This window comes from Salvia splendens, unplaced genomic scaffold, assembly GCF_004379255.2.
Source record: "Salvia splendens isolate huo1 unplaced genomic scaffold, SspV2 ctg732, whole genome shotgun sequence".
Classification (NCBI taxonomy): Eukaryota; Viridiplantae; Streptophyta; class Magnoliopsida; order Lamiales; family Lamiaceae; genus Salvia; species Salvia splendens.
In genome coordinates, this window is record NW_024599403.1 from 6,075 (window position 1) to 77,889 (window position 71,815).

Sequence of the window (71,815 nt, forward strand, 5' to 3'; positions counted from 1 at the left end):
AGTAATTGAGTAATCGAAATGAAGAGAAACGTAAAGAGACACATATGTACGTGTTTCACCAATATTGTATTAGCTATATCCACGGTAAGAAAGAAGAACAAATTATATTATCACAGAGTTTTGTACCATACTTCTATATAAATAGAACCACAAGATGGGTTATGACAATTAAGGCCCAATACAGCATTTTAAGGCAGTGGAAAATCAAGTGAAGGAAACATACCGGAAATGGATGCAAAACAAAAGCAGAGTGAGAAAATGCGAAGCGGCGATGGGAATTTGGCCATGTGGAATGCACGAGGGAGAAGGATGAATGGAATGGGGATGGATATATTGAGGGGGTGAGTGAATTGTAAGGGAAAAAAGATGATTCCTTAGTAGGAGTGGGAGAGTTGTTTTTTGCAGAGTGAGAGGGGGGGGGGGGGGGGGGGGGAGATGTGAATCGGAAGAAATGTAAAAGAGTGGGATAAAGTAGTGGAGTGAGAGTGCATATTTTAGCCTACACTGTACAGATCATCACGTATTGATCGGGGAAAGGAGGAGGCGCGGCGGGGCATATATGCTTGCCTTCACATCGGAAATAACGAGTTTTTCGACCTCTTTTTCATATTGCTTGCTCTCTACTCAAACCACTAAATTAGTTTAAAGCTCCACTATTAGTAAAACAAACATAATAAAGAAAATTTGAATAAATTAGTCGATTCGCGACCATGATACTTGTACAACAGCCTCGTTCTGCATTCGATTCCCGGCTGGCGTATTTATATATAGCCTTCAAAATTCTACCTACTCTACTCGATTTATTGACAAATTTGCAACTGTATATGAACTATTTTATATCAAAATTTTATATATCATTTTATTTAGCGATTCACATATACTTAGAATAGGAAGTGTTATATCAACAAAAAAAATTATTTCAACAAATTAGTTATAATTAACTTTTAAAAAATATCTCATAACTTTAAAACGCATATAACTTTCTCGATTTAAATTATGTTTTTGCACAACTTATATCAAATTAAAGATAATTTCATAATGATTCTAATGAGATCTCACTTGCATATATTCCGATGTCAAAATTTGAAAAAAAATCGAAAATTTTCAATTTTTTCGTACAACAACAAATGTCAACATAGTATAAAATATGTCAATGTAATAGATGTAGAATGTCAATATAAGCAATGTGTTAACATTCTCAAAGCATTGTGTTGACATTCTCAAAGCATTGTATTGATAGTTTCGTAACACTACATTGATATTTTCATCCAAAAGCCTAATTTGGTAGTTTTTTTTATCTTTTTCGATTTAATTAATAAAAATAAAAAATACACGTGGTAAATTTTAGAACACAAGATTTCTAAAATCATACAGTCTTAAATTAGTTGTAGTTAGCAATTAAATGATGAGTTAGCAATTGATCACTCCCCTACTTGAGTAATAGTATACTTCGATTTAAATTAAACTAATTACTAGTAAAAGGGGTATGCTATATTGCTAACTACAACTAAATAATAGACATTGGATAATGAAATCAAGGGACAAGATTAACCATCCATGACTATCAATACAATACACAAAAAATGTCAATTAAGGGTATTAATGTCAATTGATCAAACGTTAGTTATAACTAACTTTCAAAAAATATCCATAAACTTTAAATGATTATAACTGTCTCAATTTAAATTATTTTTTAGCACGAACTTATATCAAATTAAAGATAATTTTATAAGGATTCTAACGAGATCTCACTTGCATATGTTCCGATGTCAAAATTTGAAAAAAAAATCTCTAATTTTCATATTTTTCAAAAGCAGCATAATGTCAGTGTAGCTATCATAATATGTCAACATAATACATATAGAATGTCAATGCTAAATTGTGTGGACATATTCAATGAATAGTATTGATATGTTTAATACACTATATTGACGTTTTGATTCAAACCCTAATTTTGATAGTTTTCTTATCTTTTTAAATTTAAATTAATAATAAAACGAATTTACACATGACGTTTTATAGACTACTAAATCTCTACAAATCTTATGGTTCTAAATTAATTGTAGTTAGCAATTAAAGGTTGAGTTAGCAATTGATCACTCCTCACTAGTAAAATATGTAAATAAGTTGATGTAGTAATACTATATTGTCTAGAGGCGTGATCAATTGTTAACTCAACATTTAATTGCTAACTTCAACTAATTTAACATCATAAGATTTGTAAAGATGTAGTGGTCGATAAATTGTCATATGTGATTTCATTTTATTATTATTTAAATTTAAAATTATTAAAAGATTACCAAAATTAGAGTTTTGGATCAAATTGTCAATGTAGCGTACTAAACATATCAATACGATTCATTGAATACGTCAATACAATTTAGCATTGACATTGTATATGCATTATATTGACATATTATGATAGCTACATTGACATTCAGCTGATACTTGAAAAATATGATAATTAAAAAAAATTCAAATTTTGACATCGGAATATATGCAAGTGAGATATCGTTAGAATCCTTGTAAAATTATCTTTAATTTGATATATGTTGTGTAAAAAAATAATTAAAATTGAGATATTTATAATCATTTAAAATTTTGAGATATTTTTAAAAACTTAATTGTAACTAACTTTTTCTCAATAGACATTAATACCTTTAATTGACATTTTTTGTACGTTGTATTGATACTCATGGCTTAATGATCTTGTACCTTGATTTATTAATCCAATGCCTATCATTTAGTGATTAGTTAGCAATATAATGTACCACATATTGTCTATGGCCTAGGGCTGGCAAATCGTGTGGATTGGGTTGTTATCGGATTGACCCAATAACGACCCAACCCAATAACCCCTAACCCGGACCCGACCTGTTAAGGGAATTGTAAATCCGAACACGAATCCGACATGCTACCTTCAAATCCGAATACGACTCGCACATGATAACGACCCGAACATGATATCACACGATTAAAACCTTATATTACATGATTAAACCTTATTTTTCAACCTACACAATTAAAATCCATTCTATACCTTTTAAACCTGAATTTACAAGAATTAAAAAAAATTAAAGTAAAAAATATTTTTTAAATAATAATAAAATAATAGTATTATCTTAATGGGTTATCCGTATCCAACCCGCACCCAACCCGAAATTATTGGATTCTTAATGGGTCAACCCGATAAGGACACGAACCCAATAAGGCTTGACCTAAACCCAATAATTTCGTGCGGATTCGTGTCAGATTATCGTGTTGTGTCGTGTCGAAAATTGCCAGTCCTAGATGCATATATTTATGTACGAATAAAGTGGAGTATATTTTAATAATATAACAAATTTAAGATTTTTTTTGGAATAACTTTCATTCTTTCTAACTTTATTTAAGTTAAGTAAATGGGGTTAATTTAGTAAATGATTAGTATTAGACTTTATTTTTCCAAAATAAATACTAGTATTAAATTTTGTACTCTTTCCATCCCGCCATGAGTGAGACATTTCTTTTTTTATTTATTTTTAAAAAAATGATAATCAATAATTAAAGTGGAGAAAAAAAGTAAAATATAAAAGATAATAATGTAAAGAAATATAGAAAGACTTTTCTGTATATTGTTTTCTTTTTCTATCTTATATTATTTTCTTATCTTATTCTTCACTTAACTATTTATAGGAGTACTAGGGGTGAGCAAAAAAACCGGAAACCGAATATCCGAACCGAACCAAACCGAAATTTTGAAATTCGGTTCGGTTTTTTCGGTTTTTTCAGTTCGGTTCGGTTTAAAAATAAAAAAATTTCGGTTTTTCGGTTCGGTTCGGTTCGGTCGAAGAAAAAAAATCGAAAAATCGAATTATATATATATTCTATTAATTTAATACATTATATTATATATAATATATATATTCTTTTAATATATTCTACTATATAATATATATTATATGTATTATTAATTTTATATTATATATAAATATTCTATTAGTATATATAAAATAAAATAAAATACACATATATAAATATATATTTATATTATATTTATTTTTTTCAGGTTTTTCGGGTTTTTTTCGGGTTTTTTCGGTTTTGTTCGGGTTTTTCGGTTTTTTAAGTTCGGTGTTCGGTCTTTCGGTTTCGGTTTTTCGGGTTCAGTTCGGTTTGGATTTTGAACTAAATTCGGTTTTTCGGTTTTGGTTCGGTTTTGGCAAAAAACCGAACCGAAACCCGACCCTAAGGAGTACCATATTTTTCCAAATTATAAATTGACTATTTGTCCAACCAATAATTTTCTTTTCAAACCTTGAAAACTTGTAATGTGAACACATAAATATTAAGTATGAACACATAAACATTAAGTATTGCTCTCATCACTAATAATTAACTGAATAAATTATTTTGGTTTCAATAATTGAATTTCAAGTCCTATTAATTAATTTCTTCCATCTTTTTCTCTTGAACAAACAAATAGACACTCCTACATGAACTAAACAAACTAAATAACATACCATGAAAAATAAGCAATGGTACATAACCGTAAATTCTCATAACTATGGGTTATTTTTTGTTTTTGGAGATGTATATTCAACACTTAATACTCGTGAGAATTTTAATGAATGATCACAACATATAACTCTTATGCTCAAAGTCAGTAATGGTGATTGTTTCATTCTCTGATGGTGAAGTAATACTTCCCACTTCCATAGCCGCAGGGCTTGAATTTCTCTCAACAAAAAAGCCAGGCTCTTTTGGCTGAGGAAGATTTGTTCCATCACTTTCTAACATAGGAATCACTGATGACATGATTGGCCTATCATGTGCAAATGTCTGAACGCACAATAATCCCACTTGCATGCATCTCATCACTTCACACTCCACAAATGTATCATCTAAACATTCATCCATCAACTCTAGGATCTTGTTTTCTTTCCATAGCAACCATGCCTGTTACAATAAGAACAAGGTAACTTATTTGACCTTAATCTTATAAATGAAAATGCCATGAAAGTATACATGGCTCAAGAGGTTTAGATAGTGATCTGAGGGTCCATATCCCCTGCTCTTTTTGCCGCTGATTATCTCTAGCAACACGACTCCAAGACTAAAGATGTCAGATTTCTCTGAGTATTTTCCATCCATTAAATATTCCGGAGCCATGTATCCACTGCACAAAGTTATTCATCTTAAGGTTACTATACATTAAATGGAGTAATCTAATGATATGAGAAAACCTTATGATACGATATCTTCCCATATCTTCTCATATATTTCATATCTTCTATTTAGTTATCTTTTGATTCATAATATCTTTTCATATATTATTTTCTTGTTCGGTAAGTTAGGACTTAGTATTATAAATAGGGCAGAATGTAATCATTTGAATAAATCATGAATGAAAATATATTATTTGCCCACACCCAACGTGAATTAATCAAACCCTAGTTCCATCGCTGCCCGACGGAGGAGTTCCGCGCACAGCTAGAACTAGAACTACCGCCGATCCTGTCGCAGGACGCCGGAGAATTATCTGTAACTTAGATTCTGCGCTGCCCGACGGAGAGGACTTCCGCGCACAGCCAGATCTTCGTCGCCGCCGATCCTACGCTAGGACGCCGGAGAAAGGGATACGACAAAGGGTTGTATCAACTGGTGCTTTCATCGGTTTACTCATGTCCCGCTTCCATAGCAACGGGAAATCATTGTGGGGGGGGGTCACTGCCCCGACACTTTTCCAGAGGGTGCCTCCCGCTGCACTCACGTGGGAGGTCGTCGCTACAGGTCAGACTTTCAGCGCCCTCCCATGGAGGAGGACCCGATTGGCCGCCCTTCCGACGAGGGACGCAATGCCGACTCAATTGGCAACAAATTGGATCGCTTGATGGATAGGATCGAAAAATTAGATGCTTGGAGAAAGGAGACGGACCGGCGGTTTGAGGATTTGGAACTTGCAATCCCGCGCGTGTTCAGCCATCCGCTTGACTACGATGACAACGATGAATGGGAGTATGAGGATTATCGTCGTAAACGTAATTGGAAAAGAAATCACCACATGGGATCGGTCCAAACCCATCGCCCCACCTGTTGGTATCCTCCCGGTGATCGACCACTGCCGAGTTGCCAGTTGTACAACCCACCACAGTCACGTAGGCCCCCTTGTTGGGAACCACCGCCTCGTCTTGCATCGCGAGAATATTCGGACTCCTCATATGTACCGCCGTGGCAGCCGCGCTTCACCAGGGATTCCTCATATGTACCGCCGAGGCAATACAAGACCTCGACTATTAGGCAACCCACCTATTCGTCAGACGTACCACCACGAAATCCCCCAGAAATAGGTCGTTTGAAGCTTTTCGACAGCGCCGGCGTTTCTTCAGACGAAGACCTGTCCAAAATTGAAATCAACCAGGAATTTGCCAAACGCTACGAGCACAACAAGAAGAGAGTGGAACTGCATAGGTACGAAGCGCTCAAGAAGCAGGGCACAGTCGACTCGTCGGACTCGGATTCAGAGGAATCGTCGTCTGGGGAGGAGGAGTTGAAGAAACCGAGTAAGAAGACTGGCGCCAATTTTTTTGAAGCGTTGATTAAGGTGAAAAATCAAGACCCGATTTTGAGGGAGCGAGATGCGAAATTGTTCGAATCCGATGACGAGGATAGTGATGAAGAGGAGGATACTGCAAGTATGAAGAAGGGGAAGCCAATGTATTTGAAAGACGTCGTTTCGAAGCAATTGATTGAGGCGGGTCCAGAGCTAAGTGATGGAGAGGATGGAAGTGGGGATGATGGAGAGAATAATAAGTTGAAGAGTTATTCGCAAGAGCTGGAGGAGCTGAGGAAGCAGATTGTGAAATATCTGGTGGAGGGGAAATCGGATGATGATAAGGAGCTGCCACATGGAGGATGGATGAAGGGCTTGCTAGCCACAAAGACATTTAACATCGGGCTAAACATGCCGGCAAAACCTGTTGTCTTCACGAATGTTCAGGAATTTGATGGGGATTACTATGTCAGGAGACGTTTGCCTATTTGGCGTGTATTCGATCCAGGAGGAGACACCTCACCAAAGCTTTTGTTTCCAACTATCGTCGTTGCTTCGTAATTTCCACCTTGAGGACAAGGCGAATTTCAACCGTGGGGGAGTTGATACGATATCTTCCCATATCTTCCCATATATTCCATATCTTCTATTTAGTTATCTTTTGATTCATAGTATCGTTTCATATATTATTTTCTTGTTCGGTAAGTTAGGACTTAGTATTATAAATAGGGCAGAATGTAATAATTTGAATGAATCATGAATGAAAATATATTATTTGCCCACACCCAACGTGAATTAATCAAACCCTAGTTCCATCGCTGCCCGACGGAGGAGTTCCGCGCACATCTAGAACTAGAACTACCGCCGATCCTGTCGCAGGACGCCGGAGAATTATCTGTAACTTAGATTCTGCGCTGCCCGACGGAGAGGACTTCCGCGCACAGCCGGATGTTCGCCGCCGCCGATCCTACGCTTGGACGCCGGAGAAAGGGATACGACAAAGGGTTGTATCACCTTACTATGTTCAACAACTCGTTTTGTTCTACCAAGAGATTGATCCTCTTGAAAAATTCTTGCTAACCCAAAATCTGATATTTTTGGAGTTAAATTTTTGTCTAGTAAAATATTGCTCGTTTTGAGATCTCTATGAATGATCTTTAATCTGGAATCGTGATGGAGATATAGCAGTCCCCTTGAAGTTCCCATGATAATATCATATCGCTTAGGCCATGTCAACAATGCTCTCCGGCTGTTATCTGCAAACGTTGAACACCGTGTGAATATTAACAATGGATTGAAGATTGCAGGATGGAGGCATGAGATTTCACAAACAAAGTTATTAGAGTTTACCAAAAACAAAATAATCGAGGCTTTATTTTGTAGGTATTCATAGACTAGTATCCTTTTCTCTTTTTCAATGCCACATCCCAATAATCTGACAAGGTTTCTATGCTGGAGTTTTGCAATCACCATAACTTCATTTCTAAACTCTTCAAGACCTTGCCCTGAAGACCTCGACAATCTTTTGACTGCGATTTCTTCTCCTGATGGCATGTTACCCTGCCATTTTATTGTTTTTACAACTCTAGCACCATAATTTACTACAACTTCAACGGTCTAATTTAGTATATTACCTTGTAAACAGGACCGAAGCCTCCAACTCCAATCATGTTTTCCATGGAGAAATTATTTGTTGCTTGCACAATAGTTGTCATTTTCATCACAGGTAATTCTAGATCTTCATTATTCTGTGTCATTGCTATTATGCGAAATGAAAAAAGAATTAATGTATTAACTTGACTTTATGCTTTGGCATGAATAGCCTATATTTTCTAGAGTAACCGCCACTGCAGAAGTTGAATTGTTACCTCGCTTCTTTAGTCTTGCTACGCCTCCACTGATAAAGGCTGAGATAAGAAGGCCAGAAGCAATTGATATCAGTATTATCTTCATAGGACTTTTCTTCTCCTTCTCCTTCTCCATCTCATTCTCCTCCTCTACAGCTGTGTTAAAATCTAGAGACAGATTCAGCGGTCCATGTCATCTGCCTTTCATTCCCTTTCCTCTTGCAGAGTGGATGCTCAAGTATATAACCAATATAGACCCCATGACTAAAAATATATAAATTATACATGACATAGATATTATTTCTTTCAACTCCATTAATAGTAGGACTAGTACTTTATCTTACAAATTGCATACATACTTATTATTTAGTGAAGCAGCTTCTATGCTTATTCATATTGCTCTATACAATAAATTTGATTCACAATATACATGTATTCTATATATCTCATGTAAAAAGAAATTCTGTAGTTATGAAATGAGTTCGGAAACTGGAACCCGGATATAGACATTCTGCTTACTATATGCTCCAGAAAGTTGTTTGGAATGAGTTCACCAAACCACATCAAACAACCAGTGCCTCCATTAGTAATGGATGGATTAGCATCGCAGTGCAACTGCAGTTTTTTAAGCACTCAACTTTGCACTTACCAAGGCTCGTTGTTGTATTTAAGCAAAACCTCAACATATCTGGATACTTAACCCCTCTGAGTGGTAGAAATCCATCTCCATCTTGGCAATTCAATAGTCTAGTTCTAGTGCATCCTCCCGACCAATCTTGAAAGTCCCAATCTGTTTGGAACTTTGGTGCAAATCCCCTTAAACACTCGCATCTTATTGGCCTGTTAGGACTACAGATACTGTTAGGACCACAACTAGCATATTCGTCGCATGTATCCAGGGGAAACATGGTGGCAAGATTCCACTTGTCTTTTCTGAGATTCATCGTATACTGCATGATTGAACCAGATGTGTGTAAAGTGGTTCTTACAAAAAGTGAGCTCTCGTAGGGATCTCCTATGGATATCAACCTCTGTTGTTTGAAAACAAACACTGGCTTGAAAATGGGATTGGGAAGTTTTTTATGGCCGGAAAAGTGCATTCCATTCCACTGTCCAAGCCGGTATCTTTTCTTGCACCTTCCAGAGCCACTATATCAGCCAAGCCCTGGTTTTTGGATCTTATAAACAAAATCACCTGGAGAAGGATCATCCGGACTTGTCCACGACATCATATACTTTTCGACATCGCTATCATTGTCATCCACTATCTTCATTCCTGGTAACAAGGTGTCAGTTGGATAATCAAAACTCTGCCATGCATAGCCTTGTGTTGCTGTGCTCATGTCGTCTACAAGAACTAAATTTCCAGAATCCAGGATTTGTAAAACTGGATTTGATGCCACCCTTGATGAATTTGCCAACCAGATAATGCTTTTGCCACTGCTGATAACAAGATTTGTATTTCGGGAAATCATCAACATCGGCGCTTCTGAGGGAGAGATGGGATGGTTTCTATTTGCAACCCAGGCTACAACATCTGGTGTGCTCTTGTATCATATTCCCAAGAATCTTTTCAAGGATTTTCCAGGTGAAAAAAAGCCAATTTCAAAAACTTGGTTTTGAGAAACTAGAATTTGCCCAAGAACAAGCTCTTGATTTGGAAAAAGTATATGATGCTCGGCTGCTCCAACAGTTAAAGTTAGAAAGGCGATTGTAGTGATAAAAGATTGTGCCATGGTATAATTTGATTACAAGTGCAGCTCAAGAAACAGTTTTTTCCTATTTTTCTTTCATTGGATTTCTATTCCAATTCCTGCTGATAGTCAAATTTGATGTCCAACTTTTTTCTTTGCTAGGAACGGTAAAAGAAACATCTTTTTTGTCCATAAACTTTGTCAAAATATCATTTTTGGTCTGTGAACTTTGAAAATATCATTTAGGTCCGTCAACCATGAGTTAATATCATTCTAAGTACATTTTTACTATTTCAAGTTTTTCTGGACGAAAATACTCTCAATACCTTGAATGGTATATATTTTTAATAAACTTATCATATACTCATATTTTTTTTATGAATATATTACTATATATTTTTTATGAATTTCTAAATATAATTTAACCTTCATTATTATCACTTAATTTTGTGACATGCAAGAAATGTGCCTTATTCAACTTTTTATAATTAAAGAATTTTAAAATATTTTTAAGATATTTATACTCATAAAATTAATGTCCCAGTCAATAGACGATACTTGAATACTGATATATTGATATTATTTTTAAATAATATATTAATATTCAAGTATCGTCTATTGATTGTGACATTAGTTTTACGAGTATACATATCTTAAAAATATTTTGAAATTCTTTAATTATAAAAAGTTGAATAAGGAACATTTCTTGCATGTAACAAAATTAAGTGATAATATTGAAGGCCAAATTATATTTAGAAAATTCGTTAAAAAATATGAGTATGTGATAAATTAATTAAAAATATATATCCTTCAAAGTATTGAGGGTATTTTCGTCCATAAAAACTTTGAAATAGTAAAAAAGTACTTCGAATGATATTAACTCATAGTTGACGGACCTCAAATGATATTTTCAAAGTTCACGAACCTAAAATGATACTTTCACAAAGTTCGTGAACCAAAAAATATGTTCCCTCATTTCCATTTGTTGTTCTTATTGCAACAACCATATCAACTAGGTAGAAGAATAGCCATATCAATTAGTTAAAAGAACAACTAGTGGATTAATTTCATACTCAGTTCATCCCATAAAAGATGTTTCAATTTCCTTTTTAATTTATTCCACTAAAGATGTACATTTTAATTTTAGAAAAAATTCTCTCTCGCTATAATATACTAAATATTATATTATCGCTTCTTCATAAAATTATGTGGCGCCCCACAAGTGTACATCTTTTGTGGGATGGAATGGAGGGAGTAACGGTTACAAATTAATGCTACTAGTTCTTGTGTATAATTGTATTGTTGAGAGCAGTGGCTGCCTCCACTTGAATGGATTGGCTTGTTGTTTCTTTCGAACGCCAACCGCTCCACCTACTTCCTTGTCCATACTTCCTCCCCACAGACCACTTTATTTGTTTCTCTGGGTGCACTGGTATGTTTAAATACATTATTTATATGAACAAAACATAACTACTTAAATGCATATAAATAAATAAAATTATAAATGACACAAATTATAATATATATATACTTTATACGCCCCTAAATAGAGTTAACTGCATAAAAGGGCCCTAACTTTTCTCAGTGTAACAACAGAGACCCCTAACATTTAAAAATATCATCACAGGTATCTAACAAAATATATAATCACAAATCGTGTGTATTTTGCCATTTTCCGGACGAAAATGCCCAAATGGGCTGAAGGGCAGTTTAGACTATTTACCCACTAAACCTGCACCCTATGCTGCACATAGTCTGCATGTGTGAGACCTGTCTTGTCAAACTGAATAGTAATCATATTGTCATTCTCCTATTTTCTTTTATTTTTTCCATCCCTCTCTAAATGATTTCATTCGTCGTCAACTCCAGAATAGACACTCTGTTTCTTTCATCTTTCATTTTCGTCGGCTTTCATATTTCCCTCTCTAAACATAATAGGCGATATTATTTTGTTCGGCATCTGGGAATTTAGGGGATTTCATATGTTCGGCATCTGTTCGGCATCTGAAATTTAGGGGATTTCATTTGTTCGGCATCTGGAATTTAGGGTATCCACGAGGGTTTATCATCTGGAATTTTATTTTGCAATTGTTGGTTTTTTTGTTGTTGTAGAGTTACTGTCGGGCATCTGAAAAACTAATTTTCAATTCTTGGTCGAATTTAATGGTTGTAGGGTTACAATCGGGGCATCTGGAAAATTTTGCAATTCTTGGTTGAAGTTTACAGTTGGGCGGAATTATGATTTTAGTTTTTGTGCATGTGCTATCTTTCAGCGAAATTGCATTGTTGATTTGAATTTTGTACTGTCGAATTGATTTCAGGTCGTGTTGCAATGTCTTCTTCTTCTCAATCTTTCGGTTCAAGCTTCAATTGGAATTGGCCTCGTCCCGAAATTGTGAATTCTAATCACGATCTTGAGGCTGAGCTTGCGACATCTAGGACGGCTGCTAACCCGGGTAGACGTTACTATCGCTGCTCAATATGGAAGGTTAAAATCATGTATTTTGTTCATTTTTTCATTAATTTTGTTGGCAGAAAGATTAATGAGAAAGTATTATGCGGGAAGATGATTGCAAGTTTTTTCGATGGGTTGATGCGAGTCTATCCCCAAGCCACGACAGTTACTTTCAGAGAGTGAAACTTGAGCGAGACCAATTCGAATCTGAACTTCGAGCCAAATCGCTACTTGAAGGTGTTCTGCAAGAGAAATTGCGCATGAAAACTGTGGAGTTTGAAGCCTTGAAGTTACAACTGGGCATGAAAACTGAAGAGTGTGACGCATTGGCGCTAACAATTGGTAAAACGGAAACAACTCTCCGACAGTTAAAAATCACAATCTTGTTCTTATGTATTGTAATTTTTCTACTGTTATAACAAAGCTTTGTCGTGTTCACTCCGTCGTTATCTTCTGATGTTGATTGATTACGCTTTGTTTTCATCTATGCTTGCAATCACGAATGAGGTTACTCAACTATGACTGAAATCACAAACTATGTACACAAATGAATACAAACCGACGAAGTACTATATCAAATGCCTTATGTTGATTGATTACGTTTTGTTTTCATCTATACCTGAAATCACGAATGAAGTTACTCAACTATGACTGAAATCACAAACAGTGTACACAAATGAATACAAACCGACGAAGTACTCTTTCAAATGCCTGATGTTGATTGATTACGTTTTGTTTTCATCTATTCCTGAAATCACGAATGAAGTTACTCAACTATGACTGAAATCACATACTCTGTACAAAAATGGATACAAACCGACGAAGTACTCTATCAAATGCCACCAAAATATGTCATGATATCATTTCCACCAAAATACTAGAGTAATTTGTTACAAACTAGTCTGTAACAAACATAACATACCTATCATATTATCACTGCCACCAAAATATAACATGTCGTCGTTAACATACACATTATATCACACTGCCACAAAATATTGTTCACCCATCCCAAACAAACATAAAGTTTTAAGATTAAGTAAGGCCCGTCAATCTTGATCACCGCGGCGGCCGCATCTCTGAGGCTGAGTCCTGGTCCGAGTGCTTGGTCCCCGGTCCGAAACATTAGGCTGCAACATTTAATAGTATAGTAAGTATATATGAGAAAGCATTGCGTACAAGTAGAGAATATAGTTGCAGATGCTTATTGCATAGTACCTCTTGGCGTCGGCGATTGTTTGACGATTCAGGCAAAGTACTCTCGCCATGTTGTGCTGCGAAGTCCCCCCAACCTGAGAACGGGCATCTGTCTGAGGATCATTGCTGCATGTCCTCCTATTATGACCTTGACCGCACCGACGACATTTCATCACGAAGGTGCGACGCAATGACTCACCTCCGTCCGCATGAAGATGAATCTGGGGCTCCTCACGTCTCAGTTTCTTCGGCCTACCACGCTGCCGCTTTGACCTCAGGGGCGCCAGTTCCACCGCACCAACAGAAGTAGTCTTGGGCCAATTGTCCACCCCATTGATTGGGTAAAGGACATTCTCGGACATCATGATCATTATTGACTTCAAATAATAGCGGGAAACGAATCGTGCCACGTCGTCGCCATTCTTGTTGATTGTTGTGATAGCATGAGTGCACGGGATTCCGGTTAGGTGCCACAATCTGCAGGAGCATGTAAAATCGCGCATGTTGATAACATATTGGCCAGATGGCCCAGTTACTTAGTACTGAGACTGTCCGTTCCATGTAACCCTCCACGATGAAGCCCGCGCGTACCACTTATCAACAAGCTCCTTGATAACAGGAGGGACTGCGTGATCGTAGCTTCTGATCCACTGGCCTCTGATCTGAATTCTTTCCATTTGACTTGTTCGAATGTCCTCCAACATGCTGATAATTGCTTTCTCTCGAGCCAATGCAATCTTCGAATTGAATGTCTCACAGATGTTGTTGAGGAGTACATCACAACAAGTGTGTGTAGAGAAAAATGCCTTGACCCACTTTTCTTTGGGAGCAACTCCAAAAAGCCACTGATGTGCTTGGGGATACTCGGTCTGCAAAGCATCCATCTTGTCCACATAATGTTCGAGGGTGGTACTCGAGGCAATCTCCCACAACCGATCTTTGAAATTTTCTCCGACAAATTGAAATTGTTGTATATGTGCTGCACACAGAAGCGATGCTTGCTCTGTGGGAATTCCTCAACAATCAACTTTGCAAGGCCCTGACGCAACACAACAAAACAAAAATTACGACAAAATCACAGTTGCAGTACATAATGTATGGATCAAATCACAGATAATATTAAATCACATACCAAGTACATTATGTAATATTGAAATCACAGCGGCCATACCTTTTGTTGGTCAGACATAAACACATATCGTGGGCCATTTGCATGCAATTTAAGGTCATCAGCCAAGTACTCCACGAACCACTTCCACTGGACATAACTCTCGGCCTCAGTCACAGCCCAAGCAATCGGTCACCAGCCATTGTTGGGATCAATTCCCATTGTTGTCATGAGTTGTCCTTTGTACATTCCTCGCAAGAAACAAGCGTCGAAGATGATAATTGGCCGACATAACTACATCCATCCCTTTTTCAATGGTCCTAGACAGCAGTAGAACCTCAGGATTCTCGGACCCACGGCGCTAGAATCCCTTGTATTCTCATAATGTATATGTATGCTGGAATCAGGGTGCGTCCGCTCCAATTCGGCTTTGTAGTAGATCAAGTTTCTGTATTGGTGTGCCGCAGACCCGAATATGCCGTCCAGTGCGTGCTCTCTGGCCCGATATGCCTTCATCCTACCTATCTTCAGGCCAAAATCTTCATCGACACACTGCCGTATAGCTGCAAGTGGAATGTGAGGGTTGACTTTGATCTTTATAGTAGAACAAGTTTCTGTATTGGTTGGAAAATGGATTCGTAATATGAGGTGAAAAGCTGCTCATCTCGGCACATGTGTGCCAACGAGATAAAATGGTCCATCTCATCATCTTCATCATCAGTCGGCGGTCCCTCGTTATGGAGATGGCAGCCGTCCGGAACGTACTCAAACGATGGAATGTATACCTCCTCTTGAGGTTCTACTTCCGGTCCACCCTACACTTCAGGCCCATCATGCACTATATGTCCAGCATGTTCCACATCACGTTCAAGTCCGGACATTAGCAACTCATCCGGAATCTCCTCGATAATGGGAACTTTTGACTGCAGTTAACATTGAGTTTCGTTTGAAAAATCCAGGGTTGGGTTGTACACACTGTCGTCAACATGTTGAACATCTTGACTATGAATAGATTGACCCATCTGATTTAACATAAAATCACAAATTAACACCATACATAAAAACATAAATCACAACTCTAGTACAAAGGTGTGCACTAACCTCTGCCACGATATCAAGGTCTACAATTGCTTCATCTTCATGCTGCCCAATCTGACCAATAGATGAATCACATATGAATACCAAACATAAATAACAAATCACAAACATAGTCCACAGTGGTGTACTAACCTCTGCAGGGTCTACAACTGCTTCAACCTCAACCTCAATATCAGGTTGTATAACGTGTTCACCATTTCTTACTTGTTCAACTCCATCTTCTACCTCAACCTCAGGTTGTATATCTGTAACAGAGGGGTGAATTGGAGTAGGCAATGATTGCCCAGTAGGAGGTCTTGACATGTGGTGAATTGGGGTTGGGACATCATGCACCACAACAGCTTCGCATGCATGGACCTCTCCTTGTCCAATAACTCCATTGACTGCATAATTCTCTTCAACCTCCACCACAACAGCTTCGGCTTGTTCTGCACTACATGATGCAAATGCATCCATCAAATTCTTACGTGCTGCCTCCTCTTCCCTCTTCCATTCGCGACGTTTGTCTTCTAAACTGTTGGTCAAATACTCTTCAAACTCGACATCCCTAGGGTACCACTCAAGCATCAATAATGGCGCCGATGGTTTCATCTGCTCCTCGTGCTGATGTTTCTTCATTTTCGGTTTACGCTTCGGCACAATTGGTTCTGGTTTGTCAAGATCTTCAATGACCACCGTGAGTTTTTTACAAACGTTCACAAATTTTAGAAACTCCTCCGCTTCTTCCTTTCGCTTCTTGAGCAAGGCGGCCGCCTCTGTCATCTCCACGAGATAAATGTGAACTAGCTTTATGCTAGTAGCCGCGACTTCGAGAAAAGGGGCCAGATGTGGATCGTCAGTAATATGCAGCAACGGACCTCCTATGTCCATGCCCATACAGCCATCACTGTACCTTGGATGAACGTAATTAAACTCACAGATGGTTTTTCTATCGTACCTCAACCGCAACACCATACTGGAAAGATCTAAGAGCTCGAATTGGCGAATATTGCAAAAGTCGAAGAATGTCAATTGCCCCCCAACATACTTCTTCTGTCCATTGATTTCAAATATTGACCCGCCGTGATGAAAAGCGACGGAAAACATCCCGACACGGTCCCCTGTAAGGGTTTGTATAGAGTTAGAAAAATTCCAAATTTAAACCAAGAAATTTCACATATAAAGTCCTAAATCACAGTCAAAATAATTTCCCAAACGCGACGACATCAAAACAATTTCACAAAACAACCAATTTTCGGAGCCCTAAATCACAGTCAAAATCGGTTACTTGGAATTTTAAATTTGAACTTACTATTCTTCTTCCGGGACAAAGAAATCCAGCAGAGGATCGCGAATGCTCCATGTTTCTGGGTCTACGTCGATTATCTCCGGTCCTCGACCCCTTCTACCGTATCTAGGTGATGCCGGAGGTGATGGTGACGAAGCCGATGGCGCTAGCGGCTTCTTTTTGCGCCTTGAAGAACTACGGGCGGAGGACGCTCCAGTGGAACTTCGTCTCCGTTTTGGAAGCATTGATGAAAATGCGTGAAAGGCAGTGGCGTTTTCCGAGAATGAGTAGAAAAATGTGGTGAGATAGGGTTATGCCAGACGAAAATGATGAAGTGAAACTGGATTGGAGGGAAATAGGAAAGAGAAACAACCACCTAAGTGTTTTGTAATTCACAAAGTCTTAGAAATTTCAATGTAGGTCTGAATCGGCGCGTCTACAGTGGGAAGATAAGAGACGACAAAAGACATGCTTTTATGTCACATCAATTACTTTTCGGAGTCCCGTCAACAGTAGATGCAGCAGCCAATGCAGTGGCGGCCATGCAAAAGGGCGATTTTGCCCTTCCAAGCCCTAAGGGTGTTATGGTCCGAAAAAATACGATTTGTGATTATATATTTTGTTAGATACCTTTGATGATATTTTTAAATATTAGGGGTCTCTGCTGTTACAATGCGAAAAGTTAGGGCCCTTTTGTAAAGTTCACTCCCCTAAATAAATATACTACGGCTAGTTTATTATTTTGGATATTAATAAAATTGAAATGAAATTATGTGATTGAGTAAACTTTTATCGATTGTTTGCAATATGCAATATGAAGCTTATCTATACATATATAAAAGATGAGTTTTAGTTTTGAATATTTATAAATTTAGGGTATGAATTTGAATATTTATGAACTTTGGGTGTGAATTTAAATATTTATTAATTTTATGTATAATTTTAACGCACACGAATTTGGAATAAGATTGCAGTTATAAATTTCTAATAAATGCTGATAATGTAGTGGTTCGAGTATTGTAAAGGGGATTAGGAGATGCTTGGCGGTGAATGGCCATTACAAATCTAATTAATCACTAATTGTGATGTGAAGAAATAAAATATTTGAATTAAATATTAATGGTCTGCGATGAATGAAATTAGTAAATAATTTGCATTAATATGGGATTTTGATATAAGTGTACGGGGTCATATGAATTGACTACAACATTAGTTTATTTTTCCTATTTAAGGTAAATAAATTTCATATAAAAGTTTTCGAATATTTTTATAACTTTTTCTGCAAAAAAGAAAATACTTTTTAGTACGATTATTGCGCCTTACCAATAGTAGTACATTTCATTCTTTTAATGTATGTACTTTTTTTATGATTATTACTTACTAATATTTAATGATTGTGTTCTCATCAGATGGAGAAATAAATTGAAATCATAGAATTCAAAATCTCAATGATTTACAATGCCATAATTTCGCCAGTCAATAAAGTTGGTGTGTTTGTGTATTTTAAATGACCAAGCCTGGAGACAAATCAAAAGTCGCCCGCTTGAAATTTATATTCTATGACAATATGGTATGTGTTTTGTCATTTCTTTTATCTTATTGGGGTTGTTAATAGTATGATTCTTGCTTCTTACCAATAGAAGTACATCTACATAGGGGCGGACCTACGCGGTGCAGTAGGTCCGCCCCTATGTAAAATTAGCTAGCTTAGCTGGCTGGCATGCTGATTTGTAACCACAGGATCTTGAGTTCAAAGCCAATTGTTGGCTTTTTGCTCAATTTCCTCCTACTAACTTATTGTGTGAGCTTACGTTGATTTCTAGCTTTAGCTTTAGTAACTAGTTTAATTCTTTTATGCATTTTTCATAACTAGTTTATTTCATTGATGTTGTTTTTAATTTTCTCATTACTAATTCACATTTGTCTAACAATTTAATTCATTTTTTTCTATTTTTATAGTTAATTCATTAACTAGGTAGTAATTAATTGTATTTTTTTTATTTTCTCACACTATAATTTTTGTTTGTTTTTCATTATTTGTGTGAATATTGTTATTATAAGATCATAAAATAATGATCTTTAATTTAAAAATTGTACTCTTTAGTTATTTTAACATCGACATTGTCATTATATATGTCTCTCGGAATTCCGTAATGCGTCAGGTTGTTTTTGAGGTCGTCGATACTAAAAATATGCAATAATAGTTAATAATAATTTGTAGTTTTGGACCCTCCAGTATAAAAATCCTGCGTCCGCCACTGCATCGACATTTCTTTAATTTTTGTACTCTTTTTCTATGAGTATGATGTTACTAATATTTATTGGTTGTGTTACTATCATATGGAGAAATAAATTGAAACCATATAATTCAAAATCTCAATGATCTACAACCTACCTTAATTTGTGTGTTCGTGTTTTTTTAGATGACCAAGTTTGGAGACAAATCAAAAGTGGTTGGCTTGGAAGTTTGTTTTCTATGACTATATCGTACGTGTTTTGCCATTTTTTTTACATTATTGGGATTTAATGTTATTTATCTAAAAACCAATAGTTGTTAATTTTTTCCTACATGTAATAGGATTCAAGGTACATTTACCCAAAGCTAAATAAAACAATTTTTCTTTCTTTTTTTTCTATTTGATTTCTATTTTATTTTGTAATACAATGTTAGGATTAAAACATATATAAAAATTTGAATGTTAGTATTTAGCACTTAGTCTACTGGATTATTTATATTAAATTGAATTTACAATATAGTACAATGTAAGTTTAATATTTTACTAAAAAAATATTTGTATTCTAAATTACAAATAATTTATATGCTTTTTTTCACACTGTGCAATTGAATATAATTGTTGTATATTCCTTTACAGAATTTTGGGATATTTGTGATGCATAATTAATAAGTGTCGTAAAATCGTGTTAATATAGTTTTTGTATATTATTTTTGCAGAATTTTGGAATATTGATGATACTTAATATATATGTTCTTGGATAATATCGAAGTAGGGGTGTGATCAATTGTTAACTCTCCCTAAATTGCTAACTACAACTAATTAGAGATCATGAGATGTTTAGAGATCTAGTGGTCTATAATTTGCTATGTGTAAATTTATTTTTTATTATTTAAAAATAAAAGCATAATTAAAACTCTCAAAATTAGGGTTTTGGATCAAAATGTCAATGTACTGTATTAAACATATTTATACGATGTATTAAATATGTCAATACAATTTCGAATCGACATTTTATACATATTATGTTGACATTTTGATAACTATATTGACATTAAACTGCTTCATAAAAAATCGAAATTTGAAGAAATTTTTAAAAAAAATTTGATATCAGAACATATACAAATGAGATCTCGTTAGAATCCTTATAAAATTATCTTTAATTTGATATATGTTGTGTGCATAAATAATTTAAATTGTGATAGTTACATATATTTAAAGTTTTGTATAGTTACATGTATTTAAAGTTTTGTACAATAGATATTCGCAGTTGAATGATCTTAGTCTTTGATTTGAAGATCTAATGCATATCATTTAGTTGTAGTTAGCAATTTAAAAAATAGTTAGCAATATAACACACCTAATAGTTGGGACATTCAATATTTTGTAAAGTTCATGTTTATTACATTCATAATTCTATTCATAGCAAGTGAATTCGATATAACAAATTAACAATTACTACTTATTTAATGTTACTTTCAGATACATATTCTTTAGTAAATAAAGAAATGTACTCCATTATTTTAACAAATTATTTTTATATAGGTATCAATGGCTTATATTATTTCTTAGAAAAATTAATGTTATTTACACTGATCCTTTAATAAATAAGAGCATCATATTTGCAAATTAGTTAAGAGCGTGATGATGTAGGATGTAGGAGAAAAGCTTCGACAAGAAATTTAGAAGAAAAACACTACATATTAAAGAGTTTAGAGTAAAAGTGAATTTGGTGAAAAAGGAAGTGCACCTCTTTCATGGAAAAATGGTAGAGTTTTGCATTATTTTTGCTATTTGAACTTGAATTTATATTTGAAAATTAAGTACTCCTATGTATTTTGAGTATTTACTATATTTTTTTAGTTCTAATTATAAACCATATCTGTGATTCTGTATCGTATTTAATCAAATTTTTATAGGGTTTGTGCATTGCACATGTGTTATACTAGTAACATAATCATGGCCATTGGTATACTCTTTCGGCAATAGATATTCTTTTCCATTTCAATTCATTCTACAATAATTGTCACACTAATTTTTACCATAAATGATAAATAAGTCCAACATTTCACTAACTCATTTCCTCACATTTATTATAAAATTAATATAAAAAATTATAAATTCAATATAAAAAAATAGATAATTCATTCCACCAACTTTTCCAACCAATTTTTTTATATTTCTTAAAATTTGTGATATAATAAGAGTGATAATTATAGTGATAATTATAGTGGGATGGAGGGAGTAATATATTTTTTTTAATAATTAAAAATTTAATTCATAAATCCAATGGCTGGAGTTTGGACTGAATAATGAAATTATTTTAAACAGCTGCCGAAAAAGTTTTTTAATGTATATAAACAAAAAAATAAATATAGAACTTTAAATAGTCCATAATTTAGGAAAATTGAGAGCAACAGCACGGATAGCCGAATCTCACAAGGAGAAAAGACACGAAAGACGAAAGCCGGCTCAGAATTTCTATAGCTTATGATAATGTTAAGTACTGTAAATCGAACTAAACAGCACTGGACCGTCAATAAGCACCACAAACCATTAGTTTTATAATGAAATAGGTTTTCACAAAGCCTCAGAATTGCAGAATATCATCACAGGAAACTCAGTCCCGAAAGATGGTGTAATTTGACTAGAGATTTCATCACAGGCAACTCAAAATCCAAACCGATTTCGACAAAACAAAAAAATCAGAGAAATGAAGAATGAATTGAATGTTTTTCTCATGGCCAATCCCAAGAGCTAATCGCAGCAACCCGCTACCCAAGGCGATAGGATATGACAACGCTTACCTTCGGAAATCTCAGGCGAAGCCGTAGATCTCAACAAAGGAAAAGCTTTTTCTGGCGACGATTCAATCCGGGTTATACGAACAGGATCTACGCTCGCCCCGATTTTACATTAATCGTCGCGAAATCACATACTACTAAAAGTCGAATTCAAAAGCAAGTAAAGTCTAATGTGTGAAGTGTGTGGGATTTCGAGTACACAGCTGAACTCAGGTGGCGATTCGGTTGAAAGAAAGGGGTATTTATACATTTAGGTGATTCGTTTGTAGCCGTCAGATCTGATCGAGCAATTTAATTTATTTTAACAGAGCCCTATATTCTTTTTAGCTAGCCCAATAGTCGCTAGCTTCTTAAGAAAACTAAATCCATTATTTGGGCTAAAGCCCAATAGCTCGATGCCTCTTAATAAAGGTAAATTGCCAAAACCATATAAATTAGTTCAATTAATTCGAGGGGAATTACGTTTGATTACAAATTTACAAATACTAGATCGGTTCCTTAAAAATAGAAACTATCTTCATTTCGGGCTATTCTTTAAAATGATAACTTTTTACATTTTCTATTTTAAGACGTGGATCCCACAATCCGCTAACACTACTTTAGCTATTTTTTCCCCCTCTTTCTTACTTTACCTAATTTTCTTTTCTTCTCTGCTACTTTATCAGTTGTTCATTAAAACGTGTGTCGCTTCAAAAGCCGCACTTGTTGCGATGTACTATTAAACACATCAAATAAAGAGTGAAACTCATAAGCATGTTTTCTACTCCTTTTTTTCTTTATTTTGTTTAGTAGTAACTTTTAATTTAAAATTTAAAATGCCAACAAACTTAGTTGGATCAATAAATTAAAATACGAAGGAAAACATTGAATGAGAATGACCAAATAGATTATAGTACAATAGAATTGGAATTGTGTTAGAATTGACTTAACTAAAATTTGATATTGACTTTTATTTAATTTAAGTTGTAAAATTGAGAGGGTTTGAAATTAAAATTCAAATATTTATGTAATAGTACTATTAAACAGTGGATTTAAAATTGAATGCTTCAATTTAAGTTCACACCTTCATTGTTTTACCAAATGTAATATGGAAGTTAGAGTTTTAATTGTTTCTCATCTCTCTGGCATTGAAGATAAATTGTGTTGAGGTATAGATAATAAATATTAGAAGTCGACGTTTTACCCTTTATCCAATAAGCTCCCCTGAGCCAAAAACTCGGTTGATAATGTAGTAGTATACCAAATACGGAAAAATTATAGCAACTGGTTTGGTGCTAACGTAATGGCAGTAGTCAAGTCAAGTTAGGTCATCCGCATCGCGTCTCGATGCTGTCTCTATCTCATCTCGGAGAGACGAGACGGCATCGAGACGGCGATGCAGCCATCCATCTCGGTCTCGTCTCAGCCCGGAGGGTGGGTTGGCGAGACGTCTAGCCACGCGCCAGCGCCACGTGGCGAGCGCTGGCGCTAGGCGTGACGTCCACTCGCCGGCCCGCGAGTGGGCGTCGTCATGTTGACGCAATAAATAATTTTTTTATTAAAAAATCGATTTTAATAAAAAAAAAAAAAAAAAACAGTAATATTACCGTTCAAAAGTAATAAATAATTTTTTATTTTTATTTTCTTTTTTATTCTATAAATACTCCTCTTTCATTCTCATTATACACACAAACACACATCTATTCTTCTCAATTTATCTCTCTTTTCCCTCCAATTTTCATCTCAAAATGTCCGGCGACGGAAACTCTGGCGGCTATGACTTGAACACGTTTGGCGACTGGGGGGCATGTACAATGTCTTGGGTGCTTCCGGTTCCGGTTCGTCGACGCCGGCGGCGTACCAACCATCCTATTTTGATGTGGATGCATATTCTCGTCCTTCCGCCCCGAGGTATGGGCATTGTAGGGATTATCCCAAATTAGGGAGGATTTTCCGGATGAACCCAATCCGGAAGGAGGACGAGGCGGTCGAAGCTCTGGGGGTCGCGCATTAGACGCAGTGGAGGAAGAGGAGGAGGCGGCCGAGGAGGAGGAGGGTGTAGGCAGTCATCCATACAGCCGCAACGACACGATGACTCTGTTCAATGCTTGGGTGAGCGTCTCGTACGATCCCATCGTCGGGAATCAACAAACCCGCAAGTGTTTTTGGAAAAAGGTCACTGACGCCTACAACGAGAACAAGCCAAAGGGGTCCCGCCGCCGCACCATGAAGATGCTTCGCAGTCATTTTGACCGAGTCGACAGAGATGTCAAAAAAATTTGCGGGATCTACAAGAATGAAGCGGCGAATTACCAAAGCGGAGCCAGTGGAGCCGACATTCTGAGAGCGGCTATGCGAGTCTTTTTTAACGACAGCAACAAAGAATTCAAACATGTCGATGTTTGGGAGGCGGTCAAAGACGTTGAAAGGTGGGCTGGCGGTGTCCACTCCAGCACGGGCTCGAGCTCGAAACGCACGAAGCACACGGCGGGTGGCCAATACTCGTCTAGTGAGGGCGGGTCAGGCAACGCCTCACAAAAGGTTGAGGGCACGACCACCGATGCAGGGGGCTCCTCCAGTGGGCGCCGTCGGCCGCAAGGGACCAAGGCGGCGAAGGCGGCTAGTGGGAGGAGGGGCCGAGGCGAATCAAGCCAGGCGGGCTCGGTCTCGAGCTCGAACACCCTATTGTCCATGTACTTGACCGCCACGATGGCTGATACTTCCCGCATGACGCCTCCCCAATATCAAGCCCATCTTGCCGGAATTGAGTATATGGCAAGACAAATTGGTATTCCGCCTACAGGTGGCTTGAGTGCACCGCCACCGCCTTTCGGGGATGATTCACCGGCAGAGTAGTTTTTAAGTGTGTACTTTTTAATTTCTAGTATTTTAAATTATGTTTTATTTATTCATTTTTTTAGATTTTAATTATGTGTTTTTTTTGTTTTTTAGGATTTTAAATTGTAATTTTATTTTATTTAATGAATTGTGTTTTTATTAATTGAATTTGTTGAAAATAAAAAAAATGAAATTGAATGAATAGTTAAGGGATGAGATGATTAAGAGACGGTTAAGAGATGGAGGGATGCATGTGTTGTCTCTTAGTTAAGAGATGTGGTGAAATGTACAGTGGGACTCATGAATAGTGAAGAGATGAGACGGTTAAGAGACGAATTAGAGACATGGATGCGGATGGTCTTATATTCTAGTTAAGCTCCCTCGAATCTATTCAGTTTCACGTCAACTTTTTAATCCCAGATTTATTATCGAAGAAGACACTGTTGAAGCTGAATTTCAAGAGTATCTGGTAAAGCGGCCTAACATTTTGTAACAACTTGTGAAATAGGTGATTCAACACTACATATCCGCACAAGGATGATGTATGCAGTATGTATCTATTCAGATTTAGTAATATGGGATGAGGAATGAAAGCAATAGCAAAAGGGTGATGACCGGATATTTATGTTTGAATGCTTTTTTCCTTAATTTCACACAGACACACACACAGTCTTGTAAGAGAATATGAATAGTTGGGTGCATGTCATTGTCATGGAGAGAACAACGGAAGAAAGAAGAAGCCAGTCTAAGTCTAAGTCCATTTGGCCAAAAAAGACATAGATCCAGCACCTAGAAGAAGTGAAACGTGTGCGCCCAACTGCAGCCTAACATTGCTCTGCATCCTTGGGTTCATGAAATCTGCTGCTAACAGATCCACCAGCGCCATGTAAACCAGTATCCCAGCTGATGCAGAATTCAAAATTCCTTCAACTATTAGAGCCTTGGGGCTGTTCTCTTCGTATACGCTTGATATTCCGATCCCCACTGCGATCCCTATCGGTGTTGTCACCGAGAAGAATATCATCATAATCGTCGTCGTCACCGACTTGAATTTCGCCTAATCACACAAAACACATGGACTGATTATATAGTACTATTACCCACAAACTCCTTTTTATTTTTCCTTGTAAAAACAAGGAAAAGGTAGGCTCCAATATGAAAGATAGATAAGACAAAATATGATAAGAACACACGTTTTAGATCATTTTTTTTATCAAAGCAAAACCGACATTAAATTTAGCAACCTGGGAAATGCAGCCACCAAGCCCCATCCCTTCGAAGAACTGGTGGAACGAAAGTGCGGCCAACAACGGCTTAATCGTCTCCACACTCTCCGATGCTCCCAACGACACTCCGATTATCACCGAGTGAACCACAATCCCTACCTCCAAAACCTACACCAACACCAACAATAACCATCCATGATACATTCACATATACTGCAAACAAATTAGTACATATAGGGGTGTTCGGCTTGCAAGATTATATCTCATGATTAAATTTGTACTCCATTATGTTTGGTTTGAGATTGAATCTCATGACTTAGTCATGTGATAAGTAGTCATAGTGAACCCCCTCCTACTAAATAGTCTCACCACTTAATCCTAGATTATATCTTGCTACTATTTTATATCTAGGAAACCGAACACCACCATACCTGTGATATTATGCGCTGTCGGACTAGATCCGACACGCTCATGTCAAGCGACGGAGCGTCCGCCGCAGCTCCATGCGCGTGGCCGTGCGTGGAATGAGTGTGCACGTGCACGTGGCCATCGTGGCCGTCGCCAGAAGCCTCCTCGTCGACGAGCTTCGATTTGTCGAAGTGCGTGCTCTTGTAGAAGCTGGTGGCCACCGTGTCCACCACCAGCGTCCCGATCGCCGCCATCATCGCCACGAATCCGGCAAAGGGGAACTTCCCCCACGGATCCTCCCCGAGGCAGGGCGACGACAGGCTGCGGAATGCGTCGGGGAGGATGTGGACGAATCCGGTCGCCAGTATCACCCCTGCCGCGAAAGCCTTTATCATGAAGAACACGTCGTTTTCCGGCCGCAGCACCTCGAATCTCCGCCCGAGGATCGGGAAGCTCACGCCGATCGCGCCGGCGCACAGAACCGAACCTATAGACGCCAGCTTGTATCTGAGCGCCTCGGTATGGTTGCGGCGCACAGCTTGGTCGTCATCATGGCCGCCGCAGTTGGCGGAAACATGGGGAAGGAGGAGGAGAAGAAGAGATGATAGGATTATGAGTTTGTGGGAGCTCATGGGGGGAGGAGAAGAGATTTTTTAGTGATGTTGAGAGGAGAGGAGAGGAGAGGTTTGCTTTGTAGTAGTAGAGTTGTGGGAAAAGGGTGGCTCTTGCTAATCAGAATATTTGAGTGCCCAATTAAGTAGAGTATATATATGGATGGTCAATAGGCAGTATACCAATTATTTTTTTTTCTTTTCTTTGCTTTAATTTGCCTTTTTGGTTCAACTGTTCCCAAGTATTTTTCAACAGCCAAACGCATCTATACTGGTTGGAATTCCCCTCACCACTGTCACTAACAAAATTAAAAAGAAACTCTCACACATATTGTCTCATACACTCATATAATAACTGGTGTTTATGCAATCAGTTTTGGTCGCTGCAATACAACCATACAACTTTAATGCCACATCAGCAGCAGACAGCTGATAGTCACCTAAATTATGAGAATCCACACCCGGAAACTCATTTCAGCTATTCTTCCTAACTTAAGTTTTCATCCAACAATACTTCATTGAAATTCATTGCTTCGAATTAAAACATGCTACTTTATCTTTAAATTTTATTACTAAATTCTGTCTAAATTTGCATGTACACAAGTAATTACTTTTAAAAGTATGAGAATATATGGAAAGAAGTTGAACACAGAATAATAGTAGTTCAACAACAAACTTTAGTTATAACTCCCTTTCCTAGAACCAAAAGTTGCAATATGAGAAATTATAGCCCACCATCACCATGTAAATTTGTGAGATTAAGATCATTGGTTAGGTAGCTAGGTTCCATTCACTTTATAATTATTTTCAGATGGTTGGGTACGTAGACTCATTTTAGTACTCTCTCCGTCTCACATAATTTGACTCAGTTTTCCATTTTGGGTCGTCCCACATAATTTGACCCATTTCACTTTTACCATTTTTGGTAGTGGACCTCACATTCCACTAACTCATTCCTACTCACATGTAATTATAAAACTAATATATAAAAGTGAGACCCACATTCCACTAACTTTTTCAACTCACTTTTAATTACTTTTCTTAAAACCCGAGCCCGGTCAAAGTGTCCCAAATTATGTGGGACGGAGGGAGTACTATTTTGGTTTTGGGAATATATCTTTGTTGATGCTAAACTATGAACCTTTGTTTATGCATTTTTTTCTATTATGTGCAGAAGTTGGTCGAAAGATGAATAGTGTATTAATATAAATTATTCCGTTTAGTAGTTCAATCTGATTTAATATAGCGCGATCAATTCAAACGTAATGAAAATCAATAAGACAAGGCAGCAAACATAGTGGAGGGGAATCGGACAAAAAAGTTTGGAAGTTGTAAAAGTAGTGATGATTTAAATTAGGTGGAAAATGTAATTTTAGGTTTGGAGATGGAGACAAAATGTTGTCATCCAAATCCCTAACAGTGGCGTTTACTTTGACCTAACCTATGTAAGAAACTCTCATTGCCTCATGATGTCGTTATTATGTCTCTTGCTTTTGATTTGTGTATAAAAATAATGTATTACTGCTTTATTTACTTCGCCTTTTCTCTGTTTTAAAAACTTGATCGTGGATTTGCTTTGGTGTCCCGCCGCGGAACCTGCTCTGCTCTCCGTTAATGTTGCTCTCTCTTGTCATGCCCTAAGTACACTCCAATTATTTAATTTAGGAATTTTGGATATTCAGTGAGTTATTTTAATTTTTAAAACCTTGAAAATTATAGTTTTAATAACCACTCCAATATGGACTACTCCCTTTGTCCCACAAAGTTCATCCCCTTTTATCATTTTCGTCCGTCCTATAAAGTTTGTCACACTTGAAATCTATCAAAAATAGACATTAAATTCACTCATCAATCTCCTCAATGTGAGACCCTTATTCCACTATAACCCTCTATTTTATACAAAGTCAAACAATTTCTTAAAACTCGTGTCGGATCAAATTGGGACAAACTTTATGGGACGGAGGAAGTATTATAGACTCTGTAACACCTTGGATAGGCTAGTGTCGATTGTTTTGATATTTTAGAATTCATCGTATTTATAATTCTGGAATGTCTATCGGATTGATCATAGATGTACACTTCTTTTTTCCTCACGTCATGTCATGAAGTTTGATTAATTTCATAAACCAATTCTAACTATAACTAGTTTCACCATTGACAATGACGTATGCAACAAATAGACACTTTTTGTTTGAATAAAATCCAATAACTACAAAACATTTACCTCTAAGCCTTCCATGTAGATGAGTTCATCATTGTTTGCATACGTGAAATGTATCCAAACATGGTTCAAATGTCTAAAATACATACTTGAACGCCTTCATTGTGTCACTAGCTCACAATTATAGTAGTACTATCTTCCATCGTGGAGCCACTCTACAATTGATCCAAAATTGTAATTTTACTTCCAGGTTCCAACCTAATTATTTATTTTTCACATATTTTTAATGTTAATGGGTGAATTAATATTCAGCCCAAGGTTGAAGCCCAATTCCAGAGGCCAATTTGTGCTCTCAATAGTCTGTTAGGAAACTAGCCGTTGGAAGGCTTTTCCAACTGATTTTCTTTTCTTGTTTCTTTCTTCTCGGTTAGTTAGAGTTTGAGAGCTTAGCTTGTTGTTGTAGTGTGATATAACTAGAGTTAGTTTTGAGCTCTAGTAGTTTGTAATCTCAAGAATACACATTCAATAAAAAGTTTAGTTTTCTCTCCAACAAGTGCACATTATTCTTCCTTTTGCATTGCTCGTTTTGGTATTCCGATTGCTTTGATTCTCCAACAATTGGCGTCGTCTGTGGAAAGTAGAATCAAAGGAATCGATTGAATCGGAATTGCGATGGCGTCGAGATTTGAGGCTGAAAATTCAACGGCAAAAATGATTACGGATTGTGAAAGATGAAGATGAAGGCTCTTCTCATCCAACAAGGGCTCGCAATTGCTCTCAATCAGGTGGATCCGAAGGCGAAAGGGAAGGAGGCGCTAGATGATAAAGCGCAGGCAAAGCATGAGGAGATGATTCAGAAAGCTCATAGCGCCGTGATCCTTTGCCTTGGCGATAAGGTTCTGAGGGAGGTGCAAAATGAGAAGACGGCTGCTGAGATTCTTGCTAAATTGGATGAGGTATATTTGGCCAAATCTCTGGCTAATCGATTATACATGAAGCGCAGATTGTACTCTTACAGTTTCGTTGATGATAAATCCATCATGGAGCAAATGGAGGAATTCAACAAAACTATCGATGATCTTGAAGCTGTAGATGTCAAGATCTCGGATGAAGATAAGTCGATCTTGGTTCTTAATGCCCTACCTGCCTCGTATGATCAGATGAGAGATGCAATCTTGTATGGTAGGGACAAGCAAATTTCCTTATCTGAAGTCACTGCAGCTTTGATGTCAAAGGAATTACAAAAGGGAGCTATTCATCGTTCTGAAGTTCTGCCAGAGTCTCTGCATATCAAGAAGTTTGGGAAGAAAAATTTCAAGAAGAAGCCCGATGAGGTGAAAGCAAGTTCTGGTGGAATCAAAGAAACACGATCCTGTTATTGGTGCAAAAAACCAGGCCACATCAAACGGGATTGTCATGCTTGGAAGAAAAAACAGGCATCTGAGAAGGGTGCAAGCTCAAATGTTGTCTCAAATGAGGAAGATGATACACCAGAGGCATTGAATGTGGTGGATAGATCTGATGCGGGCTCATGGATCATGGACTCCGGGTGCTCTTTCCACATGAGCCCACATCTTGAATGGTTTTAGGATATGAGACAAATCGGTGGGACATTGCTTCTGGGGAATGATCAGATTTGTCACATAAAGGGGATAGGGAGCATCAAGATGAGGATGTTTGATGGATCAGTGAAAGTGCTAACTGATGTCAGATTTGTTCCTCAAGTTAAGAAGAATCTGATCTCCCTGGGAACATTGGAGCTTAAAGGATATTCATTCACTTCATCAGAAGGAAGAATGACAATTCACAAAGGCCCTGATATAAAGATGGTAGCTAAAAGGGTAAGAAGCTTGTATTATCTTGATGCTACTGTCATACTTGGTGAGGCAAATGTTACTATGGCTCCAGATTTGAGGTTATGGCATTTGAGAATGGGGCATCCTGCAGAAGGCAGCCTCAAGCAGCTGATAAAGAAGGGGCTAATCAATGGTGAAGCTGATCAAAAGCTTGGTCCATGTGAGGACTGCATAAGGGGCAAGGCCAAGAAGTTGCCATTCTCAGCAGGTAAACATCATCCTTCTTCTCCACTGGACTATGCACATTCTGACTTGTGGGGACCTGCCCCTGTGAATTCTTTGGGTGGGGGAAGGTATTACATGTCGATTATAGATGATTACTCTCGGAAAGCATGGGTTTATGTTTTGAAAGAGAAATCTGAGGCATTCTTGGTGTTTAAGAATTGGTGCAAAGAAGTAGAGATTGAGAAGGGTTGTTCACTTAAATGTTCAAAGCTATTAAACATGGTCTTGGTTCCGGTTTCTGGAGTTGCTGAATGATGAATTCAAGGTGGAGAATTGTTAATGGGTGAATTAATATTCAGCCCAAGGTTGAAGCCCAATTCCAGAGGCTCATTTGTGCTCTCAATAGTCTGTTAGGAAACTAGCCGTTGGAAGGCTTTTCCAACTGATTTTCTTTTCTTGTTTCTTTCTTCTCGGTTAGTTAGAGTTTGTGAGCTTAGCTTGTTGTTGTAGTGTGATATAACTAGAGTTAGTTTTGAGCTCTAGTAGTTTGTAATCTCAAGAATACACATTCACTAAAAAAGTTAGTTTTCTCTCCAACAAGTGCACATTATTCTTCCTTTCGCATTGCTCGTTTTGGTATTCCGATTGCTATGATTCTCCAACATTTAATAACTACTCCCTCTCCCTCTGGCCCAATTTAGTTGAAACGTGTTCTTTTTTTAATGTCCCAACTAAATAAGTAATTTTTTTCTAATAAAAATAAAACATCTAATCACTTTTATTTTATTTATCACCCATTTTACTCTGTCTTATCTCTTTTACTTTATTTATTTCTCATATTTTATTTTTATTTTTAATCAATCCATCAACACAATTTCTTAATATTCGTACTTAAAAGTTTAGTCTCAACTTAATTAGGAAGGAGGGAGTATAAGTTTTATAATTAGTTCATAAATATTTTAAAATATAAAAAGTTATTTAAATTATCTTATAAACATTTAAAATTTATGATAAAATTTAAGAGTATCTAGACTTCATAGTTCATTACAACACAAAAAAATAACACAATTAAAAGAAAATGTGGTACAATATTAGAAAATAAAACAAACTAAATTATAAAGTAAGAGTAAAACGAAAAAGGCAATGAAAGATGGATTGAAAATTATATACTCCTATTTAATTGCGAGTATCTATTTTTTTTATTGTTTCAATAAAGAAAAAAAAATTAGATGGTACATCTTCTCAATACAATTGGGCGGTCGTCGACTACCAATAGAATTCAAAGTTCCAACGGTACAGTGACTGTGCCATATTCAAACGAGTAATCAATCCACTTTCCTTCTCAATCGAGATCTCAAAGAAAATGGTAAAGCCCGCCCAACATTATCCTTTAATTATTCGATTAGGTATTTATGTTCAAAGCTTATACATTTTGATTCTTTCGATATTTCTAACAGAGGAGTAAGTAAACTACTAAGATTTATGGAAGAATCGTGAAGAATCCTAAGTACATTGCGAGGAGTCCAGAAGTTCAGAATCGGAAGAAAAAAAATTAACCGTTCACTCCATTTGCAGAGGCAGTTCGATTGAAGAAAGATATGGTGGCTGTTAAGGTTACGCTCCTAATTTTGTTTCACCGCAGAATTATAAATTTACTCTCTCGTTGGCGTGAGGAGTTAAGTTCATTTTTTAATTAATTGATTTGTGATTTTATTGACGGTAGAGAAACTTAATTGTTGATGTTTTTACCAATTTAGGGTAGATTGGATACTCTTACAGAGAAAACGGCAGATAAACCAAAGATGAGCAAGCCCGGTAATTTCTGTTTTAAGTCATTGAGTTGCTATGTTCCCCAAAATTTCGATTTAGTGCTGACTCAGTATGTTCCTCATTCTCAAGTAGGAGAAGTAAGTAATTTCAAGATTTATGTGGAAGTTGACACTCTTAACAATCGAACCAAGTAAGTGTCTGTTATTTTTCTGTTTTGATTAAGGTTTTTTGTTTTCTAATTTCTATCTATATGTTAATATGCAGAAGACAGTCTGCTACGTGTAAAACTGGAGGTTATGTTCTAAATGCCAATGATTCAAAGGTTAGCCTGTTTTATTCAATTGTTTTTCTTGATTTTATGTGCGGGGCTTCCATTTTTCACTATGGACTGATTATTCTGAGAATTTATCTTTCTTGTTTGTTTATAGAGTGGTGTTAAGAATTCGAAGAAGGAAAAAAGTAAACCATTTAAATCTTGTAAGTCTCACTAATTCTGTATAGAATACCGAGTAATCATGTGTTTGTATTCTGAATAATTGGTGCATCCCGCAGTGACTTCTAGAGTTGAAAGGAAAGTTTTGTCTGATATTGGCAATGGGAACTGCACCTTTTCTAAAACTGACCAAGGAAAAAGCTCTAAATCTGGGTAAGTAGTTTAGATTTTCAGCATCCAGACAATACTACTATTTACATGTAGGAGATTTCTCTCGTTATTGTTTGAAGGAGTGTATGATGAAAAGCTGACTTAAATGGCTATTGCCCTAATATATATCTGAACAATCTTCAAGTGTTCTGTCAAATGCATCAATTTAGATTGTTTTTATCTCAAACAGAGAACAAATAAAGTAAGAAAGAGATGAAAGAAGAAATAGGGATTTGATCATTTAGTTCCTCTGTCTAATCTAATTAAGATTTTCATATTTCTGATTACCATCTCACTACAGGAAGGGCAAAGCCAAGTTGGTGTTGCTCCAGACAATACTACTATTTACATGTAGGAGATTTCTCTCGTTATTGTTTGAAGGAGTGTATGATGAAAAGCTGACTTAAATGGCTATTGCCCTAATATATATCTGAACAATCTTCAAGTGTTCTGTCAAATGCATCAATTTAGATTGTTTTTATCTCAAACAGAGAACAAATAAAGTAAGAAAGAGATGAAAGAAGAAATAGGGATTTGATCATTTAGTTCCTCTGTCTAATCTAATTAAGATTTTCATATTTCTGATTACCATCACACTACAGGAAGGGCAAAGCCAAGTTGGTGTTGCTTCAGAAAAGGTTAGTGTAACTTTCAACTCTTGAAACTATATTAACCTTTCCCTGTGTTGCTTTGATTATCCACAATTTTTTATTTTTTTGTTAGAATGTGTCCTGATACATGTTTATTCATTGGTGTGATTCATTTGCTTTCTGTTGGTATCTGTCTCGCAGTGGTGTTGTTGATTTGGGAAAGAGGGACAGTAGTTTGTCAAGCAAACTTTCTGCGGTATGCTAATGAATATCATTACAAATCTGTTCCCATTAGATTAGTTTACATGCATAGTTGAATTTGGATATGGTTAATAATTCTCAAATTGAGCTTTTAGCAACCCGAAGTTTCACTTCAATTGAACCAAGTTATGAAAGACTAAAATGGTCTAAAGCAGTATCAAGAATTGGGTGACAATTCCTGTGCCAATATTTTTAAGAGAAGTTAAGGTCTGGTTTTGTGTGAAACAGGAAATCGTAGCTCTAGATTCAACCAAAGATACAGATCAGATTTCAAAGAAGCGTAAGTATCTGTATTTCTTGTCACCGCATAAAAAAGTACTGATAAAGATCTGTTTATCTCATTGTGTTCCTTTTTAATGAATAACAGTTGTCAAAGAAAATGTTAAGACTATCTCTGGTGAGCCAAGGATGAAAGCTCAAAGCCGTAACTCACTAACTACAACTGTTACCGGAAGGTGAACTCAAAAATTGCTAACCATTTTTTAAACCATAATTTTTGTTGCTTTGCTAGTTTTTTGCAAATCTTCCAACTCTATTACTTTTATTATGCATGTTTTTTAAGGAGTTTTTTTTCCTTTCCTTTTGGTTTCAGGAAATCAGTTAGAAATACTATTCTGACAAGGTTTAAGCTCCTACTAATTTCTATTGCATTTTAAATGTATTTGATTTCACTGGTATTTATGTTCCAGTTTTTGTTGTTTATGATGGTTTAATAGGAAATCATTGCCAGCAATAAAGCAGGCCAGCAGAGTAGAAACAAGTGGCACAACAAAGGTTTTGATGTTATACCATCTGACTTTATATTGTCTTGTGACTTGATAAGCTGCAAATGTGATGCAGTCCCTTTTCTTTGTTGCAACAACAGGGAAATTCTGAGAGGTCAAGTAACTTTAGGGTAAAACACGGATTCCCTGGTGAGCTTTCTATCAGGCTTAATTTGGTATTTCTTTGACAGAGACTCATGAGTGTATTACTAATCAATATTTGTAAACTTTTTGTGAATTCAGTTAACACCAACTCTAGGGCAAGTGTTGCACCAAAACCGAGCAATCCTAGCCTCCGTCCTTGGGGGAGTAGAGTTAGTGATGGCTTCAGATCAATGTACGTCATACGTCATATAAGGAATTAGATTATTTTTGACATTTTTAAGCTTCTGAATTCAGTAAGTTACTAATTCTACCCATTTTATGGGGGGCGCCTATTCACTTGGAAGAAGCTGTATTTTTTTTTCTTGGTGGTTTTACCCGACGTACCAGATTCTTCCTCCTTGTAGTTATATCTCTACATCACATATATATACACTTGTCTGGGAGAGAGAAGAAACTTAGTAAGAAGGAGAATATCTGTCAGCATATAACAAATGGATTTAATGTGGAAAATGTGCAGTTGTGGACTGGCAGTACTTTAATGCTTTAATGTTCCTCTAAATCATACGCACTCTAAATATGAACCATTCCCTCATCTAGTCTTTATGACTTGTGTGATTCATGTTCTTCAATGGGGATATGATGCTTCACTTCCTCTAAAACAGTTTTTGGAGTTGGTTTTTATATTTGTCTGGTCAGGTTTTCATAGTAGCATGTTCGTGAAACCTAATGTGTCAGTATTTAGACTCAACTGACAGATTTTTCTTTAAAGCAATGAAATTCTCTAAGGTAGAGTCTATGAGTTTTTAACATTGGTTATGTTTTCATTATGCGCATTGTTTTTTTTTTTGCCTTATTTTTCTATGCGGCGTGTTGTTTTCAGGCCACCGAGAGCTGAAACCAAAGTGGAAGCCGGAGTAAGATCTAGGAAATCTATCAAAGTAAGTGAACCCTTATATGGTTTTTCTTCTTTTCAGCTTCCAAATTTGTGTTGTTATTACACTAGTTATTTGTTTGATTGGTCACTTGCTAGATTCAATTAACTCATTTTCTTCTTACATATAGTATTTTTTCACTCAAAATAAACTAACCTGAGAATGGATAATAATGATGACAGCTAAATTTATGGTCTCTTAAACAACTTCTGATTATGACAGTATGATACTGAAATATATGGATATGTGTTTATTCCTCTATTTAAAAAATTCAAAAGCAAAATACATTTATATCAATGCTACAATGAAATGAAAAACATGTAGTTAGTTTCTGGTTGGAGTTTTAAGAAGTTCCAGCATACTATTACTGATTTACTGAGAAAATTTTCTGTTACTGAAATTCCAGCTGACTGGAGAAAGAACAATTACAGCTCTCAGCACTCGAAGAAATTCGAAACCAATCCAGATAACCACTGTAAAGAAAGTGACTTCTCGACTAGGAGATTTATCCAAGAGAAAGGAGGACAAGGTTTCTGTATCCAAAAACATTCCTTCTGTTGTATCCCAAGTTAAACCTGCCCATGAGGAGGATATTTCTAGCACTAGTGTTCAAAGGAGAAGATCTGATCGCAGGAATTCATTTATTTCGTCACTGATGTCCAGATCAAAGGTTTTTTTTAGTATCCATGTAATCAATACCTCTAAAATTTGCTTGCCAACTTGATAGTTGATGATGGTCACTTTTGCAGTTGCTTAAAGAATGTAGTAAAGTTACACCCCTGGAAACTCTACCAGATATATATGATGATCATAACCATCTTGAAGTTTCTGATTACGTTGATGATATATACGAATACTATTGGGTTATGGAGGTGGACCACAATCCTACTTTTTCATCATTTTACTAGTTTATAACTTTTTTGCATTTCTTATAAAGTCGTTCTCTAAAACCTTTTGCAGGCACAGAATCCTTCGCTGAAGACCTACTTGGAAACACAAAAAGATATTGCACCACAAATGCGTGGTATATTAATCAATTGGCTTATCGAGGTCTCATTCTTATCAACATCATTGCTTGTCTTTTAGTGGTTTCTGCACCTTCTGGTTTCCCTCTCACAACCATTTGGTTGCAGGTTCATCAAAGGTTTGAGTTGATGGAGGAAACACTTTTCCTCACTGTTACACTCTTAGATCGATACCTCTCCATCGACAGCATTAAGAAGAGCGAAATGCAGTTAGTGGGCCTTACTGCTCTCCTGTTGGCATCCAAATATGAAGACTTTTGGCATCCCCGGGTAATATTTTCATGCATTCAATCTCAGACTGTAAAACTCTCATTAAGTAGAAAACTTATCTCTCGATTTCTTGGTAACCACAGGTTACTGACTTATTAAGCATCTCAGCAGAGTCATATACTAAGGATCAAATGCTAAAAATGGTGAGTGCAGGCAGCTCTCTTTATTGATTGCTTGAACAACATTATTTTCTATTTACAAATATAGTATATTAAATTTGTACCAACTTGTGAGTTTCAGGAAAAGACAATTTTGAAGAAATTGAAGTTCCGTCTTAACCAACCAACTGCCTACGTTTTCATGCTCAGATTTCTCAAGGCAGCTCAATCTGACACAAAGGTATACAGTAAGATTTGTGCAATTGTGTTTCTTCAATCAAGTAGAGTAACTAGCCATCACTTTCTATTTGTGCGCCAGCTTGAACGATTTGCTTTTTACCTCATTGAGCTATGCTTAGTCGAATATGAAGCCTTGAACTACAAGCCCTCAATGCTCTGTGCATCTGCAATCTTTGTTGCACGATGCACAATGGGATTGAGTCCGCGATGGACTCCACTACTAACGAAACATACACGTTATGAAGAATCCCAAATCAGGTAGACTCTGTTGGATATTGAGGGGATTTAAATTATTAGGCTTTCTCTTAGACTTTGGAATTGTGCAGGGGTTGTGCGGAGATGATACTCAAGTTTCACAAAGCAGCCAAAACATCTGTGTTGAAGGTCACTTCTGAGAAATATGCAAAGCTCGACCGCTCCAAGGTTTCTACAACTATAAAGCCTCTAGACAGGCTTCCTTCATGATAGATGAGATGCATCTCTCCCTGCTCGACCGCGATGTACGTCTTTTCTCTTACTTAACCTCTCCCTTAATTGCTTGCTAAGATTATTGTCCCAAATAATAATGTTGAGTCGGGTTGTTTTCTTTCATGCAGGAAGTTGTATCACAACAGTGTGTATGTATTATGTAAACATAAGTGGTGTTCGGTTTCCAACATAAAATAATATAAATACAATTTAGGATTGAGTTGTGAGATTATTTTAGTTATAGTGGGTTAGCTATGACTAATTATTTCATGATAATTCATCTAGGATTGAGTTGTGGCGTTGAATCTCATGAACCAAACACATTACAAATTTAATCCTTGATACAATCTTACAAACCGAACACCACAGTAGTTGTTGGTGGGATGTACCGTTGCTAACATACCATGAATATCACAAAAAGTATGGGCTATTATTCTTGTGTTGAAATTAGAAAAGGATGACGACTTCATCATCTCTGTTTTTTTGTTGATGGAAAAATTTTAAATTCCAGAACATAGTCGCTATATGCAACGCATATATGGAGATCCTCTTTTCATTCCAATTGGCTCGCCGATTCTTTCGAGAGTTGACGGTAGAGATGCCCACCGGTTCCGGCAGTTAACCGGCGAACCGGAACCGTCGCAATTTTCTCGAACCGGAACCGTCGCAATTTGGGTCGTGGTCCGGTTCAGGTTCATGATTTTTCGAACAGGAACCGTCACCGAACCGGCGGTTCGGGACGGTTCGGAACCGCCGGTTAACCGGCACGTAAAACAAGGCGTCAGGGATGGGGCCGAGGGGCAGCTTTTCAGGCGGCAAAACCGGCCGGTTCCGGTGGTTTTTGGACCGGAAACTGGCGGTTAACCGCCGGTTCAGTGGCAATCGGTGGCGGCACGGGACACGAGGCGACATGGCGCAGCTTTTGGTAGACGGTTTGTTGACCAAACCGGCGGTTTTGTCCCGGAAACCGGCGGTTCCGGCTGTTTTCCGCCAAAACCGCCGGTTTTCCGAAAATTCAAAATTTTTTTCCAGATTTCAAATTCGAATTCTTCCATTCCCCCCCCCCCCCCATTTTTATCTATAAATACCCCACTCTATCCTCATTTACATTCACCCCACTCTTGTGTTAATAAGAGTTTCTCTCTTCAATCTCCCAATTCTCTCTCTTTGTCTCCAATTTCTCAAATGTGCCATTGTGCTTCCATTTAATTACTTGTTCTACTCTTATTACGCATTGTTATACACTTACACTTGTTCCCGTAGTTCTATAAGTTGTCTTTCTTTCTCAATTGCTAAAATAAAAAATATATATATTATTCTATATTTCTACATTTCTACATATCAAGATGTCTTCATCCCGAGAAGGTCGTGTTGATAAGGGAAAGGGAAAGTCCAAGAGGCCATCTCGGAGATCTGTTATTGATGAGATTTCTCAAGGCGATGCTTATGTTGGTACCGGTAGTGGTGTTCCCGGTCACGGTGCCTATTCTCACCAAATTCCAAGCCCTGTGAATCTTGATGAAGACGACGATGATGATGATGACGACGACGAGGAGGGGGAGGAGGTAGAAGAGGTTCAAGAAATGCCACCCCCACCACCACCAAGGAGTCGTCGTGGCCGTAGTCGTGGCCGTGGACACCCTCCTCAACCTCCTAGACCAGTTCAAAGGTCTTTAACCTCAAACATCATGGTGAAATATTTCAAGAAGGTAGAAGATAGTAACGATCCTGACACTTATAATGTGTATTGCAACGAAAACGTATACACATTCCGAAGGGGTGGAGGATACGGTACATTTACCCGTCACATGGAGAAAGCGCATCCGGTCGAGTTTGGTATCGCTCCAACCCAAACTCAACTCAACTTTCAACATGGAGTCGGGACCGGAAGTGGGACGGGTTCATCCCAAACATCAGGTATGTGTAGCAATACTCTTTTGAAATATGATCACAAAAATGCTCTTAATGTGATGTCTAGATTTGCCGTTATGAAACATTTTCCATTCAATGCTTTTGATAACGATGCTTTTGAGTTGAGTATGCGGCAAGTTTATAATGCCGCTGCAAGAAAATTGAGTCGAACTTCAACGACTCGAGCCGTTGTTCGACAGTGCATGGAAAAGAATGCGCAATTAGGTACGTTTATTATTAACTTAGGGCATAAAGTTTCTATCTGCTCTGATGTGTGGACTGATTGTTTTTGCAAAAATTCGTATATGGACATCACTGTGCATTTCGTTGATCACAGTTGGACTTTAAACAAACGTTTGATTGCATTTCGGGAATTTCCCGCACCACACACTGCACAAGCAATTGCTCAATTGATCATTCAAGTTTTGAATGAATTTCAATTGATCAATAAAATTTTTTCCATTGGTTTTGACAATGCTAGCGCTAACACTGCTAGCATAGATGAACTAATCAGTGCATGTTCTCCTGTTATTGATGGCAAATATTTTCATGTGCGATGTATTGCCCATATTTTGAATTTGTGTGTTCAAGATGCGATCGATTTGTGGCAAAAGTATGTTGATCCTATTAGAACTGCTGTGAAGTTGATTCATAACAAAGCTCCTATTGGTAGAGCTCGGAAGAAATATTTTCATAGCAAGCAATGCAGGTACACCAACTTTCGTTTGGATGTTTCAACTCGTTGGAACTCGACGTATGATATGTTGGAGTCGACTTTGAACCACATTGAATATTTATGTGATTTTTTTAGAACTTATTCTCATGTTCCTTCTGATTTGCTTTTGATACCCGCTTGTTGGGACCACATCATGGATTTGTTTCGATTATTCTGCGCTTTCAAAAATGCCACTGTTGAGTTATCCGGTGTTTATTATCCTACTTCTGTGCGCGTTTTGGAGCATTGCATGTATGTGGCAATTAGTTTTAAGACATCTGTGAAAAATACTCAATTCATTGAGTTGAGGGCAATTTTGTTTTATATGGTTGAAAAGTGGTTAAAATATTTTGTCCGTATTCCAAATGTGTTTTTGATTGCAAAATGCTTGGATCCAAAGTGGAAGTTGCATGGTGTTTATAAAATTTTAGACATGTACTATGGTTGTTTGCACGATTTGGATTTTTCTCAACTCCGCGAAATGGGCTTGACAAGAGGAGAATGCTTCGAACTAAGTATTCCGGATGTTGATGAAATCAAACTAAGGTTAGATAGTGCACTGCGTGCTCTCTATGCGTAATATGAAATGTGCCATAACACCGCTCACTAGGTACGTGTTCCTCCTAGTCCTTCCACATTTGATTTTGGTGGCGGAGATTTTAGCAATGTCATGATTGATCCAGACGTAGTATCACAATTCCAAGATCTATACGGTACTACAACCAATAGGACTAGTGCGACTAGTGAGTTAGATATATATTTGGAATCGCGCTCTATTTTTCAAGATGCATATCCTCATACTTAACAAATTGACGTCCTTAATTGGTGGGGAACACATGACAAAGAGTTTTCGATACTATCTATCATGGCTAAGGAGATTTTCGTCGTTCCCGCTTCCACCGTCGCCGTTGAGCAAGCTTTTAGTATCGGCGGTTGTGTTCTAGACGAGAAAATGAGCAATCTCTCCGCCAAGAACATGGAAGCCACTATGTTACTTGATGATTGGGCAAAGGCTGACATGAGAGCACAAGAGCCGAATTTCGACTTCCGTGTAGAGAGTGATGGTGAAGAATTTTCCTCTGATGGCGATGACGAGGTCAGAAGCGCGAGCACTCAACAATAGCAATTACTTGACGGGGGGCGGTGAATGGCGAGCACGGCCGACCAAAAAGGTAAGCAAGGTAAGAGAACTACGTGAGCTTTGATTCCTCAATAAAATTGTAGATATGTAGGCATATCAACTTAAATTTGAAAAGTTTAACTTTGAAAGTTTAAGTTGAGCTCAAGCCCTTTTCAATTTCCCCCCCCCCCCCCCCATTTCATTTTTTTTTATTTTGTAAATTAGATTACATTGTTGTATGTTGTATACTTGTATATGTATTGTAAATTGTAATGTATCGTTGTCCGTTACAACTCAAATTCAATAAAATTGTTATCATTTTCACCTTATTCGTCTTATTTCAATTTAAATTATCCATTGTCTTGTTCCAATTTATTGTGTAAGTCCAAATTTCAAATTTATATTACATTATTGTATGTTGTATACTTGTATATGTATTGTAAATTGTAATGTATCGTTGTCCGTTACAACTCAAATTCAATAAAATTGATACCATTTTCACTGTATTCGTCTTATTTCAATTTAAATTATCCATTGTCTTGTTCCAATTTATTGTATAAGTACAAATTTCAAATTAAAAAAAATCTCGAACCGTGAAACCGCCGGTTTTCGAACCGGAACCGTGAAATAGCCTCACGGTCCGGTTCTGGTTCCGACTTCGACCAAACTGGAACCGGCGGTTCCGAAGCGGAACCGCCGGTTTTGGAACCGTGGGCATGACTAGTTGACGGTAGCCATGGTCATCAGCATGCAATTTACAACAATACCCTTCCGCAGGGTGTTCGGAACCGCCGGTTTTGGAACCGTGGGCATGACTAGTTGACGGTAGCCATGGTCATCAGCATGCAATTTACAACAATACCCTTCCGCAGGGTGGAATAATTTTGATTTTTTTAACTTTAGCAATGGGGTCGGGTGACATGTTTATCTAATTATCTTTTCATAATTGAAAATTATACTCTACTAGTATATTATTAAATTTTTGTTAAAATGGAAAGTTAAATAAAAGACGTGCATTATTATGTGAAATATTTCATAATAGAAAAAATTACACTATTTTATGGGATGGAGTAATTTATACTAGTAATGGGTTGTGGTCAATTAGATTTTTTAGCCTAATTGACAATTGAGATGCATTATCAGCTACTCATTTTTATTAAATGAGTGGTTCAGAATTTACTACATGGAAAATATTTTTAGATTAATTAATTATGAAAAGGTAGAATGACAATTTCATGGTACATTTTATTCAATAAATACTTTTTTATAATTTATTTTTAATTTTTTAATAATTTGTAAAAAAATTTTGTCAACTACAGATACAATTCATGTCAACTACACATATAATGTCAACCATTTGTACAATTCATGTCAACTACACACATATAATGTTAACTGCATATACAATTCATGTCAACTATACAACACATATAATGTCAATTACAAGTTATTGACATTTGATGTGCATGCTATTGACGATAATACCCCCGAGTTGACATAATCTACTTGTAGTTGACATTTCGAAAATGTTGTGAATGTGAGTGGCTGAAAATGCATCTTCATTCTCCATTAAGCTAAATAATTTAGGATTCAAATGTTATTACCGTGTTAATTGAAGATTGTTAATTTCAACATTTTTAAAACCATTTTTTTGTTTTGTAATCAAATTGGTTAGTTTGTTGTAGGAATAGGAGGAAAGCCTTGACATTCGTGTGTATAGATTTAGTGTAATTTATTCAATAAATTACCATAAGAGCATTCGCATCGGTGCAAGAGCACATCCGTGTTCACTGCTGCACTCTTGCCGTCGGCACGGCCGTGCTCGATAGCAACAGCACCACCATGCCAACGACAAGAGCACGAGCAACCGACGTGGCATGCTCTAATTAGCCGTTGGTTTATCATTTTTTAAAAAAAAATCAAAAAATTGAAAATTTCAGATTTAATAAATAATTTTTTTTCCCACTTCTCAATAAAATATATCCATTTTTTCATTATTTTTATCCCAAAATTCACACTTTCATCTATAAATACCTCCATTTCAACATAAAAAATCACACTACACCAAAACCCTCTCTCAACCTCAAGTTTTTAGATTTTAATTATGTAATTTTTAGTTTTTAAGATTTTAATTATATAATTTTTATTTTTTTAGTAATTTATAATAATATTTCAAGTATTTTTAATGCATTTTAATATTATGGAAATATTTTTAGTAATTGAAGTATTTAAATTGAATAATAGAATGGTGGAACCCTTGAGTATGCTCTTGCAGAAAGAGTATGGATGTTGGATGTGGGTGTTGTGATCTTGCGGAAGAGGAGGGTGTAAAAAATGAATAAAAGCGGATCCAAGAGGATGGACGGACGGTGGATGCTCTAAAAACTTGAAAATTACAATCGTTTATCATTACAAATCTAGGTGTAAAGATTTCGTGGTTTGCAGCAACACGAATTGTCAGGATTGAAAGCCATTAAGCCAAGATTCTTAATCTGACAACTTTTACTCAGTAGTTAGTGATACTAGGAAAAACAATTTATTCACTACTCCTCATCAAAATGGGGCATAGTATAAAGAAATTTTTATCTTCATAATTTATTTTTCCATCAAATCCGAAGGCAACCAGACACGAGAATATAGATTATGCAAGGGAAGAAAATGTAGAAGCTCTATACTATAAACTTGATGAATTAATAGACAAAAACATGTTTTAACACCTTAACGAATACTAAAGTATAGTTAACTCAAAGGCTGAGGGTTTTTAAAGTATTAGCTGCTCAGACTTTGGTCTTGTGCTCCGGTCTATGAGTGAACTCAAAGTCAATGTGAACAAATGCTCTCTCCACCTCACACAGTTGCTCCAGCTTTTCTTGTAGCGTTTCGCCAATATTATGTGCTTCGCCCAGCATCATAGTTTGCGGCAGCACAATGTCGACCTCCACAAAGTAATGTGTACCAAATGTGTATGCCCTTACTGTGTCAATGTGCTGGATTTCCTCATGATGATTCCATATCAGATAAGTCAATTTCGTGAGGAAATCTGGAGGTGCTGTTCTTCCAATTAGCGACCCCACGTTTTCAAACACAGTCCTACTCCAAGTGTTGATTGTGTAAACTGCAATCTGATGAAACATAGAGTCAAATAGAATAGAACATATATAAGGCCTAATAACCATGAATCTGATTCCAACTATGGCATGCATAATGACAGAATGGATGTTTTTGCCTGCATTGGAAATTAAATGCTAATTGAGTGTACTCACAATCATGGCTCCTGTAGGATCTATCCACCAGTAGAAACGGACCGCCAAAACAGCAGTGGCTAATCCGACAGAGTTGGTGATGACATCAAAGAAATGATCTTGAGCATAGGCACTCACAATCTCATTCTTAAATCGGCGGCAATAAACCATAAGTGCAAACTTCACTACAGTTACAGATACCATGATGCCTATCATCCACATCTCTTGGTTATGGTTCATCTCAGGGCCAGTCTGTTCCACGAGAATAAAAATTGTTGGCGTAAACCAATTTAGAGAACTAGAGCTAATACAATTCTTTAAAGATGAAATACCTTTGATATGAGTTGCCGAACAGACTCCAGTATAATTTGCAATCCCAGTGTTGCCATGACAGAAGCAAAAACAATGATGCCCTGTAAAAGACGCACTCAATTAAAGGAGTCATATCTTTGTAAAACAGCTCATCTTGTTAGCTAATATGCCCTATAACAAGTATGTTACTACGAAGCAGATGCCAAATCTTACCACTGGTTGCATCCTTTTCTTTCCAATTGGATAATGATACTGGTTTGGATTTTTCATAGCATGCGATGTAAACCACAAGATCAGCCCAGATAAGAGGTCAAGGAAAGAATCCATGGTTGATGCAATGACAGCTAAAGATCTGCTCTCAAGTGAAGCATACACTTTTGCAATGAAAAGGATCAAATTGGCAATGTTAGATATGTTAACAGCTAGCCTCTCGCTCTGTGCAACCTGTTTCAGTTGATCCTGGAGAGATATAAGAGCAGAATAAGCCATAAAACAAGGATGCTTTAACACAATGTTCAAGCAGAGCATAGAGATGAAACACTCGCCGATCAAAGATGGCATAGATTATAAAAAGAATAAAAAGGGAAAAATAGCAGTATTAGTCAAAGCAGCAAGCATCAGAATAAACTGAATTATGAGTGATACAGGGATGAGTTCTGATTCACAAGTATTATTGTGGTTATTTCTGCTTCACTTTTAAAAGTATCATGTGCGTTTTCTTCTGAGTAAGACAGGTTAAGAGAGGTGAAGAACCTCAGTAAGAGCATCTGCTAAAGCACCAGATACATGGATTGTCTCCATTTCATTGAATCCTTCCAGAAGTCTTTCCTGCTGTTTGTAATACTCAGCAACTTTTCGTTGTTTTCCTGCAGGAAAAAATTGATCAGATATTTACATTAATCTCACAGTAAACCCTTGTGAGGAAATTAATTAAACCCGGACAAGCTAACAAGATTAAGAAACAAAGCGCCAATTTAATACATAATTAGGCACTCATAAAACATTTTATTGTGTTTGCATATCTATTTTTAAATTCAAGAAAATACTGTCCTATTTCTTTTAAGGCAAGGCCAAATTATCCTATATCTATGTAGGCAGCCAGCGGATGTATATAACAAACGTCAATAAACAAAATCTGAAATATGCGAATAAATATCAAACTACCTAATAAACTATTTTGACCTGACTAAAATCTAGTGATAATTATTAACTACCACAAGTTACTTGTGGTAAAATATGTAGTACTATTATCAATTTATTATAGATGACCATAATACTTTATTTTAGTAACGCGTGAAGAATATATTAAATTGCTAAATTAAATTATCATCTGAAGGAGCACATAACAAAAGGACATATTCAAAGCTTAATTAAAAAATTTAGAAGGAGACAGGACTGGAAAGAAAAAAAACAAAAAAAAGGAGAATAGGATCCGGAATTATTGATATTCTATTAACATATTTTTGTATCTACCGCGTGCATCAGGGGAAAAGGAGTGTTTATTTATACACGATTCATACGGCTCACCTATTTGTTTACTTTTGACACAGTTCCCTAATATTCTCCGCGGAAAATTCAGGAAATAGGCGATATATTAAGAATATGCACAAGTAAATGCAGAAACATACTTTTGTTCCTGAAGAGACGCCGGATGTTGAAAGCGGAGTGGCGATTGTCGGACTCGCGCTCAGGCAAGCGGAACGCATCCAAGTTGAGCCTCCACGACGGCTGGATCGTATCGGTGCTCAACAATTCTCTGCGGCTTTCGCTCACAACGGCGGCGCCGCTGGCACTCTCCATTCTGTGAGGTTTAATTTAGGTTTTCTATTTTGGGTGGAATTTGAAATGGTTTGGCAGCAATGTGGGTACAGAGAAACTACTCGCGATTTGAATCTCTACTGAGATAATCATGGGAAGTTGGGATATATATATATATACATATACACGTACTACGGCCTTGTTTAGTTTCCGAATTGTATTAGAATACGTGTACTCATAAATAGGACTTCATTATTTTTGACGATTTACTCGGTTTAAATTAATACGTTACTCATCCCAACTAAAAAAATTTAATTTGTTAATATATTAAAAATTCATCGACTTTGTTAGATTTATAATTGATTGATTTTATTTGAGTTAATTTGCATTGTTTAACAAGGGAAATACTAGAAGAAACGGCCTACCTAACCCCTTTCTCTTTTGGTTCGGGCGGGGTCATATGGCTTTATCTACTAGTACTACTTAAATACTCCACTTTAGAAAAGTGACAATCAAGTTAATAAAGTATTTTAGGGCATTTAAGGAATTCATTCTTTTCGAAAAATAATAGTGATATTCTTAGTTTTATGTGCATCGTATATTGTTGGTTTCTTGGGATTACAAGAGATAACAGAACCGGGCGTAATACAACCCAAAAGAAAGGAAAAGAAGTAACTGAACTTTAAAAAATTACAACGTTGAATCGAAACTACTAAACCAGTATGATTAGCCGAGTCGAGGATGCCTCTTCCCGCAAGATGAGATACGCCCCGGTAGTGCTCTTCGGTTTGGCGTGTCGTCCCCAAAGGTAAAACGGCTACGTCTCTATTGATGCAGCACCGCAATCAGTAGAGCTCCGACGAACGGGATGGAGGAGAGGGCAGAGCTTCGACAGAAAGACAATGCAGAAAGAGGGAGAGAGCTTATGCAGAGAATGCTTGTATGTGTGTCCTAATGCAGTGGTATGGCTAGCCTATTTATAGGCCAAGCCACCATGCAGGGTCAACCAGCCATTGAAGGCTCATCATGGCAAATTCGTAACCGACGTCGGTTACAGGCGTGTGGCTGGAGTGTGACACCCGTGTGTGGAGCATGTGGATTTCTCACGTGGCAGCCGTGACTGTGCCTCGCTTGACGACGTGTCAAGCCACTTGGATTGCTGACTCGGCGGTGGTCCAAAAAGAATAGTTTGGGCCAAGCCCCAAGCCCAAAGACCACCCAAAGACCAATTGCCAAGATCCAAGTCCAAGATCAAGATCGGGATCGGGCCCGGGCCGCGAGCGCGAGCGCGAGCACGAGCACGAGCGGGCGGGCGGGCGGCGGCGGCGCGCGCGTGTGCGCGCGTGTGGGCTCTTTCACCCATCTTGGTTCACTATAATTATTAAGTAACATAAAGTCACTTAATTTATACACATTAAAAGATGTGTTAATCCTCCAATGTGGGATAATTAACACTAGTTAATTATTCCCTAAGCTCAAACTCCAAGCTTTAATTAAAAGCTAATTATGCCCAACTTTAATCCACTATTTCTCACTCACCGGAAATCGGATTTGAGAAAGTGAATATACTACATTTATCTACGTAAAATGTAGATCGATGCTATGTCATTTAATTTCACAAAATTAAATGTCTCGTCACATTTATTATTTGGTCAAAATCCATTGATCGGGCATATTTAATACCATGATTTCTACAATCCCCCACATGAGTGGAAATAGCCGAATGCATATGCATGCAGACACAAGCTCAACCCTCGAGAGGTATATAAGCATAAGGATAGGTAGTTGTTGGCTTTGAACCCTCCATAGTCGACACCATCGGATACATAGGCGGCTTAGTAGCGCGATGCTTTGAACTAATCCCCCACGGCGTGCACCGAGACAATGGTGTTAACGCTTAAACACCTCAACCTCATCCGTTCTCACGTTTTGTGTCCATTGCGGTCTTGGACACCACTTTGGATTCATAAGTGCATTTTTTTATGAAGCGACCACACTTCGCACTTACATAGGTGATTCTTAGTCAAGTACCTTGCCATACTTGGTCTCTTTGAGAATTCCATCTCTTTGAGATCCTTAAGAACCATTAAAAGTCATAGACTTAGCCTTTACCACTAGGCAAGCTCTCCAACACTCTATTGCTCTCTAGGGAATAGATATAGTTTGAGTGTTTTTCCATGAACTCTCATAGCTTAGTTGTCCCTTTGAACCAAGTTCTTGGGATCTCCAGTCATCATGGTTGGGTTACCACTATGACAATTCTTTAGTTTGTGGATTTCAAACCCATTCCCTCTAGCAACTTATTCATTTGATCACGGTTTAACCCTTTGGTTAGCGGATCCGCTAGATTATCTATTGACTTCACATAGTCAATTGTAATCACCCCTGTTGTGATCAAATGTCTCACGGTGTTATGTCGTCGACGTATATGTCGAGACTTACCGTTATAGAAGCCATTGTTTGCCCTTCCAATAGCTGCTTGGCTATCGCAGTGGATCAGCACTGGTGGCACTGGCTTAGACCAACATGGAATGTCTTCAAGGAAGTTCTTAAGCCACTCGGCTTCCTCACCAGCCTTATCCAAGGCAATGAACTCCGATTCCATTGTTGATCGGGCTATACAGGTCTGTTTTGTGGATTTCCACGATACAGCACCACCCCCAATAGTAAAGACATATCCACTTGTTGAAAGTGAGTCTCTATTATCGGATATCCAATTGGCATCACAGTACCCTTCAAGTACCGGGGGGTATCTCGAGAAGTGTAGCCCAAGATTTTGAGTGTGTTTTAAATATCTCAAAACCCTCACAAGAGCTCTCCAATGCTCTTTGCTTGGATTGCTCGTGTAACGACTCAACTTGTTCACGGCACAAGCAATGTCAGGTCGAGTGCAATTAGTCAAATACATAATGAATCTGATCACCCGTGCATACTCTTCTTGTGCAACGGGCTCGCCTTTGTTTTTGCTCAAGTGAACATCGAGTTCAATTGGAGTCTTAACCGGCGCGCCATCATAGGCTTTGAATTTATTCAATATCTTCTCAACATAATGTGATTGTGTTAAGATGATTCCATCATTCGTTCTTAGAATCTTCATTCCAAGAATTACATCGGCTAGACCCATGTCTTTCATGTCAAAGTTTCTCTTTAACATGGCCTTTGTATCGTTAATTACTTGAGTGTTGCTACCCAAGATTAACATATCATCAACGTAGAGACACACTATAACATGACCGTTATTAGTGCTCTTGATGTAGACACATTTGTCGCACTCGTTGATTTTAAACCCATTTGATAACATGACATTATCAAACTTCAAGTGCCACTGCAATGGCGCTTGTTTCAATCCATATAGAGATTTTACTAGCTTGCATACCTTTTTCTCTTGTCCAGGTACTACAAACCCTTCGGGTTGTTCCATATAGATTTCATCTTCTAGTTCACCATTTAGAAACGCGGTTTTTACATCCATTTGATGAATCTCAAGATTGTGCAATGCAGCAATAGCGAGAAGCACTCGGATAGATGTAATCCTTGTTACAGGTGAATAGGTATCGAAGAAGTCATGTCCTTCCTTTTGTTTAAAACCCTTTACTACTAATCGGGCTTTATACTTATCCACTGTTCCATCGGCCTTAAATTTCCTTTTAAGTATCCATTTGCAACCTAGAGGTTTCGCACCTTCAGGTAGATCTACCAACACCCAAGTGTGGTTTAGCAAAATTGAATCAATTTCGCTTTGAACAGCTTCTCTCCAATGCAGCCCGTCTGGGCTAGCAAAGGCTACTTTTATCGATGTTGGTTCTTCATCCAACATGAAAGCAATGTAGTCAGGACCAAAAGTTTTTGGTGTTCTGACTCTATTACCACGTCTTAGTACTGTATCTTTTGGATCGGGCCTTGCACGCTTGCGCGATTCAGGTTCCGCATCCGCTGATTTAGAACTAGTGGCTTCTTCTTCCACTGGTTTAGAACTAGTGGCTTCTTCAATTCTTGTCTCAGAATTGGTTACGACTTTTTCTTTGTCTTTGCAAGGAAAAGTATTTTCGAGAAATACGGCATTCCTTGACTCAATTGTTGTCCCTACTGTGATAGTCGATATTTCAGACTTGTGAACAACAAATCGATATGCACTACTGTTAAGTGCATATCCAATGAAGATGCAATCAACCGTCTTAGGTCCGATTGTAACTTCTTTGGGCGGAGGAACCATCACCTTTGCCAAACACCCCCACACTTTGAGGTATTTGTAGGATGACTTCCTTCCCTTCCACAACTCATAAGGAGTGACATCTTTTCCTTTGAGAGGGATCTTATTCAGGATATAGTTGCCTGTCAAGACAGCTTCCCCCCACATGTTATGTGGTAATCCTGAAGTTAGAAGCAGTGCATTCATCATCTCTTTTAGAGTTCGATTTTTGCGTTCTGCAACACCATTAGATTGTGGTGAATATGGAACAGTTGTTTGATGAATTATACCACTTGCGTTGCATAACTCCTCAAACGGGGCTACATATTCTCCTCCTCTATCGCTTCGAATCATTTTGATTTTACAACCAAGTTGATTCTCAACTTCGTTCTTATAATTTTTGAACGCCTCTATTGCTTCATCTTTACTTCTTAAAAGATAAATGTAGCAATATCTTGTGCAATCATCTATGAAAGTGATAAAGTACTTTTTACCACCTCTTGTTTGCACCATCTTTAAATCACATACATCCGTGCGAATTAATTCAAGGGGTTTTGTGCTTCGTTCAACCGAATGAAACGGCAACTTAGTCATTTTTGCTTCAAGACAAATTTCACATTTATCTTGATTATCAACTTCATTAGCCTTTAGTAAATCTAAATTTACTAATCTTTTAATGGCTTTTGAATTACATGTCCCAATCTACAATGCCACAAATTTGAAGACTCGGTCAAATAAGAGGAAGTAGATGCTTTATTATTATTAGCCAATGGCTTTGCAACACTGCGAGTTGCTACACTAAGCTTGAAAAGCCCATCGGTTACATAACCTTTTCCGAGGGATTTTCCAAACTTATACAAGACAAACCTATCAGACTCAAATACAAGTTTAAACCCCTTGTTAACTAGTATTGATCCTGACACTAGGTTCTTGCGGATGTCCGGTACATGCAGCACATCCTTCAAAGTGATTGTGACGCCAAACGTCATCATGAGAATCACGTTGCCAACGCCGAGGATTTCGGACGATGCTTGATTCCCCATGTTGATTTTCCTTCCTTCAACAGCCTTGTAGGAGGCAAACTTGCTCCTGTCGGAGCAAACATGAGCAGTAGCGCCGGTGTCGATGTACCAGCCTCCCTTGTTATCAACAAGGTTAACCTCTTCAGTGACCACTGCAATGAGGTCGTTCTCATCCCAGTCTTTGAACTCCTTCTCAACGACGTGGGCTGCCGGCTTCTTCTTCTTGCTGCGGCAGTCTTTAGCAAAGTGGCCTGGTTTGCCACACTTGTAGCAGTCGTCTTCAAACTTCTTTGAAGGCTGCTTTCCCTTCCCTTTGTCGTTTGGACGGTTTGGGCGAGGGCGTTTGTTGGAGGGACCGCCCCGCTCCAACAGGTTGGCTTTGGCTTCATTTGGGGTGAAGCCCTTAGCCTTTTGATCACTTTTGCGCACGTCGGCCTCAATGCGCAACTTCACGATCAAGTCTTCAAGGGTCATCTGCTTTCGCTTGTGCTTGAGATAACTCTTGAAGTCCTTCCAACTTGGAGGGAGCTTGTCAATGATCGTGCACCTTAGGAACTTATCGGGCAAGGTCATCCCTTCAGCCACTAAGGAGTGGATGATCATTTGGAGCTCTTGGACTTGCTCCATAATAGGACGAGAATCGACCATTTTGTAGTCATTGAATTTGGCTACTATGACGTTCTCGGTGCCTGCAGCATTATCTATGCTATACTTCTTTTCTAGGCTTTCCCACATTTGTTTAGATGTGGTTACATTGGAGTATACATTGAAGAGGCTATCATCTAATGCACTTAAAATAAAATTTTTACATAGATAATCCCCTTTTCTCCAAGCTTCATAGTCCGCCATGACTTCGAGCCTAGTCTCTTGGTCACTTGGCGCTGGCGGCTCGTTTTCCGTGAGGAAGTTGGCGACGCCCAATGTTGTCAAGTAGAACAACATCTTCTGGTACCACCGCTTGAAGTCAGATCCTCCAAACTTTGGTGGCTTCTCGGCGGGTGGCATCATTCTTGGTGCCATAGGTGCCGCACTTGGTCCATTGAAGGAACCAATTCCGTTGCCCCCGAAGGAGCCAATAACTTGGTTAGGCATAGAGCCCCCCATGTTCGTGTTGGGCATAGTGCCCCCCACATTCGTGTTGGGCATAGTGCCCCCCACATTCGTGTTGATCCCGGAAGATCCAACACCAGTATTGAGCCCGAAGGCACCAACACTCGATCCATTAAAGGATCCGAAGGAACCACTAAAAGTGGAACCAACCGAACCACCAAAGGTGGAACCAGTGGACGCCCCGAAGGGGTTGTCCCAAACCCAAGGGACGGTGGATGAGGCAGCTGGGAAGCCGGGGGTTGGCATCATCGAGGGAATCGATGAAGTGTTGACCGGTCCAGTGGTCGCCATGGTGGAGGGAATGGCGGCGGTGGTGGTGGCAGCAGCGTTGTTGGATTCAGTCGACATCTCCAGCAAAGGTTTAAGTTTCGAAAGTTTTTAGTTCAGTTTAAAAGGTCCAAATCCCTTCAAAGGCAAGTTATCTCGTCTTGCGATTGTTGGTTTCTGGGGATTACAAGAGATAACAAAAACCGGGCGTAATACAACCCAAAAGAAAGGAAAAGAAGGAACTGAACTTTAGAAATTACAACGTAGAATCGAAACTACTAAACCAGTATGATTAGCCGAGTCGAGGAGGCCTCTTCCCGCAAGACGAGATAAGCCCCGGTAGTGCTCTTCGGTTTGGCGTGTCGTCCCCAAAGGTAAAACGGCTACGTCTCTATTGATGCAGCACCGCAATCAGTAGAGCTCCGACGAACGGGATGGAGGAGAGGGCAGAGCTTCGACAGAAAGACAATGCAGAAAGAGGGAGAGAGCTTATGCAGAGAATGCTTGTATGTGTGTCCTAATGCAGTGGTATGGCTAGCCTATTTATAGGCCAAGCCACCATGCAGGGTCAACCAGCCATTGAAGGCTCATCATGGCAAATTCGTAACCGACGTCGGTTACAGGCGTGTGGCTGGAGTGTGACACCCGTGTGTGGAGCGTGTGGATTTCTCACGTGGCAGCCGTGACTGTGCCTCGCTTGACGACGTGTCAAGCCACTTGGATTGCTAACTCGGCGGTGGTCCAAAAAGAATAGTTTAGGCCAAGCCCCAAGCCCAAAGACCAATTGCCAAGATCCAAGTCCAAGTCCAAGTCCAAGATCAAGATCGAGATCGGGCCCGCGGGCCCACGGCCGCGAGCGCGAGCACGAGCACGAGCACGGGCTCGGGCGGGCGGGCGGCGGTGGTGGCGGCGCGCACGTGTGCGCGCGTGTGGGCTCTTTCACCCATCTTGGTCCACTATAATTATTAAGTAACATAAAGTCACTTAATTTATACACATTAAAAGATGTGTTAATCCTCCAATGTGGGATAATTAACACTAGTTAATTATTCCCTAAGCTCCAACTCCAAGCTTTAATTAAATGCTAATTATGCCCAACTTTAATCCACTATTTCTCACTCACCGGAAATCGGATTTGAGAAAGTGAATATACTACATTTATCTACGTAAAATGTAGATCGACGCTATGTCATTTAATTTCACAAAATTAAATGTCTCGTCACATTTATTATTTGGTCAAAATCCATTGACCGGGCATATTTAATACCATGATTTCTACATATATAATGTTAGCTATAATTTTTGTCGTACGCTTAAATATTAAAATCACAAATTATGTATTTTGATAGTAGTAGTATTGATTTGGTATATTGAAAAACAGTATTGATTTGTTGCCTCTTGACTTGTCTAGCCATTAAGTTTACAAATTACAATAACTAAGAGTTTTGTATTCAAATTTGGTTCATCAAAATTAAGGTTTGCATTTATGTACTTGAATCTCTAAAATAGTAAAATCTTTTTTTAAAATTTTTTGCCATGAAACCTGAAAGGGTATGAATGTCTTTTAATATAATCTACTTCTCTTTTTTAAAATTTTTTGCCATGAAACCTGAAAGGGTATGAATGTCTTTTAATATAATCTACTTGTCTTTTTTCCTCTTTATATCTATCATTTCTCTATCTTTTCTTTTCTTTTCTTTTCTTTTTTGAGGGGCTAACATATCTTTATCATAATTCTTATCTACCATTCAACTTAAGTGCATTACATCATTGGCATTCATAAAAAGGACAATTATCATCTAAATTATGACACTTTAAAAAGTTTGTAATTTTCATACTATTAGTACTTTAAAGCTTAAAAGGTAGCAAAGTATTCAAGTTATAATCTGTTTAGGGGAGTTTTTAACCTTCTTGTAATTAAAGTTCTTGGAAAACATCCGACAACCCGAACTTTAAATTATTTTTAATTCGTTTGTCGATTCACAAAAAAACAAATACTATTGGATTTTGACAAATATGAAGAAAAAAACATTAATATGTAGGTCAATATTTTGTAGTACTGCTCACCAACACTCAAAATCTTTTTGCAATTCTACAACTCTCCCTTTACATAATCACATAGACTGTCTTTAGCTTTACAAGAATGTTGGTTTCTGAGATTATAAGAGATACAGCCGGGCGTAATACGACCCAAAAGAAGGAATACAAAAGAAATCTGAACTGAAATTACAATTGAAAATCGAAACAACTAAACCGTGAAATTTGTTAGCCGAGTCGAGGAGTCCTCTTTCCGCAAGACGAGATACGCCCTGGTAGTGCTCTTCGGATTGGCGTTTCATTCCCAAAGATAAAACGGCTACGTCTCTGGTGAAGCAGCACCGCAATCAACAGAGCTCCGGCGAACTGGATGGAGGAGAGGGCAGAGCTTTCGACAGAAAAAACAATGCAGAGAGAGGGAGAGAGCTTATGTTGTTATGCTTGTGAAATAATATATCTAATGCAGTGGAATGGCTAGCATATTTATAGGTCAAGCCACCATGCAGGGTCAACCAAGCCATGAAGGCTCATCATGCAGATTCGTAACCGTCGGCGGTTACAAGCCTGTGACAGGAGTGTGTGGAGCGTGTGGTTCCTGTATCCTTTGGATCGGGCCTTGCACGCTTGTGGTTCCTGAACACCAAATGTTTTTGGTGTTCTGACTCTAGTACCACGTCTTAGTACTGTATCCTTTGGATCGGGCCTTGCACGCTTGCGCGATTCAGGTTCCTCATCCGCTGATTTAGAACTAGTGGCTTCAATCTCCACTGGTTTAGAACTAGTGACTTCTTCTTCAATTCTTGTCTCAGAATTGGTTAAGACTTTTTCCTTGTCTTTGTAAGGAAATGTATTTTCGAGAAATACAGCATTCCTTGACTCAATCATTGTTCCTACTGTAATAGTCATATTTCAGACTTGTGAACAACAAATCGATATGCACTACTATTAAGTGCATATCCAATGAAGATGCAATCAACCGTCTTAGGTCCGATTGTAACTTCTTTGGGCGGAGGAACCATCACATTTGCCAAACACCCCCACACCTTGAGGTATTTAAAGGATGACTTCCTCCCTTCCACAACTCATAAGGAGTAACATCTTTTCCTTTGAGAGGGATCTTATTCAAGATATAGTTGGCTGTCAAAACAGCTTCCCCCACATGTTATGTGGTAATCCTGAAGTTAGAAGCAGTGCATTCATCATCTCTTTTAGAGTTCGATTTTTGCGTTCTGCAATACCATTAGATTGTGGTGAATATTGAGCAGTTGTTTGATGAATTATACCACTTGTGTTGCATAACTCCTCAAACGGGGCTACATATTCACCTCTTCTATCGCTTCGAATCGTTTTGATTTTACAACCAAGTTGATTCTCAACTTCGTTCTTATAATTTTTGAACGCTTCTATTGCTTCATCTTTACTTCATAAAAGATAAATGTAGCAATATCTTGTGCAATCATCTATGAAAGTGATAAAATACTTTTTACCACCTCTAGTTTGCACCATCTTTAAATCACATACGTCCGTGTGAATTAATTCAAGGGGTTTTGTGTTTCGTTCAACCGAGTGAAACGGCAACTTAGTCATTTTTGCTTCAAGACAAATTTCACATTTATCTTGGATATCCACTTCATTAGCCTTTAGTAAATCTAAATTCACTAATCTTTTGATGACTTTTGAATTTACATGTCCCAATCTACAATGCCATAAATTTGAGCACTCAGTCAAATAAGAGGAAGTAGATGCTTTATTATTATTAGCCAATGGCTTTGCAACACTGCGAGTTGCTACGCTAAGCTTGAAAAGTCCATCGGTTACATAACCTTTTCCGAGTGACTTTCCAAACTTGTACAAAGCAAACCTATCAGACTCAAATACAAGTTTAAACCTCTTATTAACTAGTATTGATCCTGACACTAGGTTCTTGCGAATGTCCGGGACATGCAGCACATCCTTCAAAGTGATAGTGACGCCAGACGTCATCATAAGAATCACGTTGCCAACGCCGAGGATTTCGGACGATGCTTGATTCCCCATGTTGATCTTCCTCCCTTCAACAGCAGTGTAGGAGGCAAACTTGCTCCTATCTGAGCAGGCATGAGCAGTAGCGCCGGTGTCGATGTACCAGCCACCCTTGTTATCAACAAGGTTAACCTCTTCAGTGACCACAACAATGCGGTCGTTTTCATCCCAGTCCTTGAATTCTTTTTCAACGACGTGGGCAGCCGGCTTCTTTTTCTTGCTGCGGCAGTCCTTTTCAAAGTGGCCCGGTTTGCCACATTTGTAGCAATCGTCTTCAAACTTCTTTGTAGGCTGCTTTCCCTTCCCTTTGTCACTTGGACGATTTGGGCGAGGACGTTTGTTGGAGGGACCGCCCCGCTCCAACAAATTGGCTTTGGCTTCAAGTGGGGTGAAGCCCTTAGCCTTTTGGTCGCTTTTGCGCACATCAACCTCAATGCGCAATTTCACGATCAAGTCTTCTAGGGTCATCTGCTTTCGCTTGTGCTTGAGATAGCTCTTGAAGTCCTTCCAACTGGGAGGAAGCTTGTCAATGATCGTGCACCTTAGGAATTTGTTGGGCAAGGTCATCCCTTCAGCCACTAATGCGTGAATGATCATTTTGAGCTCTTGGACTTGCTCCATGATGGGTCGAGAGTCGACCATCTTGTAGTCCATAAACTTGGATGCTACAACTTGTTCAGTACCTGCAGCATTATCTATGCTATACTTCTTTTCTAGGCTTTTCCACATTTGTTTAGATGTGGTTACATTGGAGTATACATTGTAGAGGCTATCATCTAATGCACTTAAAATGAAATTTTTACATAGATAATCCTCTTTTCTCCAAGCATCATAGTTCGCCATGACTTCGAGCCTAGTCTCTTGATCGCTTGGCGCAAGCGGTTCGTTTTCCGTGAGGAAGTTGGCGACGCCCAATGTTGTCAAGTAGAACAACATCTTTTGGTACCACCTTTTGAAGTCAGATCCTCCAAACTTTGGTGGCTTCTTGGCATGTGGCATCATTCTTGGTGCCAAAGGTGCCGAACTTGGTCCATGGAAGGAACCAATTCCGTTGCCCCCCGAAGGAGCCAACAACGTGATTGGGCATAGAGCCCCCACCATTCATGTTGGGCATAGAGCCCGCCATGGTCGTACCAGCCCCGAAGGAACTAGCACCCACGTGAGACCCGAAGGCCCCCGCATTCGTGTGAGACCCGAAGGCCCCAGCACTCGATCCATTAAAGGATCTGAAGGAACCACTAAAAGTGGAACCAACTGATCCACTCGAGGTGGATCCACCAGTGGGCCCAAGGGGGTTAATAAACTCCCAAGGGGTTGTTGATGAAGAAGGATAGCGCCCGGGAGTGGGCATCATCGTCGAAATCGACGAAGTGTTGACAGGTCTAGTGGTCGTCATGGTGGGGGAAATGGCGGCGGCGGTGGTGGCAGCAGCGGTGTTGGATTCCGTCAACATCTCAAGCAAATGTATTAAATGTTTCGAAAGTGTTAAGTTCAGTTTATAGTCCAAATTCCTTCAAAAGCAAGTTCTATCTCGTCTTGCGATTGTTGGTTTCTGGGATTACAAGAGATACAACCAGGCATAATACAACCCAAAAGAAGGAATACAAAAGAAATCTGAACTGAAATTACAATTGAAAATCGAAACAACTAAACCGTGAAATTTGTTAGCCGAGTCGAGGAGTCCTCTTTCCGCAAGACGAGATACGCCCCGGTAGTGCTCTTCGGATTGACGTTTCGTCCCCAAAGATAAAACGACTACGTCTCTGGTGAAGCAGCACCGCAATCAACAGAGCTCCGACGAACTGGATGGAGGAGAGAGCAGAGCTTTCGACAGAAAAAAACAATGCAGAGAGAGAGCTTATGCTGTTATGCTTGTGAAATAATATATCTAATGCAGTGGAATGGCTAGCCTATTTATAGGCCAAGCCACCATGCAGGGTCAACCAAGCCATGAAGGCTCATCATGGCAGATTCGTAACCGTCGGCGGTTACAAGCGTGGGGCAGGAGTGTGTGGAGCGTGTGGTTTTCTCACGTGGCAGCTTTGACTGTGCCACGCTTGACGATGTGTCAAGCCACTTGGATTGCTGACTCAGCGGTGGTCTAAAAAGATTACTACAGATCTAGACCCGAGCCCAAAGACCACCCAAAGACCAATTGCCAAGATCCAAGACCGAGACCGAGGCCCGCTGCCGCGACCACAAGCACGAGCACGGGCTCGCGGGCGGCGGCGGCGCGCGCGCTCTCTTTCACCCATCTTGGTCCACTATAATTATTAAGTAACATAAAATCACTTAATTTAAGCACATTAAAAGATGTATCACTTCTCTTATGTGAGATAATTAAGACTAGTTAATTATTCCCTAAGCTCCAACCCCAAGCTTTAATTAAAAGCTAATTATACCCAACTTTAATCCACTATTTCTCACTCACCGAAAATCGAATTTGAGAAAGTGAATATACTACATTTATCTACGTAAAAGGTAGATCGACGCTATATCCTTTAATTTCATAAAATTAGATGTCTCGTCACATTTATTATTTGATCAAAATCCACTGACCGGGCATATGTATTCCATGATTTCTAAAAAAAATTGTTATATGTGTCTATGATAATATAGCGTTATGCATATTTCTGGTACCGCATAAAATAGATTATCATTATAAACTACTTCCGGATAAAGACATAATCGCGTTTAGATATTTGTCGATCTTTTTTTTCCTTTTCTTTCAAGGAAACACTTCTACCACGTGGCACAATGTGAGTGAACTAGAGCATGTTGACGCCACCACAAGGTCCGGCCCATTTTATGTTGCCATGTTGGGCCACATTTCGAAACACACAAAACAAATGAAGTCAAATTTGCTACCGTTTCAATTATATGTCACATTTTTTTAATACTACCTTTTTGAAAAAACGAACTGGGTATAAGAGAATAATGTGTTTTATAGGAAAGGCTAAGTTTCAAAATACTTAAAATAGATTGAAAAATGTAGGTGATGTGAGAGTGGAGTCGGAAATAGTTTGGCATTATAAATAAAGATAGCAATAAAAGAGATGAGTTGGCTGGTGATACAAGTGAAGATGAGAGGATTAGGATTTAGGAGAGGCTATGCTTATTTAGATGGATACTGATTCAACAGGGTCTGGTGCAGAAACAGCTCTTGCGGAAGCCGCGGCACTTGCCACCGTGGAAGCCCTCTGTGTTGCACACGGACCCGCAGTTTTTGTTGCTTAGAGCATCTCCAATGGCGGACGTCCGGTCGGACATCCGGTCGGACGTCGCGACGGGCGACCGGGACGTCCGCCATTGTGGCGTTTAGGGTCGGATACGGACGTCCCGTGAGGACGTCGGGTGTCCTCGGACGTCCCGGCGACGGGCGGGCGGACGTCCGCCATTGTGGCGTCCAGTCGGACGTCCGGTCGGACGTCCCGTTTTTTAAATTTTTATTTTAAAACTCTATATATACGGCTCGTTGAATTTTATTTCATTCGCACCACTTGTGTTAACAAGTTTCTCTCTCTACATCTCTAATTTCAAGTATATCTAGAATGTATAGTGAAAGTGATAGCGAGAATGAGTTGGAGGTCGCTGTTGAAGGTGCGATAGAGAGGCTGCTACAACAGAGGTTGCAGCGGCGGCAGCAAGCGGCGGTACCTCGGCCGATCCATCGTCGAACTCAAGTACCCCGTGACCACATTGCTGCACATATTCGGTTGTATGCGGACTACTTCGCTCCGCAACCGCGTTTTGGGGAAGCCTTATTCCGACGACGCTTTAGGATGCATCGTCCGCTGTTTCTGCACATCGTGGGTGCTTTAGAGAGAAGATACCTGTATTTTAGGATCAGAGAGGATGCAGCTGGCAAACCCGGACTCACGCCCTTGCAGAAGTGCACTGTCGCAATCAGACAACTAGCGTATGGAGGCGCGGCCGACATGTTCGACGAGTACCTCCACATTGGCGAGACGACAACCGTCGAGTGTCTGCAGAATTTTTGCGCGGGCGTGAGAGCGATATTCGGGGAGCGGTATATTCCCAACATCGGCACGGCAGTGGTATATTCCCAACATCGGCGATATCATGTACGCATGTATCATAATGCACAACATGATTGTCGAAAATGAAGCTGCGGAACTGACTCAGTGGACCAATGAAGATGATACGGGTGCAGGTCCAAGTCACGGCGTGGCCACCGCGAATGTGAATATGGGGGTACCTCATGGAGAGGTCGCGCGGCTGCGTGCATTTGCCGACATGCGGCAAACAGATGCCCATGTTCGACTTCAGCAGGATATCATCGAAGAGGTTTGGACTCGGAGGGGTTGACGTGATAATGTATGAAGTTTTTTTTATTAGTATGTAATTTTTTTTTCGAATCTTGTATGTGTTTTCCGATGAAGTTGTTAATTTTTCCCGTTCGTATTCTCGGTCAAATTTTATTTCCGTAAATGTAAATTCATATATTTGTGAATATATGAATTTTTTTTATTGCGGGATGTCCTAGTGGGAAGGGCGGACATAGGAGGGGATGTCCTAGTGACGTGGCAGTGGGATGGGAAGTCCTAGTGACGTGGCAGGAGGTGTTTTTGGGATGTCCTAATGGATGTCCTAGTGGGATGTCCGCCCACTGGAGATGCTCTTAGGCATGTGCCCTTGAACCGATGGCTCTGCGATTCACAATTCATCTTCTGCTCCACCACTGATTCCGATGCGGATTCCATTTCTGCCAACTAAAAGTAATCGGATCCTCTATTGCTATTATTTTACATTTCAAAACGCATATACAATACATTACATACACTTCAACTTACCACTTGCCAACAACAACAGCAACAGCACCAGCATAAGAATAGCCCATGCACAACCTCTTCCGCTCCCAATTTTCCCCATATTGCTTTTCCTCTGTGTGTGTGTGTGTGCGCATCTTCTCCTCAATACTACTCATATATACAAGTGACACTGAGAGTGCAGTGAGACATAATACAGGTGTAAATTGTAATGTAACAACACATGTCCTATTGTGTTCATGCCTTGCGACAAAATGTATATTCTTTTTCTTAACCATTCATTCTACTGCTACCTCAACTTTCAATAAAGAGTAAAGTCGAATTTTGGTACCTTACATTTGCCTTAAAATACTTTTTAGTCTCATATTAAGTTTATGATCTTTTGATCCCTAACAACATATTATTTTAGTACCTTTTGGTCCAAATCATATTATTTTGGTCCAAAATAACCATTTTCTGTTAATATTAACAATCAAAATATTTGACCAATTTAATAACTTAATTATAATCTAATACTAAATTCCAATTTTGGTTCCCTCATTTTCATAAAATTCTTTCTAGTTCTATACATTAAGTTTGTGACCTTGTTTGGGACCAAAAGATACCAAACAATATGTTGGAGACCAAAAGGTCATAAACTTAATTATAGAACCAAAATGAATTTTAGGACAAATGTAAGAGACCAAAATTGGACTTAGTCTTAAATAAAAATACGAATTCATACCCCTATAATTCATTATTTCTTTATAACCCACACGGCCCCACACCTTTTTTTAGTCTCTACATATAACAATATTGTAAAATAATTGTGTAGTAAAATATTGTTTTCTTAATAAAATTGGTGTGTTTCGTTTTAACTAGTGGGAAAGAGAATATGTAAGTCCCAAGTATGTTGGAAAGAGGATAGAGTTCCAATAATATAATTCCTAGGAGTATTTATATTTAGAATTTTATAAATACCCATGGACTATGTATGAACAAGAACAATTCAAGCTTAATAGAATTTAGTCATAAAGCTTTTATTGTCTTTTATTTTTCATATTTTACTTTTTCAACCTAACTTGGCATATGGTAATAGGAGTATGAATTCCCTTTAAGCGTGTGGGAGAGGAAACTTTAAATGGATGAAGAGCAGCGTAGAATCATCTATGCAGCTACTAATTATCGGCCAAAAATACTTGGTTGATTAAACTTTTCTCAAACCTTTATTTGTTATTTTGCAGTGGTTGGAAATGAAGACAAAAAATGGAGCTCCGACGAATCATAAAGCTATAGCCGGAACATAACCTAAAAAAACAATACATGTACGTACATTTAGTTCACGTGTCAGTTTCCTAGATAAAATAATACCAAAATATAATTTAGAGTTGTGATGTGAGATTATTTTAGTTATAGTGGGTTAGCTATGACTAATTATCTCATGATTATCCATCTAGGATTGAGTTATCTCATGAACCAAATACACTACACGTTTAATCTCGGGATACAATCTTGCAAATCGAACACCCTCATATATTACTCGTACATTATTTCAAAGCCATCAAGCGGGGCCATAATTCATTAACAAGGCCACCAGGGCCATATGCTCAATCATGTCAAATGCCCGGTTACAGCAACAATAAAATAAGGTAAATAAGTAGTTCGATATGATCGTGACTCACTTTTTACTCCCTCCGTCCCACAAGAATATGCACTCTTTCCTTTTTAGTCCATCTCATAAAAATATGTACTATCTAATTTTAAAAAGTCTTTTCTCTCTAATGAAGTGAGACTCATTCTTCACTAACAATACTTTAATTACTTTTTCTCTCTACCCCTCTCTTACTTTACCAATTTTACATTAAAACCAGTGTCGAACTCAAAGTGCATATTTTTTTGGGGACGGAGGGAGTATATCAGAAAGACTCATTTTGTTTAAGAAAAAATAGATAACACTTTAATTTGTTTTCTTTTCAAATGTGAGGGGTTGCTACCGGTTTGGATTCCTGTTGTGCTGTCTAGGGATGTTGTACCATACACTCAATTATTTTATTCTTAAATTATATTTTTAAAATATTAATTTTTTATTATAAATTAGTTGGTTGTGGAACAACATTTCATATGCTATCAACCACATCACAGGATCCAAACTCGGGTTGCTACCCACTTCACATTTTATGTGTATACTTTTGATTTCAAGTTGTAGTTTCGATGACAATCAACGGTGGAAATAGTCTAATCGAATCAAACTGAAATCTTTAATCTAAGTTATCAGAATTTGCTTTTTAAAATTGTGGATGAGAATAATAAACCTGGCTTTCAGACCCAAACTTCTTCTCCTTTTAAAATGAGAATAATTGCACCCGCTAATGCAGAATGTGTCATGGCTAAAATAAACCATTAATTTAATTTATGTATAAACTTTGATTGAATTTAGTTGGTAAATCATTTACTTGAGTAGTAAGTACCACGTACACACTTTTTTGCGTTCCAAAGTCTTCAGTAATCATTAATGATCCTGAATACGAATTGATAGGCCTGACCTAACCTCCCCTTAATCTTTAACTAGGGTAATACCTAACCCAAATCATGCATTATCTTTAGGGCCCGTTTGGTAGAGGGGACATGAGTAAACATGTTATGATTGTAAAATGGATATTGAAAGTGGATTAAGCATTGATATAATCAAATCCCGTCACCTTTTTGGTAGCCTTTATTACTCAAAATCCTATCATGGCTCACGTTTGGTAGCCCCTCCCCTACTTTGGGATTTAAATTATTTTCCCAATTTTCTCCCCATTAATTTGTTGTAATATCAATTTTGCACCTTCTAGAAACCCTTCATTTCCCCAAACTAAAATTGCATGAGGTGCCAAGTTCGAGCCTTCTCGACATCAGTTGTAATTTCTTCCTATCTATAGTATAGAAGTTTATTTGTAATTTTCTCCCTTTTATAGGAGTTAATTTTTTTAAAAAATAATAATAATCCCCCGCCATTCTTTCACAGAAGGCGCCAAACTAAAATTCTGCAAATACACTAGCGGGAAATGAAAATTTGACTGCCCTAATTGGATCTTTCATTGTTAAATAGCAGAGAACCATTCGTATTCAATTACACCAACCACATTAATTGAAGTTCAAGTTCATTGAATGGGGGATTCAAGGCGCAATGAGATCAGGCGTGGAGGAGGAGGCAACAGTCAAGGTACGCCTAGTTTGAATACATCCGCACATAAATTGATTTAATGTTGAATTTATTTTAGTCATATTTTCGCCGATTTTCAGCTATGGGAAGAGGGCGGTCCTCTCGCGGTCAAGGCCACGATGACCGCTCTCGGAGGGCATGGAGCGACAGGGAGGAGATGCACTTCATAGCGTCTCTGAAAGAGTTGGTTGCTACTGGATGGAAGGCCGACAACGGATTCAGATCTGGGTATCTCTTCAAGTTGGAAGAATCCATGCGCCGCGAGTTTCCCAACACTGATTTGAGGGTCAGCCCCCATATCTCCTCGAAGCTTCACACTTGGAAAAAGTTTTACTCTGCTGTGTCCTCAATACTGAAAAGAAGTGGTGTTGGGTTCAACAACCACGACGACTTCAAGATCGACTGTGACGAGCATGTTTGGAGTGAAATAATCAAGGTTGTATGAAGTTTTATCATTACCAGTTTATTATTTTACTAGCAAATGTTTATCAATTCAGTATATTAGGTTTCATGAGTGAGCATTGTATCATCGGTTTCCCCACTGAATGGCTTTGTTTGATTGTCTCAGGCTGACAGTGGTGCTCGTTTTCTTCGTTACAAGTCGTGGCCGTATTATGCTGACTGGAAGATGGTGTTCGGGAAGGATCGGGCTACCGGCAACAGCGCACAAGATACTGACCGTGCGAATGAACTTTGTGCCTCTGGATCCCGTGATTCCAACAACCCCGGCGCGGATGCAAGCCAACCGGAAGGAGAAGATGTCTACGACGGAGTGGGTTTGAATGACCGTGGGCCCCCGGACGAGCAGACCGATAGTGTCTATAGCAACGCAGTGGATAGTGAGCGTCGTGGAGCAAGGAAGCGTAAAAGGGGTGATGCACTTGATGGTCTCATCGACGTCTTACGCAAACTGCACGAGGACACAAATGCAAGGCTTGACTGTCTGTCAGATCGCATCGGGTATGAGTTTGACATGACAAAGGCGAGGAAGGAGGTTTTTCCAGATGATGGGTCTTATTCCAGGGCTCACCCTGTCTCAAGTTTTCATTGCCTCCGACGCTATACTTGCGAGGGTTGAGCGGCTCGACTACTTCATGAGTCTGCCGGAGGGAGCACGTCAACCCTATGAGTGGCATGCGCTTGAGCATTACACTAGCAACTAGTATGGCATGGTCATGGTTTGTGCTGGGGTTGTGGTTGGGTATGATCTTGTCACGACCGCACTTCCTAAGGATAGGAGGCACGGGAAATCGTGACTCGTGGGGGAAATAAGAAGCGGGGAAGAAGGGGGGGAATACAATTCAAGGCGTTGCAACTTAACAATCAACGATGAAATTCCATTTATTCAAACCAAAGGTCAAACCCGAAAGTACATAACGAAAATGACAGAGTTCAACAATTCAAGAAAAATAACAGAAATTCTTAAAACATTGAGTAGCGGAAGCAATTGAGAGTTTAGCTACTACTATGTATGAAGACATAATAGTATTATTGAATATAGATCTTGATTCGTCGCTCAACATTCCTCCGCCTCCCGACCTCGCTCAACCTGCACATAGGGAAAACATATGCAGGGGCTGAGTACTTGATGCAACCCAGTGAACTCATGCCCGAAATATATTTATCGTTAAGATATGTCAAGCCATCATCGTGTGAATCCCGGGTTTTACTTTAAAAGAGACCGAGAAGCACAAAAATCATTCCTTTAAAAAGTGTCCGCGCGGACTAACATCATCCTCCATCATATACCATATCTGAACTATCATGTGAAACGAGAATGTGGCCACAATCTCGATCACTGGACCGGCCGACCTAGGGGACGGCTCACGATCCCTATCAGTGCACTAGCCTAAGTAGGGTGTAGACCCTAGTTAGACCCGAATTCGTTAACTATCAAAGTCTAGTAGAGTTTTATTCTAGTAGACAATCAGATAAGCACTTCAAAACGTAAAAACGGCATGACATACTATTTTAAACCACCCTTATTTCACCATAAACATATCATTTCAAAATAAAAGAATTTAAGTAGTAAAGCCCACCTCAAACGCTTCGGATTTCCGTAAAACTTCTTCGTTCCGACTGTTAACGTGCGTGCGAACCACCTTTTCGGGAAAACACATAAAATTCATATCAAATCTCTGTAACGACGATAATTAGAATGCATGCACTCTAATTAGAATGCATGCACTCTAATTAAAATCTTTTAATTCTCTTCTCAATTTTCGTGCATTTTCGGTTATTCGGCGGCCGCCCAAGGCGTCGCGTGCGACGCCGGTCGGCCGCTTACGCTCGTTCTTTCCTTCGTTGGCTCCTTGTATTTTCCATAACGTCGAAAATAATTTCTAAAAAATTATTTAAGCGCATACTTTAATTTCTGTAATTATTTACCGTTGAAAAAGTATTATTTCATACTTAGGTAAATTATTCACTCTTAAAACAAGAACTTACGGAACTATTTAAATATTTTCCCCCGATTAAATTTTAATTTCCGGCCTAAAAGATTTAATTCCTTAGCCACCTTATATCTCCAAATTAAATTAGTGAGCCCCAACAATTTAAAAGAAGAGCCCAAAATCAAATAAATTTTTCAATCACTTATGAGGCCCAACTAAAAGATTTAAAACAAGGCCCAACTTAAAAAAAAAACACATGGCCCAAAACTCTATCTCCTTCCCCACTTCTCTCTCTCTCCTCTTATCTAATATCTCTCTCCCCCGACTCCCTCTCTCTCGGCCATCTGCCCTACGACGAAGCCCCGCCGCCGTCGCCTCTCTCCGGCTCGACGCCACCATCGGGGTCGTCGCCACTGCACCGTCATCGAAGCTGCTGTGCCGTCGGAAGTTGCTGTACGTCGTGGAGTTACCGACCGCTGCTGCCTCGCCGTGACACCGCTGCATTGCCGCGACGCCGCTGCTGGGTCGCCACGACGCTGCCGCTGCTGCCACGGGGAAGAGGAGCTGCCGCCGTCGCCACCGGGAACCAGCGGCGTCTCTGCCGTCCACCAAAAGCCGCTGCCGGCCGCCGCTTTCCCGATTTATCCGAACAAACCCGAAACCACCCCGAAACAACCCGCATGGTACGTTTTCATTACAAGTTACGTTCTTTGAGTCTTTCGATTACATACGACGATCGTTTGGTTGTTTCTTAGTTGGTTTCTTACTTGATGTGGTTATGGAAGAAATATGGTACAAAGACATATATTATGCATGCAAAGCTAATAAACAACTCATGCTTTAAGATAGAATGGATTATACCTCCAAAATGGGTGAAAATGGTAGAGGAAAAACAAAGGATGGTGGCCAAAACTTCCTCCCTTCTTCCCGTCGACTTCCTCTCGGCTCTCTCTCACTTTCCTTTTTTTTTTTTTTTTTTTTGCTAAGTGTGAATGATGAGAGGAGTTAGAGGTGGAGTTATGGAAGGTAGTGGTGACTCTTGGGGTGGTGGAGTTATGGTAGAAGATGGAAGGGGTGAGAAGTGGAGAGTCTCCTCCTTGGGTTGAAGGCCGTCGGCCATGAAGGAAAAAAAAAGGAGAAGAAGAAAGAAAGAAAAAGAAAAAGAAACTTGGGCTTGGTCCACTAAATTAAAAACCATACTTGGGCTTCCATGATTTAATTTCAATTGGGCTCAATAAATAAAGAAGTTACAAGCCCATGTTAAAAAAAACTACTACTTGATGGATTTAAAGAGTAATTAAAATTCAAGTTATTTTATATTTAATTGGACTTCAAATTTATTTTGGAAAGTCCAAAATAAATTCATACATTTTTATATTTTTCGTATTTTCCTTCGTTAATTAAAATTCACGGGTCTTTATTTATTTTGTTATCGCGTTCTTCATAACCAAAATTAATGTACGTTTAACGGCATCATTTTATATTTGGTGTTGTCCCAAATATAATATCCCTTTGACCATTCCTCGATTTATGCGCGTCGTTATCCATAAAAACATATATTCCTTCCCACTTATATTTTTTTCGTCTTGCTATAAATCAACAATTTCATTGTCGATCTTTCAACGAGACCTTAAACGTGTCTCCAACGTTCATAATTAAATATAAACATGCACGCTTCTTTTCATATTAACCACAATAACCATAATTCTCCTAGAGCACATTTATCGAGAAGCATCATAATTCGAAATAATTTTATTAATTATTTCGTGATATACATTAAATTAGTACTTTAAAAAGTACGGGCGTTACATTCTACCCACCTTAACAGAAATTTCGTCCCGAAATTTACTCATTTCTAACGAAAAGCTCTGGGTATTCTCTTTCATTTTATCCTCGAGTTCCCAAGTAGCCTCCTCATGGCCATGGTGTTTCCAAAGTACTTTCACGGACACGATCGATTTATTCCTCAACTCTTGCACTTTCCTGTCCAGAATAGCTTCGGGTTTCTCCTCATAACTCAAGTCGGGATTCAATATCATTTCCTCTTGATGAACCACGTGTTTGGGATCGAACACGTACTTCCGTAATTGTGACACATGGAAAACGTTATGCACAGTCCCAAACTCGGTGGTAATGCCAACCTATACGCTACGGGTCCCACCTTCTTAAGAATTTCATAAGGCCCTACGTATCGTGGCTTCAACTTCCCCTTTACACCGAACCTCGTTATTCCCTTCGACGGAGATACTTTCAAAAACACCTTATCTCCCGTATTGAACTGTAATTCCGTACGCCGGACATCAGCATACGACTTCTGTCGGTCTTGAGCTTCTTTTATCCTTTGTCGAATTTGTCGCACGATCTCTATCATCTCTTCGACCGAATCTGGGCCCGAGTATTCTTCTTTCACCCACCTCATCCCAGGTAAGTGGTGATCTACACTTCCTTCCCATACAATGCTTCATATGGGGCGATATTTATTGTCGCCTGGAAACTGTTATTGTAGGCGAACTCAATCAACGGTAGCACAACTTCCCAATTCTCTCATCTGTCAAGGACCACGGCTCTCAACATGTCCTCTAGAGTTTGAATCGTTCTCTCGGACTGTCCATCGGTTTGTGGATGGAAAGCAGTACTAAAATTCAGTCGCGTACCAAGCTCTCGTTGCAAACTTATCCAAAACCTTGAAGTAAATCGGGTGTCTCTGTCTGACGTGATTGTCACTGGCACCCCATGTAGTCGAATGATTTCCTTCACATAAATCCGGGCTAGTTTGTCGGATCCAGAGTTATAGGGATAGGTATAAAATGCGCACTCTTGGTGAGGCGATCTATGATTACCCAAATGGGTTGTATTCCCTTTTCGGGTCTTTGGTAAACCTGTCACAAAATCCATAGCGATATGTTCCCATTTCCACTCCGGAATCTCCAACGGTTGCAACTTCCCATAGGGTCGTTGATGTAAAGCTTTTACTTGTTGACATGCCAAACATCTTTCCACAAACAAAGCTTATGTCGCTCTTCATTCCATCCCACCAGAATGATCCCTTCAAGTCCTGGTACATCTTTGTACTTCCAGGATGAGCGGTGTATGGGGGTCT

General features: G+C 38.5%; 5 protein-coding genes and 1 non-coding gene across 7 annotated transcripts in view; 1 reads left to right on the forward strand and 5 right to left on the reverse strand.

Annotated features, from left to right (window-relative positions):
- The window catches only part of LOC121791140 (leucine-rich repeat extensin-like protein 1), a 1,317-nt gene extending 1,012 nt beyond the window's left edge, over positions 1 to 305 (reverse strand). The window contains exon 1 of the mRNA XM_042189174.1: positions 224 to 305. Coding sequence (XP_042045108.1) covers positions 224 to 287 — 64 coding nt within the window. The 5' untranslated portion in view covers positions 288 to 305. The remainder of the gene's footprint in view (positions 1 to 223) is intronic.
- Positions 306 to 4,611: 4,306 nt separating this feature from the next.
- LOC121791137 (receptor-like serine/threonine-protein kinase SD1-6) lies at positions 4,612 to 5,148 on the reverse strand. The gene is made up of 2 exons (XM_042189170.1): positions 5,005 to 5,148; positions 4,612 to 4,935 (listed from the first exon to the last, which is right to left on the reverse strand). Exons 1-2 carry the CDS (start codon positions 5,146 to 5,148, stop codon positions 4,612 to 4,614), a joined length of 468 nt encoding a protein of 155 aa, XP_042045104.1.
- Positions 5,149 to 22,014: 16,866 nt separating this feature from the next.
- LOC121791144 lies at positions 22,015 to 22,098 on the reverse strand. The gene has a single exon (XR_006048489.1). It is a non-coding gene; the product is annotated as a small nucleolar RNA SNORD96 family (small nucleolar RNA).
- Positions 22,099 to 25,671: 3,573 nt separating this feature from the next.
- LOC121791139 (zinc transporter 1-like) lies at positions 25,672 to 27,430 on the reverse strand. The gene is made up of 3 exons (XM_042189173.1): positions 26,708 to 27,430; positions 26,295 to 26,444; positions 25,672 to 26,107 (listed from the first exon to the last, which is right to left on the reverse strand). Exons 1-3 carry the CDS (start codon positions 27,314 to 27,316, stop codon positions 25,802 to 25,804), a joined length of 1,065 nt encoding a protein of 354 aa, XP_042045107.1. The 5' UTR covers positions 27,317 to 27,430; the 3' UTR covers positions 25,672 to 25,801.
- Positions 27,431 to 32,717: 5,287 nt separating this feature from the next.
- Positions 32,718 to 39,074, forward strand: LOC121791138 (putative cyclin-B3-1). Of its 2 annotated transcripts, none has more exons than XM_042189171.1 (25): positions 32,718 to 32,843; positions 32,935 to 33,090; positions 33,235 to 33,292; positions 33,377 to 33,437; positions 33,512 to 33,569; positions 33,676 to 33,724; positions 33,800 to 33,893; positions 34,493 to 34,528; positions 34,682 to 34,736; positions 34,970 to 35,021; positions 35,109 to 35,196; positions 35,334 to 35,363; positions 35,458 to 35,515; positions 35,607 to 35,655; positions 35,749 to 35,842; positions 36,491 to 36,548; positions 36,949 to 37,212; positions 37,292 to 37,414; positions 37,503 to 37,592; positions 37,676 to 37,837; positions 37,921 to 37,980; positions 38,078 to 38,176; positions 38,255 to 38,433; positions 38,502 to 38,675; positions 38,772 to 39,074. In XM_042189171.1, exons 2-24 carry the CDS (start codon positions 33,076 to 33,078, stop codon positions 38,638 to 38,640), a joined length of 1,971 nt encoding a protein of 656 aa, XP_042045105.1. In that variant the 5' UTR covers positions 32,718 to 32,843; positions 32,935 to 33,075; the 3' UTR covers positions 38,641 to 38,675; positions 38,772 to 39,074. The 2 variants fall into 2 exon arrangements, with proteins under 2 accessions (XP_042045105.1, XP_042045106.1); XM_042189172.1 differs by having other exon boundaries at positions 33,380 to 33,437.
- Positions 39,075 to 44,960: 5,886 nt separating this feature from the next.
- Positions 44,961 to 48,244, reverse strand: LOC121791142 (metal tolerance protein 10-like). The gene is made up of 6 exons (XM_042189175.1): positions 47,572 to 48,244; positions 46,697 to 46,809; positions 46,157 to 46,402; positions 45,964 to 46,044; positions 45,653 to 45,883; positions 44,961 to 45,511 (listed from the first exon to the last, which is right to left on the reverse strand). The coding sequence occupies exons 1-6, from the start codon at positions 47,741 to 47,743 to the stop codon at positions 45,167 to 45,169; spliced, it is 1,188 nt and encodes a 395-aa protein (XP_042045109.1). The 5' UTR covers positions 47,744 to 48,244; the 3' UTR covers positions 44,961 to 45,166.
- Positions 48,245 to 71,815: the final 23,571 nt, after the last annotated feature.

What these genes read in the sequence shown, in the direction of transcription:
- LOC121791137 (XM_042189170.1), bottom strand. Translation starts at nt 5,148, where the DNA reads ATGGCTCCGGAATATTTAATGGATGGAAAATACTCAGAGAAATCTGAC. An exon ending in ATCTAAACCTCTTGAGCCAT is followed by an intron (nt 4,936 to 5,004) that starts GTATACTTTCAT and finishes TTATTGTAACAG; the next exon opens with GCATGGTTGCTATGGAAAGA.
- LOC121791139 (XM_042189173.1), bottom strand. Translation starts at nt 27,316, where the DNA reads ATGAGCTCCCACAAACTCATAATCCTATCATCTCTTCTTCTCCTCCTC. An exon ending in GACAGCGCATAATATCACAG is followed by an intron (nt 26,445 to 26,707) that starts GTATGGTGGTGT and finishes GTGTTGGTGTAG; the next exon opens with GTTTTGGAGGTAGGGATTGT. An exon ending in TTGGTGGCTGCATTTCCCAG is followed by an intron (nt 26,108 to 26,294) that starts GTTGCTAAATTT and finishes TTGTGTGATTAG; the next exon opens with GCGAAATTCAAGTCGGTGAC.
- LOC121791138 (XM_042189171.1), top strand. An exon ending in GGTAAAACACGGATTCCCTG is followed by an intron (nt 35,656 to 35,748) that starts GTGAGCTTTCTA and finishes TTGTGAATTCAG; the next exon opens with TTAACACCAACTCTAGGGCA. An exon ending in AGTGATGGCTTCAGATCAAT is followed by an intron (nt 35,843 to 36,490) that starts GTACGTCATACG and finishes TGTTGTTTTCAG; the next exon opens with GCCACCGAGAGCTGAAACCA.
- LOC121791142 (XM_042189175.1), bottom strand. Translation starts at nt 47,743, where the DNA reads ATGGAGAGTGCCAGCGGCGCCGCCGTTGTGAGCGAAAGCCGCAGAGAA. An exon ending in AGAAAAGGATGCAACCAGTG is followed by an intron (nt 46,045 to 46,156) that starts GTAAGATTTGGC and finishes CGTCTTTTACAG; the next exon opens with GGCATCATTGTTTTTGCTTC. An exon ending in TTCGGCAACTCATATCAAAG is followed by an intron (nt 45,884 to 45,963) that starts GTATTTCATCTT and finishes CTCGTGGAACAG; the next exon opens with ACTGGCCCTGAGATGAACCA.